The sequence below is a fragment of the Saccopteryx leptura genome, chromosome X, assembly GCF_036850995.1.
Source record: "Saccopteryx leptura isolate mSacLep1 chromosome X, mSacLep1_pri_phased_curated, whole genome shotgun sequence".
Lineage (NCBI taxonomy): Eukaryota > Metazoa > Chordata > Mammalia > Chiroptera > Emballonuridae > Saccopteryx > Saccopteryx leptura.
In genome coordinates, this window is record NC_089516.1 from 111564487 (window position 1) to 111636246 (window position 71760).

The 71760-nt window shown below is 42.4% G+C and overlaps 2 protein-coding genes and 1 long non-coding RNA gene across 4 annotated transcripts; 1 reads left to right on the forward strand and 2 right to left on the reverse strand.

Moving 5' to 3' along the window:
* Positions 1-2891: 2891 nt before the first annotated feature.
* LOC136385346 (uncharacterized) lies at positions 2892-10562 on the reverse strand. The gene is made up of 4 exons (XR_010747808.1): positions 10497-10562; positions 4015-4066; positions 3652-3807; positions 2892-3464 (listed from the first exon to the last, which is right to left on the reverse strand). It is a non-coding gene; the product is annotated as an uncharacterized lncRNA (long non-coding RNA).
* A 161-nt stretch (positions 10563-10723) lies between these two features.
* AKAP14 (A-kinase anchoring protein 14) lies at positions 10724-27556 on the forward strand. Of its 2 annotated transcripts, XM_066356255.1 has the most exons (7): positions 10724-10803; positions 12360-12439; positions 14172-14584; positions 14677-14768; positions 20866-21045; positions 25062-25114; positions 25856-27556. In XM_066356255.1, exons 3-7 carry the CDS (start codon positions 14182-14184, stop codon positions 25938-25940), a joined length of 813 nt encoding a protein of 270 aa, XP_066212352.1. In that variant the 5' UTR covers positions 10724-10803; positions 12360-12439; positions 14172-14181; the 3' UTR covers positions 25941-27556. The 2 variants fall into 2 exon arrangements, with proteins under 2 accessions (XP_066212352.1, XP_066212354.1); XM_066356257.1 differs by lacking the exon at positions 12360-12439 and having other exon boundaries at positions 10755-10803.
* Positions 27557-29352: 1796 nt separating this feature from the next.
* On the reverse strand, positions 29353-54476 carry NKAP (NFKB activating protein). The gene is made up of 9 exons (XM_066356254.1): positions 53915-54476; positions 50474-50554; positions 39803-39873; positions 39524-39664; positions 37925-37988; positions 36863-36972; positions 36324-36399; positions 35217-35366; positions 29353-30088 (listed from the first exon to the last, which is right to left on the reverse strand). Exons 1-9 carry the CDS (start codon positions 54295-54297, stop codon positions 29914-29916), a joined length of 1251 nt encoding a protein of 416 aa, XP_066212351.1. The 5' UTR covers positions 54298-54476; the 3' UTR covers positions 29353-29913.
* Between the last annotated feature and the right edge of the window lie 17284 nt (positions 54477-71760).

Here is a 71760-nt window from a genome sequence, read left to right on the forward strand (position 1 = left end):
CTTTATTCACTGCGCCACCACCTGGTCAGGCTGAGCACATGTTTTAAAAAATCTGGCCCTGGCCAGTTAGCTCAGTGGTAGAGCATCGGCCTGGCGTGCAGGAGTCCCGGGTTCGATTCCCGGCCAGGGCACACAGGAGAGGCACCCATCTGCTTCTCCACCCCTCCCCCTCTCCTTCCTCTCTGTCTCTCTCTTCCCCTCCCTGCAGCCAAGGCTCCATTGGAGCAAAGATGGCCCGGGCGCTGGGGATGGCTCCATGGCCTCTGCCTCAAGCGCTAGAGTGGCTCTGGTCACAGCAGAGCGACACCCCGGATGGGCAGAGCATCACTCCCTGGTGGGCATGCCAGGTGGATCCCGGTCGGGCGCATGCGGGAGTCTGTCTGACTGTCTCCCCGTTTCCAGCTTCAGAAAAATACACACACAAAAAAATCTGTTGTTTTTTGCCTGGCCCGTGGTGGCTAAATGGATAGAGTGTTGACTTGGAATGCTGATATCCATGGTTCAAAGCCCTGGCCTTGCCCAGTCAAGGCACATATGACAAGCAATCAATGAACAGCTAAAGTGAAGCAACTCTAAATTGATACTTTTGTCCCCACCTCTCTGTAAAATTATTAAATAAAATCTTAAAGAAAAATCTATTGTTTTGTTTCTTGGCAGGTAATTTCTTCAGTCCCAGAAAACATAGAGAAACCAATAATTATATATGGTCTAGAGAGTGGTCATGTAATAAAATTTACAAACAAGCATGCAATTTCATTTATTACCCCAAAGGATTATAACTCCAAAAGCAGTAGAGAAAAGGTAGAGAAGAAAATGGAAACACTGAGCATTTCCGCCCCAATAAAACAAAAATCTTTCCCAGGTGTTTAAGAGTTTCCTGGGTGTACCTTGCCTGTCCCCCTGAGTGCCACCTACCACACAGCTGGGGAGTGTCAGTCTCAGTTAGCACATCAGAGTTCTCTCTTTTTTTAATTTATTAATTTTTATGTAAACAATTAAATTTGACAGGGTGACATTAGCCAACTAGAGTACATAGATTTAGAGAAAACATCTCCACATCATCTGGACAGTTGATTATGTTGTGTACCCATCACCCAAAGTCACATCATCCTCTGTCACCTTTTATTTGTTTCTCTTTATGCCCCTCCCCCTTCCCCACCCCCCTTCCTCTCCTCCCTTCCCCTCCCCCTGGTAACCACTGCACTCTAATTTATGTCCATGAGTCTCAATTTTGTGTCCCACCTACATATGGAATCATACAGTTCTTAGCTTTTCTGATTTACTTATTTCACTCAGTATAATGTTATCAAGGTCCATCCATGTTGAGTTTTCTTTCTAGGTCTAATACCATTTGTTTCTACAGGCCAAAAAACAGCACAGCCCCTTGAAACTCACTCTCCTCTCTTATCACTAAGAGCCTAGTCTTTGGGGTCAGGTAGGTCAGGTTTCTAGGGCAACCCTGGACTTTTCATTTAGTGCCTGTAAGAGAAGCCCAGCGTAGTCGGATGACTGTGGATCAGAACAACAAGGCAACCCCATCAAATGTCCAGGCATCTAGGAACAGCTCTGCCATGGTACTTGCATTCTAAGCAAGGCACGTTCAATGAGGCACTCATCCTGTGGCAGCCCTGCATGCTCAAGGATGGCTGGAATGTCCGGAGAGGTCTTTGTGACATGATGACTCTCAGAGGTCTGCCCATCTGGGAGTGACCTGTGCTGCATTCAGGGTCTGTGGCTTTTGCTGGTGGTGGATGAGCCTCAGCTTAGGAAAGGTTCTAGGCCCCTACCAATTCCTTCCTCTCCCCATTACAGTCTGGTAGAACTTTAGATTTGAAGCAAGGTCAGTCAGCCTCATTTACTTCAAAGCTGCTCAAATCCAAGATGTCTTGATACATTTTTTTTTTTTTTTTTGTATTTTTCTGAAGTTGGAAACAGGGAGGCAGTCAGACAGACTCCCGCATGCGCCCTACCGGGATCCACCCAGCATGCCCACCAGGGGGCGATGCTATGCCCATCTGGGGTGTCGCTCTGTTGCAACCAGAGCCATTCTAGTGCCTGAGGCAGAGCCCACAGAGCCATCCTCAGTGCCCGGGCCAACTTTGCTCCAATGGAGCCTTGGCTGAGGGAGGGGAAGAGAGAGACAGAGAGGAAGGAGAGAGGGAGGGGTGGAGAAGCAGATGGGTGCTTCTCCTGTGTGCCCTGGCCAGGAATCGAACCCGGGACTCCTGCACGCCAGGCCGATGCTCTACCACTGAGCCAACCGGCCAGGGCTTTTCTTGATACATTTGATTTGCTAGTTAACTTTTCTTTTTTAAGAGAGAGAGGAAAACATAGAGAGAGGAGAGAAAAGTATCAACTCATAGTTGCTTCACTTTAGTTGTGCACTGATTGCTTCTTGTATGTGCCTTGACGGGGGGGGGGTGGCTCAAGGCAAGCTAGTGACCCCTTGCTCAAGTCAGTGACCTTGGGCTCAAGTTAGTGACCTTGGGCTTCTCAAACCAGTGACCTTTGGTCTCAATCCAGCGACCTAGGAATCATGTTGATGATTCTGTGCTCAAGTCCACAAACCCACGCTCAAGCCAGCGACCTCGGGTTTCGACTCAGGGACCTCAGTGTCCTGGGTCAATGCTCTATCCCAGGGGTCCCCAAACTTTTTACACAGTGGGCCAGTTCACTGTCCCTCAGACCATTGGAGGGCCAGACTATAAAAAAAAAACTATGAACAAATCCCTATGCACACTGCACAGATCTTATTTTAAAGTAAAAAAAACAAAACGGGAACAAATACAATATTTAAAATAAAGAACAAGTAAATTTAAATCAACAAACTGACCAGTATTTCAATGGGAACTATGCCCCTTTCACTGACCACCAATGAAAGAGGTGCCCCTTCCGGAAGTGCGGCGGGGGCCGGATAAATGGCCTTAGGGGGCTGCATGTGGCCCGCGGGCCATAGTTTGGGGACCCCTGCTCTATCCACTGCACAACTACCAGTCAGGCAGCTAATTACCTTTTCATGTGAGCACACCTTATGCTCCCAACTAGATTGTAAGTGGTTTGAGGGTAGGAATCTGGTCTTATCCAGCTCCACTTCCCCACATGCCTGCCATCTCTGCACTTTGCAGGTACTTAAAGATAATGTGCTGGTTGACTGTGTTCATTAGACAAGAGTGTCAGCAGTTAGCCAGAGCTTCGTCCCCAAGAACTGACATACTTGCTAGGTGGAGGCAGGGAGATGGAAAAAGAATAAGAAGATAAATAAGGGAAGGGAGGGATAGGGTAAGCTTGAGGGCATAAAAGTGGAGAGGGCTGACACAGAGGAAGTGAACATGACTGAAGGGACCCAGGTGGCAAAAAATATAATTCAAGGCCCAGGGTGTGGTGTGGAGTCCTAAAGAAAGGGTCCATCTTCCTGTGCTCTGATGTCAACCACTCCAGCCAACAGTGTGGAGACCTGCAAAAGTCTTCAAAACAATTCTCTTTTGTGAGCACCACATCCATTTTACAGAATTCCCCCTGCCTCCCAACCCACAGGTGGGACAAGTGAGGGTCTGCCCTTCGCCCCCACTCCAAGGTCTGTCCAGCCAGGCAGCCTCAGGACCCAGGCAGCCGACCCTCTGTCTTCCAGGACCAGACAGGACGCACACTCACCTGGGGACGACCTGCTGGCTGAAGGAGGCTCCCTGATCTCTGTCTGGAAGGCCCACGGGGTTCAGCAGTGACTCATTTTTGCGCACAGGCTCCACGTCCTTCGGTTCTGGCCACTGGACAGTGGGTGCATCGCTGGTCAGGAGCAAGGGCTCGGGGCTGACCCCCAGGCAGACAGAGGAGGCTCAGGGTGGCGCGGGGACATCAGGGTGGTTCTGGGGTTTGGGGCTTGAAAGTCCGCAGAGTCTGTTTCCTTCCTGAAGAGTAAGAGGCTGGGCTGGGTGAGCCTCTGGCCAGGCCCTCCTACCTGGCTCTGCCTGCTCCTTGCATTTTCCCCTCCCTCTTGGGCCACTATTCCACACTTACCTGCACCGCAGAGAGCAGGGCGAGGATTGAAAGAAACTGTCCTCAGTGCTGCCTGAAAATTCAAAAGACCTCTAGTCTGGAGTGCCCTGGAGGCCAGAATCTGCGCTTCAGTGAGGGGCTTGGCTGGGAGATCGAGTTCTGGCCCGGGGAAGATTGAGCTACTTTCAGAGAAGAGCCTTTATAATTGGCTGGGAAATCTTTCTCCCCCATGAGAGCATTTTGTGTACAGGGAGTTTCTCATCTTTTGCCTTCCTCTCTTTGTCCCCTGGCTTTAAGAATCCCACTGCCAGCCTGACCTGTGGTGGCGCAGTGGATAAAGCCTCGCTCGACCTGGAAATGCTGAGGTTGCCGGTTCGAAACCCTGGGCTTTCCCGGTCGGGGCACATATGGAAGTTGAAGCTTCCTGCTCCTCCCCCTTCTCTCCCTCCCTCTCTCTCTCTCTCCTCTAAAATGAATAAAAAAAAAATAATTAAAAAAAAAAAAAAAAAAAGAATCCCACTGCCAGCCCTCCAAGGCCAGGTCCTCACCCTGGCTTTCTTGAGACTTGTTTGAAGGTTCTAGCAGGGGAGCGCAGCTACTCGTATACCCTTGACTGAAGAGCGGTCCTCTCCTCTAGCAGGGAAGGTCGTCCTCTTCCACCGAGTGCGCAGCTTCGGGAGGGACGCACATGGAGCGGTGAGGGAGGAAGGGGACACCCGCCTAGCCAGCCAGATCAGCCGAATCAACCCTGGCGATCAATGGGGTGACAGATGTCACAGCCAGATCGCCCTCACATCCCACCCTGGCTTTCTTACTGGTGGCCTCAGAGATTCTTAGGAGAGTCTTACTGCCCTTGCCCACAAAAATTTCACACAAAGGAAGCTGGAGCTCTGCCTTTTCTGGAATGCAGGTACTGTGGGGCTTAGTGTTTCCAGCTTTCTCTCCCTCCTTCAGGGAACTGAGGGGAAGGGCAGGGCTGTGGACCAGGGCCTGCTGCAGCACCAGCACGTTCCTAGAAGTTGGTCTGATGAGCTGTGTGGGAGTCAGACCAGCCAACAGAAGCCAGACCACCATCAGTAGCGTTCGTAGATCTGGAGTGTGCATGATTACCAATGACAAGTCCTCCTCCCGCTTGGCTGCCTGGCATTGGGCCTACACAGTGACCGGCCAAGGCACACCTGTCTCTGTTGTCCCAGGCACATCCTCCCAGCTTCAGGGAAGTGGTTGGGCTCTTTCTGACTTCTCTACTTTTTAAAAAAATTTCAATTACAGTTTACTTTCAATATCGTTTTGTATTGGTTACAGGTTCTGTCTGTTGTGGTGAGTATCTTTATCATCGGGATTGTGATAATGTGATAAGGTGCCAAAGAATTGCAAAAAGTAACAGTATTTTAGAAGGAAGAGTCAGGCCTTACCCCTCCTTTCTGAAAAGAAAAAAACAAACAAACCCAGAGTAAGAGATTAAAGGGGCAAAAGTTAGTAACTAATCATAGTTTAACTATAGTTCTCTGGAAGGACTGAGGCCACTCTTGCTAGACAACAAAGAACTTCCTCTTCCCCTTCAATAAGATCCTTTAGGAGACAATGTTTATGTTGACTGAGGACGCACCAACAGAATTCTAGACTCAGAGTAAAACAAAGAAAAGTTTATTACACTCGCGAGCAGGCCCAAGGCAAGGAAATGGCCAAGAGCCCCGAGCCACTTCAGCAGGCAAGTTTTATACCTATTTTCAGGGAGAGGAGTTGTAACAGTTCTCAGGGTAATTGATGGGCAAACATCTGCTTAATTTCAAGGAGGGGAGTTGTAACAGTTCTCAGGGTGATTGATGTGACATAATCTATTCCCGGTCCTTGAGGTAAGGAAGGTGTTAGACTCCCAGGATGGCTAGGAATAGATGAGTCCTTGAGATAGGAAAGTCGTAAAACTCCCAGGATAATTAGTGCAACCCAATCCTGGAGGATAGATAGGGACTTTTCCAGCTGGGGGCTTTCAACTGTATGACTGGTTACTAAGGCACATCTGACTAAAATTTAATTTGGGGGAGCCAAGTACTAAACGCAAAATTCACTTCTGTATGAACCGCTTGCTTGCTACGCTATAAAAAAACCCTAAATTGTAGGTGCTCGGTGTGACTGGTGACCGTCACCTGAGCTCACTTTTCTATAAAACTTTGTTTAAACTCTCTAAACGTCTCCAGTGTCTATTTTACCCGGCGAATGCAACCATTGATTGCCTCAGATGCTTGCGGCCTTGCCTTTCCGATAAGCCCTTAATCAAACACCGGATGCCTGCGGCTTCTTCAAGAAGCCTGGGCAAACATCTAGGGGTCAGGTGGGCCAGTTATTGTTTTACAAGCCAAGATGAGTTAAGCAAAAATCAGACGAAAAAGATCAGACGGAATCCACTGTTACAGTTTACACATCCTACACTGATCCTAACCCTTCCTCCCCTCCTGGAGTCCTGAGAGTGCCGGATACCTCTAGACAAAGGGATCACGAGCCCACTCCCCTTGCTTGAAAAACCTGCATCCTGTAACATTTTATATGCTTTCTAATAATCACCCCTCTTGAAATCCTTTATATGTATAAAAACTTGCAAACGAAACAAGCGGGGACTAGCTTATTAGGTTTCCTAATACACTTTTAGGGTATTTTCATTTGGCCTCTCTCCTTATCCTAAACTAACTATTTTGCTGTGGTGACAGGGATGGGAGGGGGTAGACACTAGAAGATTTGGGAATGTCTTTAATATGTAAAATGACATTTATCACTACTGTATTGATATGTAAAATGACATTTATCGCTATTGTGTTACCTTGTAAGTTTTAACATGTAGGAATGTTTTCTTCCTTTTAATAGACCCTATAAACTAATGTTGTAAGCTTGTTAATGATTGACTGTTGTGTCATGTTCCCCTCCTTTCCCCCCACCTGTATGTGGTCATGTCTATATAACTAGCCTCAGGGCTATATTTGAGGCTGCATGATTTGGGTTAGCTGTACCCCATGTAAGTCATATGTAGCCAGCTTATTAATAAATCTCCTCCTAAAACTTCTTCTTTATCCTGCCTTGGTGTCTCTACGCAACCCGCAGAATTAAGGTACAGTACTTTATAACAATAACTAATGCTTACTGAACACTCAGAGTGGGCCTGTTTTGAGTGCTCTATAGGAATAGCCTCATTTCATCTTACCAACCTTTTCTTTTTTTTTTAAATTTTCAGCTCCATTTGCTGTTTTTAATTTTTTTTAATTTTATTCATTTTTTAGAGAGGAGAGAGAGACAGAGAGGGAGAGAGAGGAGAGAGAGACAGAGAGAGAGAAGGGGGGAGGAGCTGGAAGTATCAACTCCCATATGTGCCTTGACCGGGCAAGCCCAGGGTTTCGGGCCGGCAACCTCAGCATTTCCAGGTCGACGCTTTATCCACTGCACCACCACAGGTCAGGCCTTACCGACCTTTTTAAGTGCCTCCTATTAAGATCCCCATTGGCCTGACCAGGCAGTGGCACAGTAGATAAAGCATCAGACTGCGACGCAGAGGACCTAGGTTTGAAACCCCGAGTCACCAGTTTGAGCGCAGGCTCATCTGGTTTGAGCAAGGCTCACCAGCTTGAATCCAAGGTTGCTGGCTTGAGCAAGGGGTCACTCGGTCTGCTGTAGCCCATGCACCCCCCCTCCCAGTCAAGGCACATCTGAGAAATCAATCATTGAACAACTAAGGAGCTGCAACAAAGAATTGATGCTTTTCATCTCTCTCCCTTCCTGTCTGTCTTTCCCTATCTGTCTCTCTCTCTCTCTCTCTCTCTCTCTCTGTCTCTGTTACAAAAAAAAGATTCCCCATTGTACCCATGAAGATGCTCAGAGAGGTGAAGCAACCTCTGGTCATGACACTGCCTACTGCCAGGGCTGGAAATGAAACTGTTGGGGATGTGGAAACTTTCCCCTGCCTTCAGTCCTTCTGGGTGGTCAAATAATTCAAATGACATACAACAGATTAACAGGAGAAAAATCAACTGTAATATGTGCACATGTGGAATTTACATAAAAATTCCAAAGACAGTTGTTAAAAAGTAGCTTAATCCGTGGGTTACATAGAGACACCAAGATAGAAATAGAAATATTAGGAGGAGCTTTATTAATATTAATATTAACCCAACAAGTTATACATGGGGTACAGCTCACCCAAATTGTGCAGCCTAGAATATAGCTCTGAGGCTGGTTATATAGACATGATCAAATATTGGTTGGGGGGAAAAGGAGACGTGCTAGGTACAAAGGTTATTTACTGATAAGCTTGCAATATTTAACTATAGGACCTATTAAAAGGAAAAACATTCCTACATATCAAGACCACAAGATAACACAGTAGTGATAAATGTTTTACATACCAACACAGTAGCAATAAATGTCATTTTACATTTAGGAAACCTAATAAGCTAGTGCCCACTTGCTTAGTTTACAAGTTCTGTACATATAAAGAATCTCAGAAGGATGATTATTAGGAAGCATATAAAATGTTACAGAATACAGGTTTTCGGGGGGTTTTTTCCTCAGAAAAGAGGGGTAGGGGGCCTGGTTCTTCTTTTTCAAATACAAGTATCAACAGTTTTGCAGTTCCTTGACACCTTATCACACAGTGAGGCAAAATGAGGTATGTATGCCATTCTGGACTAAGGAGAGGGAGGCAGGGCTCTGGGACTTCAAAGGGGAAGTAGGCAACTCACAGGTAGATGAAAAAGAGCAAAGACGTGGTGAACAAATTCTTGCTGGGCCACCCAGAAACAACAGGATCCAGAAGGGAGTCTGACAGACATTGCAGAGATCAGCGTGTCTGCCACACTTGGTTCATATGTGCTAAGATGGACATGCTAAGGTTCCCTTCCTGAAGCAGGTTTTGTTCAGGAATTCCATCAGGTGGGTAAGGAGGAGATAAACACACACTCACACAAAACCCTCTTCTGGGGATGTGTTGGGCTTTATTTCAGCTCAAAAGAATCTGCATGCCAGGGTGATGCATTCTGGGGAGACTTGTTCTGGATCCCGACAAAGCCCTCTGAGATCAGAGATTGAGTTCCTCCAACTAAGCCACACTGTCTTCCATCTTTTCCCCTCCCAATCCCACTCCCCAGCTTCACTGTGCTGTCTCATCAGTGGGCTCCCTGTATGTGGGACCTTGATGTATGTAATATAAGCTCATTCTGGATTCATAAATGACATTTTTGAAAACACTCGTTAAATGAGTGAGGTGCACCAAACATCATGTATATTCCCTCAAAAATCCAAGACCACCAAGTACCATATTTCAACTAATCTAAGACACCATCAACTGAAAGGTGTACCTTCATTTATTTTTCACTATGAAGAATTTTTTAAAATATTCTCAAGTAAACCATAATGTATTACTGATTATATGATGAATCCCCATTTCAGAGATGGTGAAATGTGGGGGGTGGGAAACACTGTGAATATACTAAGTGCTGCTGAATTGTTCACTTTAAAATTGTTCACTTTTATGTAATGTGACTTTTACCTCAATAAATTTATTATTATTATTATTATTATTATTATTATTATTATAATTTTTGTGAGCAAGCAAGAGAGAGACAGACAGACAGGAAGGGAGAGAGAGAAGCATCAACTCATAGTCGTGACACTTTAGTTGTTCATTGATTGCTTCTTATACGTGCCTTGACCGGGGGGCTCCAGCTGAGTCAGTGATCCCTTGCTCAAGCCAGACACCTTGGGCTCAAGCCAGTGACCATGGGGTTGTCATGTCCATGATCCCATGATCCAGTGGCCTCGCGCTCAAGCTGGTGAGTCCACGCTCAAGGTGGCAACCTCAGGGTTTCGAACCTGGGTCCTTAGCATCCCAGGTTGATGCTCTATGCACTGCACCACTGCCTGTTCAGGCTCAATAAATTATTTTTTTAAAATATGAATCAGCCTTGGCTTGTTGACTCAGTGGATAGAGCGTTGGCCCTGTGTGCGGATGTCCAGGGTTCACTCCTCGGTTAGGGCATACATGAGAAGTGACCATCTGCTTCTCTTCCCTCCGCTTCTCTCTTCTTTCTCCTCTTCTCTCAGCCAGTGGCTTGACTGGTTTAAGCGTCAGCCACAGAAGGGGATTGCTGGGTGGATTCTGGTTTGGGTGCATGTGGGAGTCTATCTCCCCTGCTCTCACAACAATAAAATAAAATAAAAACAAAAATAAAAGTGGACCAATGAAAAGAAAAAAAAAGACATCTTTAAAAGTAACTAAGCACACAAGGGAGGTCCTAAACTGAGAATTTGGGAAAAAAACAAGTAAAAAGCTCAGTGAAGTAGTTGGACAGCTCTGGATTTGAGTTTTTGGAAATTTCTTTAACACTCTCTAAGCCTCAGTTTGTTCAGTTGTGATGAAAACACTAATACCTACCTCACAGGGCTGCTGTGAGGAGTCAATGACTTCACAGTACTGAGCCCTTCCCACAGTGACTGGCACAGAATGAGGACCCCATACATACCAGCTACGAGGCTCCCTGGCACAGCCCTGCGAGCTCATCTCCCGCTGGGCAGAAGCTGGCTATGGCCACTACAGCTGCGTCTTGCTTTGGAAGTCAGATTGTGCCTGTGACTGACTAGCGCTCTCCTTTACTAAAAGAAGTAGTCAGAGCTCAAATTTGGGCTCTGTTTGCCATTGGTTGAAACGGGTGTTGCCCTGGCAGCACTTGTAAACATTCCCTCTGGGAATCCTGGGGAGAAAGCTGCTGAGAGAATCTTACTGAGGTTTCCCTGGCTACCACTATTCCAAACAAAGACCACGTCACGCAGGTATCGGGGGGTTGCTGAGGGTGGGAGGGCTCCACAGAAAGGACCTGAAGTGGTTCTCCCGCTTCATCACCCAACCCAAACTTGATCACAGCCCTCACCCTTCAGACCCCTTAGAAAGGGAACGGGGAGAAAAAGAACTAGGAGAGGCCAGTCAGAGGGACGCTTAAGACTGATGTGTGCCCACAGTGTGTAAGGATAAGATCTCAACTGCTTCCTGAACCCTGGTCTCCTGTTTCCCTCTCCTATTGTAGCACAGGGCTCCTTGGGGGAAGGTCTTAAGGGGGTTCTTGTATGGATAAAGCTCCCACCTCATTTGCTTGGTGTTGGAAGTCATACATTTGGCTCCTAGTCAATTTGCTGAAAGCCAAGTCATTGTATGACCAAGTCACCAAATGGGCCATTTTTCTGAAGGATTGAGTTACTGTATGGACCCACTGAAGCCTACTGGATTTACCAGTTTACCAGAAAACACCCTAATGTCTTTAACTAAGGAGCTTACAGCAAGTTGCTTTGGCCAAATCAGGCTGGGGAGAGCCAGTTGTCCAAGGTTAAGGGCCTTCAGTCTCTCCTCACTCTGGAATTGGGCAGCCAGGGAAGATTCCATTCTCTCCCAGCAGATGACCCTATCCAGCCCCCAGCTGCATCAATAGGGAACTGAGGCATAGGCAAACTGAACTTAAAATGCTCATAGGAAGACCCAAATGAGCACGAGTCAGCATTATTAGCAGAGTGTTTAAAGGTTGTTAACCATTTCTAGACTGATGGCCACAGGAACCTGTGTTGTACCCACCATACTCTGGGACCAATGATGATGCCGATAGAGAAAGGCAACAAAGGGTCACCTTTTTTGAAAGAGGCTCACACAAAGAGAATGAGAACATTTTGGACTCCAGAGGGAAGAGTGAGAAGAGGTCCCCGCGGCTCTTTGTGAAATTTTGAAGGAGTAGAGCAGTGTAGTTAAGAGCAGGGCTGTGGAGCCAGACAGTCTGGGTGTGAGTTTGGCTGTCTTGTTTCACCTGGTAACAGGAATCCCTCTCTTCATGACCCAGGGTCCCAGCAGGAAACTGTTGGCATACTAAAAGTAGGATATGTAGGGAAGGGTTCAGGCAATATTTACAAAGGTGTGGGTAGGCAGTGGGGGAAGCAAGGGCAAGCACAGCTCCCCAGGGCTAGTAACTGGGGGGGGGGCTACGGGGCTGAGGGGGGAGAGTGTGGTTACCCAGCACAGACTGAGAAGCCGTGAGCACTGTGCTGAGAGAAGCGGGGGCCTGCCCTCTCCATACAGTGAGCTGCAGTGACCCTGTAGCAGGACCGCCCAGTAGTGGAATTCAGCTGGTTCACACTGGTTGGGCAGAACCAATAGCTATTTTTTTGTTGTTGTTGTTGAGTTCTGCGAACTGGTTATTAAAGTGGCACCTGTATTCTCTCTAAGGTGGGCGCCTGGGAAGCCACCCAATGTGGAAATCACAAATTTAAATTCCTTACTCTTTATTTTAACATTCATCTGCGCAACAGCATATCCTAAGCATCCGTAGTAATGTTCATTCCGTCTATAGGTGAAAAAATCGCAAGTAAGGATGCCAATCAAGAAGCAATATGGAAATATCTAAGTAACAGCTTTACTGTTTTTTGTCAGGTATTATTTAATATTTTTTCATTAATATTTTAAAACTCGTATAACCTAGTTTTGTGTACCTCTTTTATTGTTCTTATTTAAATATTAAATGCATGAAATAATAAATGACCTTTCATTATATAATTTTTTTATACTTAAGATGGCCATTAGGGCAGAGAAGCGGTTGTTAAAGTATTTGAATCCCACCATTGGGACTGCTCTGTGGGGAATACATACCTCAACTTTACTCTCTTCTGTTTGGCCTGGTCTCTTCATTGTGTGGAAGCTCCGGGAAGGCAGAGGGCATGGGAGAGCTCACTGATGGAATCCAGCCAGGTCTGCCTTCCAGGACAGAGAGCAGGGGCGACACGGGGAGTGGGTCTGGATGGGCCAGTGAAAGGCAGCCAGTGCATGCTCGCACAGGGCTGTGGTGAGAGTTGAGGCACATGAAACACCTCAAAATTAGTAGTTGCTCTTTATAAGAAAAGAAATAGCTCTCTTTGGAGAGAGATGCCCACTTTTCTGCAAGGAATTTATAACTATGCTAGAAGTGAGTGACTTCTCCTAAGTGAAGAGACTTAATTAAGTATAGCAGGAAAAGAGAATCCATTACTCAAGAGAAAAGATAGAAAATGTTCAAGGATTTCTAGGTTTGTTATGAACCTTTTACAGTCCTGATAACTCTAATGTTCACAATCTCAGTCAATGTAAAAGGCACTTGAAAAATATTAAAAATGTTATCATTTATGATTAACATCTTACTAAAACAAGGGCAGACTTTTTTTAGTGAGAGCGAGAGAGAGAGAGGGAGAGAGACAGACAGGAAGGGAGAGAGAGATGAGAAGCATCAATTTGTAGTTGCGTCACTTTAGTTGTTCATTGATTGCTTCTCATATGTGCCTTGACTGGGGATCTCAGGCTAAGCCAGTGACCTCTTGTTCAAGCCAGCAACCTTGGGCTCAAACCAGCAAATTTTGGGCTAAAGCCAGTGACCCCGTGTTCAAGCTGGTGAGCCTGCGCTCAAGCCAGTGACCTCGAGGTTTTGAACCTGGGACCTCAGTGTCCCTGGTCTATGCTCTATCCACTGCAGCACCACCAGTCAGGCATACAAATATTTTCTTGATGTGATAAATCTCAAGCCATAAATCAGCATCATACTTAATGGTGTAATGCCAGAAAGCATGCCCACTGAAGTCAGACACAAGGAAGGATACTTCTTATCTCCACTTTCACGTAATGTTTTTTTCTGTAAGTATTAACCCAAGGTATATTACATATTTCAGGAAAAGATATGGTAAAAATTGATAGTTTTTGGTAGATGACATAACTGTATACTTGGAAAATACAAGAGAAAAACCTGAAAAATCAACCCCTCCTATGGTATATTGCCTCTAATTACTTTAATTCACTTTAAAGAGTTATGGGCTCTCAGTCATCTAAAGCAGGAATCTCAATATTGTTAGACTTCCAAAGAAGTTAGGAATCATTCTACTACATCTTAAGTCTTCATGATACACAGATCTAAAAATCCTTGGTTTTCAGGAAAAATAGATCTCAGTGGCCAGGCACAAAGGATAAATAGTGAGACCTCACTCCTACCTCAACCCCTAATCCCCTCCATAGAGGAAACAACCATTTCCTGTCTCTTGTGATTCTTCAAGAGGCAACACACACACACACACACACACACACACACACACACACACACACACACACACACACACACACTAACTTCTTGAGTTTCTTTACCCAGCAAAAAGAAAATGAAGAAGACTAAAACTGTCAGATTTAATGAGACAGCGGATGTGTATCAAAGTACTCCAATTCGGATAAAGGATGCAGAAGACATCATTGCAACTCAACCAGTGAAGAGCACGGAAGACAGTAAAGTGACTAAACCAGCAACAAGTAGAGAAGACAGCAAAGTGACTGAACCAGCAACAAGTAGAGAAGACAGCAAAGTGACTGAACCAGCAACAAGTAGAGAAGACAGCAAAGTGACTGAACCAGCAACAAGTAGAGAAGACAGCAAAGTGACTGAACCAGCAACAAGTAGAGAAGACAGCAAAGTGACTGAACCAGTAGTGAAAATACATAGCGAAGAGACTGTACTGGCTCGACAGTTAGTTAAATATGCCATCGCCGCTGCAGTTAAGTCTTTAGAAGGTAGAATCGTGTTTGAGTATCCAAAGAACTGTTTGGTTATATAATGTCACAGTAACAGGCAAATAACAAATTCACATGTTTTTTTTTCGCAGAAGATAACTACATTATAAAAAGTGTCAAATGGATCACACATGGTGCATTTACAACAGAAAAATGCCGTAGACAAATTGATCAGTTCGTTTCGGTAAGTTAGTTGACCACTCCAACTTGGTGTGGAAGGGCGAAGAACAAACCAAAGGCTCTTCTTTAATGAAAAGCTTTAAGTCCATAATCCCTAGGAGATATCAAAGGCAATTAGATGTCTTCATATGGATTCCAAAATCAAGATGCAATAGTCTTTAAAGGTGAAAAGCTCAATCATATTTCCTTGTGTTTGCATCATCCTAACCTTACATTTTCCTAAATAAATCTGATATTCCCAGTTAAGCAATTTTCCCATATGGTGCTCTAAATGGGGGCCTAAGGAGGGTGTTACTTCTCCCCTCCAAAAAAGACTTCTGCAACACCAACTTTATTTATTTATTTATTTAAAAATTTTTGAATGATTTGAGAGAGAGAGAGAGAGAGAGAGAGAGAGAGAGAGAGAGAGAGAGAGGAGAAACATAATTTGTTGTTCCACTTATTTATGCACTCATTGGTTGATTCTTGTATGCACCATGACTGGGGATCAAACCCATAACCTTGGTGTGTAGGGATGATGTTCTAACCATGTGGAGATGTTGCTTGTTTGAGAGATTTTAGGAAAATCTGAAGCCTGAGGCCAAACAGGCAATTTGTATGGAAAAGCCACTAGAAAGAGCTTGAGTGGGCCTGCAAGTTGGGTGGGGCAGGGGATCACCAGGGCAGGGCCAACAGTATTAGCCAGGTTGATGGAGAGTCAGATGTGGCCTGCCTGCTGGCTCTGTGGGGAGGGGGCTCAGAAAAGGAACCATGGCCTCTGCCAGCACTTCTATCTGGGAAAAAGCTGCCTCCCCAGCTCTCTTCTTGACACCAGCAATTCAGTTCCTCCTTGTATGTCCCTGATGACTTTCAAACTAATGCCCCAGTGCTGGAGCTCAGAGCCAGTGATTCTGTTGCAGGAAAATGACCCCGATGGAGGAGACACTCAGTCCACTTAAGTAATAGAGAAAGGAGAATTTATTAGTAGCCGGCAGAACCCGTGAACCTAGTAGCACCAAAGCACGAGCTCCTGAATTAGATTTTCTTACAAGTTATATACCTTTATAGTATCTAAGCAATGGGTGCGTGACTACTTTGTTTATGGTTTCCCAGGACTCAAGGAGAGGGACGGGGAGTTTTGGTGGGGTCAGTAAGGAGGATTGGGATTCCGGATCACTGGTCATAGCTACATACAGATCCTGCTTTTCTTGCTTGGTGTTGCTAGCAGCTCTAAGCAACCATTTAGAGAACTATGGGATGTAGTTGATTTATAACTGGCTGACTCAGTTATTCCTGCTGGCTTCTTTCCCTTGTATTCTTCTGGTTTCCCCCCTCTCAAAATAGAAGGGAGGCTTGCTCCCTCCTTAATTCTGAATAAATCCATGCACAAGCCTTTTAAAAAGAAGGCCTGGGACTTCAGAAGTCCTCTGTCTCACTCAGTCACAATCTCTGCTGGGTTTTACAGCCAGAAGTTATGGGGACTCTTCTTCCTGGCACTAGAACCCTGGGCTGGGGGCCCTGGCATGGGGCTGGAACCCCTGGCTCCTCAGGGAAGATCTTTGCAGTTGAGGATAAACGTCCCAATATTTATCAGCCACACATGGGTGTGGGACCAGCCTGTTCTGCGTCTTTGGCCCTCTTACCAGTTTCTATGTGGCTTCTATATACAGTCGTCCCTTGCCATATCGTGGTTCACTTTTCACAGTCTCACTGTATCATGGATTTTAAAATTGTATATATGTAATTTTGTATTGCGGATTTTTTGCTATATTGCAGGATTTTGCGGTATATAGATATTTTTATATATTTATTATTTTAATTATTTTTTCAGTAAAATAAGCATTTTCTAGCCTAAGAAACTGAAAACAATATAAAAATATTAGTTAAAACATATTAAAGGGATATTAAATCAAAATAAAATATGTAGCATACAGCAGATGAGCTGTAATGCTCTTCTTGGCTGTGTGGTACTCATCTCATTGTTATCACGTTCATTGTCATCAGTATTGCACAGCTAATTCATCATCATCTTCATCATTCAAGTTGTAGTACATTCACTGGTGAGTACCCATGTAGAATTTTATATGTTGTTAAAATTATGTAGGTTTGAGTGTAGAAAGTGTTTAAGAACATAGGAAGTGTTTATAAGAGTGTGGGAAAGGTTTATAAGAGTATGGGGAGGGTTTATAAAGCCTTAAAATATATATAAATAATAAAATAAATATAAGGTTGCTACTTTGTGGGTCTTTGCCTATTGCAGGGGGTTCTGAAACCTGACTAACCCCCGTGGTAGATGAGGGACCACTGTATCCTTAATTGTAGGATTTACATTCAGCCAGATTTCAGGTGGTTCTGAACGGTGGCTGTTCTGTCGTTTAGTTGTAGTTTTGATGTTGCTTTGAGAGGATTCAAGTACCATATTTACCTACATCACCATCTTGACAAAGCCTCTAACACCAACCTTAGAATACACATATGAACAGAGGGGATGCACACGGATCAAAAGCCTTTTGGCAGTCCCTTTGGAGCATGTTACCCACACACTCACATACACAGGCCCATGAATTCCTTTTTCTTTTTCTCCTGTGCCTGGCTCTGGCCAGTTCATGTGGCATAACCTGGCAGCTCTGGTGAAAAGGCCCTGGGTCGCTTTGCATAACCAGTGGGTGGATGAAGAAGAATAACTTGAAATCCCCACTCTGTATTTCCTCTGAAGGGAGAGCAGTTGAAATTGGTGAAGGCAAACTCCTAGCCCTGGGAGAAGTTTTCTGCTGCCTCTGTTCCTCTGGTCAGCCCATCAAAGCCCACAGTCTTAAGGGCTCTAAACCCTAGGAAGCCCTGGTCAGGTGAGAATGAGGAAATAGTGGGGAATTCTGGCTCCACACCTTTTGTTTATACTCCAGTGGGCACAACTGACCATTCCCATTAGAAGAGATATCTAGAGCATAGTGAAGATGAATGGTGCAAAATGCTAGTTACTCTTAGACTTTCTTGCTCTGAAGCATGTCTCCATTTGGGGTTGGGCAAAAATCCCTGCCTGCTGTAGCCAAGGTTTGTGAATCAGACTGGAATGGGACACAAAATAAGCAAGAACAATTTCCCCTGCAAATCTCACTGGTTATTCTGAATAACAGGCAAAACTAAGTCCTGACAATGGCCTACAGGGCCCAATGTGACCTGAGTCCCCTCCTCCCTCCCAACTTACTGCTCAGACTCCATCACCCATTACTTTCTCCCTTTGTCCTCACCTCAGGGCCTTTGCATTTGCTGTTCCCTCTGCCTGGTACACTCTCCCCTGATATCTATTCTCATGGTTCATGCCTTACCTCACTTGCTTACTGAAGCCTTTCTTAGCCACCTCATCTAAAACTGCCACTCTCTCCCTCTCTGATTTAATTTTTTCTTTAGAACTTAGCTCTACTAAAATATTAGATTTTACTTATTTACCCTATTGCTCTTCTTCCTCCGCCAGACCATATGGTCCTCAAGGGCAGGGACTTTTGTTCATGTCTCTGTCTGCAGCTCCTAGAAATGTTGGGTACTTATAGGTGCTCTGTAAATACATGAATAGCTTTACTCTCTCTATTCCGTCATTTCTTCCCAGATGAAGAGCTGACCTACTCTGTTGGGCTGCTGTGAAGATAGAGACAATTAGAAAGTAGAAGGTGACTGAAAAACTAAACGCTCTCTATAATTCATGATATTAAATCACCTTGTTCCAGCCCACTCAATGCAGTGAGCCCTAGAAGTGAAGTCTACTATCTAAGCGCCAGGCATTACTGATGGAGAGCTTTCTCAAGCTTAGTGCAGATTTCCCAGAGTCCACCTTACACCAGGGTGGCAAATAAGGAGTTACCATTTACTGAGCATAGCTGTGCGCCAAGCATTGTTGAGAGCTTCATGTGCATTATCTCATTTAATCCTCACAACAAACCTGAATGCAGGTACATCAGTGGACCCATTTTACAGATGAGGAAACTTGAGGCTCAGAGAAGTTGGGAAATATGTCCAAAGTCTTTCTGTTTAAGCAGCAAAATGAAGTTTTGATCATAGGTATGTCTGCTAAACTTTTTTCCACGATAGTAAGAAAAGCACATTTTGATAACCAAAAAGAAAACCAACTCCCACATGCAGAGTTTTACTATTGATGAAAAGCATGAATTTAAAAGATTTTCAAGTATTACAATGTGAATAAGAATGATTAAACCTGGTGTCAGAAAGCTTGTTTGTTTGTGGGGAGGGAACGTGTACCCTTATATGACGGTAGGCACAATGAACTGGCTTATTTTCTTTGGGAATGTAATCTGGCAACAAGAATAGATACATAAATTCTTTCTAGGAGAAAAACTGGAAAATCCTCAATACACAGTTAAAATTAATTTTATGGTAAAAATAAAGCATCATTATAAAAATCCCTAGTGAGCAAAAACGCATAAAGTAGAGAATGAAAATTACCCCTTTACCCCCAGAATACCCAGTTCTACTCGCTTAAAGGTCGGTTACCATTGATAACAATTTTGTGCATATATTTCCAGTACCTGCGGATTTTGAGTGTCCATTAATATGTAATGGGATAAGCCATCCATGGTAGAGTAGCACAATGAGATACTGTTTCCTGGAAGCGAGTATATGAAACAAGGTTATATAAAAATGACAAAACACAAGGATAACACACATTCATTGGAGCTACATAAAGGTCAGCTGCTTGCTTGGGGATAAAAATAGGAAGAGGTTACCTTGGAGACAGTTGAATTTAATGTGTCCAAGGCTGCCTTAGTTCACAAAACAAAACAAACAAACAAAAAAAACCCCAACCCACTAAGACACCAAGCTGAGAGGAAGACAATCTTAGAACTGAGGCAGCTGGTGGGGTCAAGAGAGAACTGAGCTGGCTGGTGGGGAGCCCTGGGTCCCTATCTCAGATATTGTGTCCGACCATCCTTATCCATTTCTAGGCCCTAGTAGCCTCATCTGTAAAGTAAGGAGCTTCATCAGATGATCTCTATGGACCATTTCAATGCTGCAAAGTTCTGATTATGTGGCAGATAAAATATTAGGGCTGAAAAAAATATATCAAACACCACAGAACGATTTGGGGGAAAAAAGCATGCTTCTACAGCTTCAAGAGGTTGACTGTCAGTTTTCATGAAAAGGAATGATGATCTCTGTAGGAAGAAGACACAGTCCCTAATCTCAAAGGATCTAGAATCTGGTGCTCCTCTCTGGCTGACTGTAACCGCCAAGTGGGTAGAAACTTGAAATAAAGTAAGCTGAAATGGAAGGCCAGCCTACTGCTTTTTTTTTTTTAAAGGAGAACCTGAAATCATTTTATCATTTACTCCAACACTGTCTCCACACGTCACATCACTGGGATTGTTAGACCATTCTCCTTTCTTCCTTCTGTGGACCTTCATTTTAATTCAGGATTTTTTTTTGAGAGATAGAGAGAGAGAGAGAGAGAGAGAGGGAGAAAGGGAGAGAAGGGGAGGAGAGAAATAAGAAGCATCAACTTGTAGTTGCTTCACTTTAGATTTTAAGATTTGTGCTTTGGAGGGGAAACTTCTTTAAGGGTGCAGACAGGGATCTGAGGGATCTGGAAAATCTTTATTGCCTGACCCATTCCTTTTAAGGCCTTATTTTATATACTACCTATGGCTGCAATCAAGTGAGTCTGATTTTCAAAAACAGTTTGTGAAATCAGCCTTATTGTTTTCTAGTCACACCTTCAGGTCTCTCTGAGTAGAGTGAACAGACTGCATGTTCTAATCACTTTCTAATCTTTTACAATTGACCAAACGCCTCCCAAGTAAGGGTCTGGAAGGAAGTGAGTGTATGCATGTGTGTGTGTGTATATACACACCCACATCTTAGCATGTGAATTTACATTCCGAAGCCCAATTTCAAGTGACCTTTGCACTAGTCACTCATTTCACTTCAGCCCTACCTTTCCCATTGTCCATTTTTGTGGATAATGGGGAGTTGGCTCTAGTTTGAATCCCAATCAAAAATGTTAGAAATGGACTCCAGGAACAGGGCTCCTACTATTGCATGCTGCCTTTATCTAGAGGCCTTGAGGAGAAGTTGCTTGTCTTTCTGTGTGTACTCTTTTTTCTATGAAACAGAGTTGGGAGTATGAAGACCGCTGGGTGCACTACACAAAGTTGAACGAGACGAGAGATCTGGGTCACAGCTTCCACTACATCTACGCTGTACGCTGGAGTGCCCCAACTGCTCAGTCACCCCTGGCACTAGCTTCAACCTATACCTTCTTCACCGTCAAGTTCAACAAAAACAAACCTCCGGTAAGCTCTTCCTTTTCTGCCCTGTGCCCTTTGATGAGACTTCAATGAGAACGAAGACTTCTCTTTCCATGGTCATTGATGACTGCTTCTTGGTAAAACTTCATAGCTGTGTTTCTGTCCTCATCCTGCTTGGCCCATCTACAGCACTTGCCATTGCTGACCATGCCTTCCTTCAGGAAACATTCCATCAGGCAACTAGACCAACACACTCTCCCGGTTTTCCTCTTGCCTCACTGACCATTCCTTTTCAGTCTCTATGGGCTTCTCTTCTTCCCACCAACCTTTCATATTGGAATGTCCCAAAACTTAGGCTGTGGACCTTTTCTCTATCCTCACTGCCTTGATGAGCATATCCAGTCTCCTTTTTTTTTTTTTTTTTGTATTTTTCTGAAGCTGGAAACGGGGAGGCAGTCAGACAGACTCCCACATGCGCCTGACCGGGATCCACCCGGCACGCTCACCAGGGGGCAATGCTCTGCCCATCCAGGGTATCATTCTGTTGCAACCAGAGCCATTCTAGCACCTGAGGCAGAGGCCATGAAGCCATCCTCAGCGCCCGGGCCAACTTTGCTCCAATGGAGCCTTGGCTGCGGGAGGGGAAGAGAGAGACAGAGAGGAAGGAGAGGGGGAGGGGTGGAGAAGCAGATGGGCGCTTCTCCTGTGTGCCCTGGCTGGGAATTGAACCCGGGACTTCTGCACGCCAGGCCGATGCTCTACCACTGAGCCAACCGGCCAGGGCCCAGTCTCCTGGCTTTAAATGCCACCTATCGCGTATGATTCCCCAATTTCTATCTCCAGTCCAGACTTCTGCCACTGGGATGTCTCAGAAATGTTTCACTTATTATAAACAGAATTGCACTTCCGATTTTCCCTTCCAAACCTGATCTGCAGTTTTCCTCATTTCAGTTGATGGGCAAAACCCTTGGCATCGTCCTTGACACTTTCACACCTCTCATCCAATCCTCTAGGACAGTGGTCGGCAAACTGTGGCTCACAAGCTACACGCGGCTCTATGGTCCCTTGAGTGTGGCTCTTCCACAAAATACCACACGTGGGCGCTTCCTCGATAAGGAATGTACCTCCCTATATAGTTTAAGTTTAAAAAATTTGGCTCTCAAAAGAAATGTCAATCGTTGTACTGTTGATATTTGGCTCTGTTGACTAATGAGTTTGCCGACCACTGCTCTAGGAAACCCTGTTAGCCTTACCTTCAAAAATTGATCCTAAATCCAACAATTTCTTACTTCTTCATGTCTACCACCCTGATCCAAGACATCATCGTCTTTCATCAAGATGATCTCAATAGCGTTCTAACTAGTCCCTCTGCTTCCAATCTTGTCTGCATCATGTCCCTTTTCAACATAGCAGCCAGCCAAGTGACTCATAAAATGAATCCATGTCACTTCTCTGTTTAAACACGTTGCAATGTGTTTCTCAAACTTTACAGTGTATGCAAATTATTTGAGGATCTTGTTAAAAGGAAGATTCTAATTCAATAAGTCTGAGGTGGGGCTTGATATTCTGCGTTACTAAGAAGCTCCCTGGCAAGGCTGATACTGTACGTCCACATGCTATACTTTGAGTAGTAAGGGCCTACAAGGCCTTGCGTGATCTGGTCCCTTGTCATTTCCGCTTTCCACCTATTCCTTCTCCCTCACTCTCTCCAGCCACTCTGATCTAGCTACACATATTTTTTGGTTTGCTTTTTAGAGAGGGAGGGAGGGAGAAAGAGCAGGGGAAGAGAGAGAGAGAGAGAGAGAGAGAGAGAGAGAGAGAGAGAGAACAATTCATCATTCCACCTAGTTGTTCCATTTAGTTGTGCACTCATTGATTGCTTCTCGTGCATGCCCACTTGGCCAGTGACTAAAATATTTTAAAAATTGATTTTGCATAGAAGAAGGGGAGAGAGAGATAGAGATAGATATAGAGAGACACAGGTTTATTGTTCCACTTATTTATGCATTCATTGGTTGACTCTTGTATGTGCCCTGACTGGGGATCAAACCCGCACCTTTGGTGTACTGGGGTAATGCTCTAACCAGCTGAACTACCCGGCCAGGGCTGATCTTGCAACTCTTTAATAATATAGTCCTGCCTCAGGATTTTTGCACTCGCTGTTCCCTCTGACTAGAGCATTCTCCCCTGGATCTGTGCATGGCCTGCTCTTTCACCTCCTGCATTGCATTTTCTAATCCCACACCCCCACATGCCAATGCTTTTGCTTTTGTCCATAACATTTTATCACCTTCCAATATTCTATATAATTTATCCTGTTGATGTCTGCTCACCCTACCAGAATGTAAGTTCTATGATGCCAGGGATTTTTGTCTTGCTTTAAAAACAACTTCTGGCAAATAGTAGGCACTCAATAAATACTTGAAGAAATGACTGCTTCGAGCCGTTAGGTAGACCATGATTCTGAAATATATATGTTGATAGCTGGTGTGAAAAGATTCCAAATAACATAAATCCAGGCACAGGGTTCTCAGAAGAGCAGGGTTGATACCAAGCAAAATGCCTGGAACATAGCAGACATAAACATGTTACATCCCCTTTGCTTCCCATCCTTTCACAAAAGTTCTGAAGCTTTGACTGACTCTAAGGCTTTATATGTGAGCACACACTGAGCAAATTATGTCCTGTGTTCATCCTATCCTAGTACAAACTTACCTATTCAGTTTGGAACCTGAAGTATACTAAAGAGGTAAAATATGTGGAGCTCTTGCTTCTCCTGGTCATATATATCTCACCATCAGCTCTCTTGATAACTGGCCAGTTTAAAGATCAGAAAGTAAGGCTGATGGAGGTAAGCAAGACTATAAACCAGTGACCACACAGAGATAGGGCTTGGAAGAAGAATCCCAAGTGTAGTTTTGGAGGGGAGAATGGGTGGGGACCACTGAGACAGTATTACAACCTACATTTTTATGTTGCTTTAAAAGTTTCCAAACTTTGGGCCCTGGCCGGTTGGCTCAGTGGTGGAGCGTCGGCCTGGCGTACGGGGGACCCGGGTTCGATTCCCGGCCAGGGCACATAGGAGAAGCGCCCATTTGCTTCTCCACTCCCCCCCTCCTTCCTCTCTCTCTCTTCCCCTCCCGCAGCCAAGGCTCCATTGGAGCAAAGATGGCCTGGGCGCTGGGGATGGCTCCTTGGCCTCTGCCCCAGGCGCTAGAGTGGCTCTGGTCGCGGCAGAGCGACGCCCCGGAGGGGCAGAGCATCGCCCCCTGGTGGGCAGAGCGTCGCCCCTGGTGGGCGTGCCGGGTGGATCCCGGTTGGGCGCATGCGGGAGTCTGTCTGACTGTCTCTCGCCGTTTCCAGCTTCAGAAAAATACAAAAAAAAAAAGTTTCCAAGCTTTGTTCATCTGTTATTATTTTATTCTTTTGTCATTCTTTTTTATTTTTTTAAGTGAGAGGAGGGGAGACAGAGAGACAGACTCCTGCATGGACCCTGACTGAGATCCACCCAGCAACCCCCGTCTGGGGCCAACGCTCGGACCAACTGAGCCTCTGGCTGTGTGAGGGGAAGAAAGAGAGAAGGGAGAGAGGGAGGGGAAGAGAAGCAGATGATCACTTCTCCTGTGTGCCCTGACTAGGGATCAAACCCGGGACATCTGCACGCCTGGCCAAAGCTCTATTCACTGAGCTAACTGGCCAGCGCCCCTCTTATGCCATTCCTAAGAGGTAAAGTAGGTACTGTCAGTTGAGTATACTAGAACATGTAAAGAAGGTAAATGACTTACTCAAGCTCCTATTAATGAGCATAAACCTCTCCTGACTTGTTTCCAATGTTATGGTGATGCTTAGGGTATTTGTCACCAAAAGGATCTTTTGGAGAACAGAGATTTGAAGTGACAAAGAACCAATACCTACAGACTCCCAATTCACATGGAAGATGATTATAGAAATTTAAGAATATATATAACCTTATATTCATATATATGGACAACTGTAGAGATGGAAGGAATCATGCGTTGGTATGATTGGACTAGGCTGACAATTGTCCTTTTCTCTCTTAGGATGCACCAGTTGACGTCTCTTATTGTTTTGAGCGCCAGTTACTAATTCACAGGTAATGAACATTTGGGAAACTTATTTTAAATGGGTGGTAGATAAAAGTCATTACAGCCCAGGAATCCAGCAGGCCCATAGCCAAAGAAAATTCATGTAATGGTCACTTTTCATGTTTGGATGATCTATTTCATTAGGAGGGCCAGGAAGTAGGATACTGCCATTGCTCAAGAAAATGTTTTGTTTGTTTGCTTTTCAGAGTCTCCTTTGTCAGTGATTAGAAATTTGAGCATTAGTTGCTGGAGTAGGGTGGGGTAAAGTGGATTATGTCTATTGTTTCTATGGGAAACTTCACAATTACATCGACTTAACTCATATACAACAATCTTTTATTTGTATAGCATCTCTCTTAAAGAATCTTTACATATAAGCTCATTAATTGTTTTATTGATTGGGCCTAAGGGATAGAGACAGTCTTTGTCCCCGCAGCCCTGAAAGACTTTTTGCTCACTAGGAATGTAACAGAATAAAGAGGAAATTGATCTTTGGCTCAATGTCTTCTTTTCTTTTATTTATTTTTTAAAAGATTTTATTTATTCATTATAGAGAGGGGAGAGAGAGAGAGAGAAGGGGGGAGCAGGAAGCATCAACTCCCATATGTGCCTTGACCAGGCAAGCTCAGGGTTTTGAACCGGCAACCTCAGCGTTTCCAGGTTGACGCTTTATCCACTGCGCCACCACAGGTCAGGCTTATTTTATTTTTTAAAAAGCTTTTGTTGTATTTGTTTTCCTTCCTCTGCAGGCCAGGAATGAGTCGCTTTCGAGAAATATGGGCGAAGGTCATGGTTGAGGGCAAAGATGAGATGATGGAGTCACTTCCCTTCTGATTCAATGGTGACTGATTCTTACGGAATGTTTTACGATTGGATTCCAAACCAGAACGTATTAAAAACACAATACTGCACATCAAACCATCGAATATTTATTGAACAATAAACTCGTGGCTCACAATCCAGCTGTATTTTTTTTTTTTTTTTATACAGAGACAGAGAGTGAGTCAGAAAGGGATAGACAGGGACAGACAAACAGGAACGGAGAGATGAGAAGCATCAATCATTAGTTTTTCTTTGTGCATTGCAACACCTTAGTTGTTCATTGATTGCTTTCTCATATGTGCCTTGACCGTGGGCCTTCAGCAGACCGAGTAACCCCTTGCTGGAGCCAGCGACCTTGGGTTCAAGCTGGTGGGATTTTGCTCAAACCAGATGGGCCCGCACTCAAGCTAGCAACCTCGGGATCTTGAACCTGGGTCCTCTGCATCCCAGTCTGACACTCTATCCACTGCGCCACCGCCTGGTCAGGCTCCAGCTGTATTTTTTGCATTCATTCATTTTCCATTTGGCAACTTCCATCATGCTAACAGAATAACCAGTTGTTTCCTATTTTCTAACAGGTTTTTCCCGTCATTATCTGCATCACTCAGTCTTATAGGTACAGAAGCTGAGTTTAAAGAGTGACTAAAACTTAGCTTTCAGACCAACTGAGACTGGTATTTGACTGCCCGTTCCCCCATCTGAGCTGAAGTGTCCAGCTCAGACACACTTCTCTATGGGCACAACTGGGGAACACAAAAATGGCAACAGTTGCACGGCTCATAATATAACCAATCTGAAGGGTTTCGCTACTCACAGACCCCTTCATTTACTGTGAAGTAAGCCTCACTGTTAAGCACATTCTGAAACTCTGAGACCAGGCCTACTGCCTCACAACATGGCATCATGAGCGGGATGGTGGTACGGTGGCTTCAGGACTGGGGGCAGTGAAAACAGGAGGCTCGGTCTCCACCCTTACTTATTCTTGTCTCCTTCCCATCCTCACACCAGATTAGCACTTGTTCCTACCATCCCTGTGAGGCTGTCCTGGCAGCAACATTTTAAAACACCGAAGACAAATTACATTAGGAGTGATTACAGGTACATCAGAATACATATTTACATAGACAAGCACTGCAAGTGAACACACAACTCCAAAGACAACTGATGTGGTAAGACCATGGGTAGTTTTTCTTTCTTCATTTTTTTTTTAACTGTTACATTTGTGCAATAAATAAAAAAGGAGGGAAAAATACCAACAGGCAGGAGATGAGAAGCTAAATAAGTCCCCTTGGAGAGCAAAAATATAGTATTCCAAATACAATAGCCCTCCTATTAGACTTATGGCTCAGGTGACTAAACACACTTTAAAGCAGTAACTCTCACGAGATGAAAATAAAATACTTTTAGCCTTTTATCCTTCCCTCCCCTTTTCCCCAAAATATGTTACTGAAGCTGTTCTTGGCACATCTTTCCTGAACAAACCCTGATGAAAGAAATGGTAAGATTCTGAAATACGTTAATCAATTCACTCAACAAGCATTTGTTCAGTATCTAGACCAGTGGTTCTAAAAGTGTGCACCAGGCACACTGGTGCGCCCTATGGTATTCTAGAGAAATATGTGCCTGTTGGGGACCAAAAACCAACAGGGTTTTTGGAGTTTAGATTTTGGGGGGACAGAGGGTTGGGGAATTGGCTGTAAGCTGACAGTCTGCCCAACCCCCCACCTCACTTGCCTGATTAGGTTGCAAAAGGCTGTTAAGCTGTGGTGCTGGATTGTTTACACTACCCCCCATGTTCCCCAGAAAGACTGGAGGCAAGTTTCTTCTATCCTTTGGTGTCAAGTTGAGATGATATGTATGGTGGGGGCTTTCTGTACTCAACACAATTAAGAGTAAAAAGAGAGGAATTCTTCAATGTATTGATGAGGAAATGAGACTTTGCCTTTCAAATAGATGTCCAAACATTGAAGTAATCGCTAGGACACATCAGGCTCATGTTTCTCATAAACACAAGATGAAAAAACTTAACACATTTGCACCGGGACCTGCCGAATTTACTAAATCTTACTAAGAATGTATCTATATATATAAAAAGATAACTATTTTGTCGTTTTAAAAATTTTTTAACCCCTCTTTTTTATGAATTCTATAAAGCATAACTAAAAAAAGTAACATAAAAATGTTTTTAAACATCAGAATGAATTTAATTTTGTCATATTTATTTTGTTTATCATAAAAGCACACTTGGACTTTATATTTTTTCTTTAATATTTGACTTAATTATTATAACATATTTCTCAGAAATTTGTATATAGTGTGCCTACAATTATTCGTAGGATTTTAAATGTCTCCCGACATCAAAAAGTTTGAGAACCACTGATCTAGTCTGTTGAGGAGACAGGAGAATCCAATGAAAATCCACAGTATTCCTATAGCACAGAATTGTTGCATTTGAACTAGCTTGTCTAATGAAAATAAGAGAATAAACTCTGTCTGTAGGAGCCCGTAACAAAAAAATAATGTTCTTAGAGAACAAAAATTTTAAATAAGGATTATACATTTACATTTTATTACACAAGGAAGTAGATGGATTACAAGTCACAAATTTGGGACCTAGTTCGTTTCCTTTTGACTTTTGGAAAAAATGGATTTCTTAAGCTAGGCAGCAATGATGATAAATAGAAATCACTTGATTGATATTCAGGGGTCATCAATGTTGCTGCATGCCAAGTGGCTGTTTAGTTCATTAGCTGTGGGTTAAAGGTAGACATATTTCCAGAACATATGCTAAAGAGTAAAGCTTCTGATCCATGGTTTGAAATCGGATTGCCTTATTTTAATAATAATGCAGCTCAAAACAATCTAAAAAAAAACTCAAACTTCCACTGTCCCTTCCTCATTCACTCTTATGACCTGATGACTAAACAAAATAGGGAAGGAAAAAGATTGTAATCCCATGGTCCCAGAATTTTCCATTTCTCCCAAACCTTAAAAGTCAATAGTAGCCAGAAAAAAAGTGATAAAGTAAGGGGGTTCTATACAAAATTAAAAATTAAACTGAATGATTGATGTAAAAAATAAACTGAAACGCTTCACAACATTTAAAATGAAATCTGTGTATTATATAAAGGACATAAAAAACGTTTAATACCATTTTAGCTTCATCCTTATAAAATAACTAAGGTAAAATAATGATTCATTATATTTTCCCTATTAAACTCCTGACCACAGTTGACCTCATTCATTTCTGGTACTCAAATTATGATCCCAGAACAGCTTAGATGGAAATAATGTAGTTACATTGGCACAATAGTAGACATCACAATGTTTTATATTTGAAAAAAAAACATTGTTAAGTAACGTATTAAAAATTTTCAAAACTAATGTCCACATTTGCAATTCAGTAAGTCTGTGGTTACTATTCTTTTCTTTTTTGTGCTGGTTTTGGGGTTAGGGTATGGACTAAAACCAAAACACACTATTTCCAGGGTAGATTATATATTATGTGATAAAAGTCAATCTTCAAATTCCAGATTTGCTTTTCAGTAATGCCTTCATTTGGTTAACAAAACTGGCCTCCTGTATGTTTCTATCATGTCCATTTCTATATAACACACTCAGCACAGAGGAATGAGAACTCACACAGGTCTAGCTGGGGGGGGGGGCAGGTGCCACGCGTAGCTCAGCCCAGTGCTGCCCCCCAGTGTGAGTGAAGTTTCTCATCTCACTGACATTTTCTCTCAATGCACCTCCCCTGATAGAGTCAGATTTCATCCAGAGTTTGGATTTTTAAACCAGAAAGTTTTCTGGTCAATCCAAAATGACCCAAAGAACTTGCTAAAGTACATCAATAAACGGCTTTTTATCGAAGGACTAAAAGAATTAAATAGAAGGCACAGTAACACTGTAAAGCTTTTCAGATCATAACAATCTTTCTGTATGCATATAGGAAACCCAGACTTTGACTTAGACAATCTGAAAATCCTTATTTGTCATCTTTCCCTTTAGTTTTCCTGTATACCATCTCTCGAAAACTGGCCAGAATCTTGTTTTCTCTCTTTCTTCTCTCTTCTTGGTTAAAGGATGCGAGAGCTCTCTTCTCATCAGCACTATAGATCTGGTTCTCTTTTCGTAGTCGCACGGCCTCCATTCGGCGATGCCTGGAGATAATTTTATTTTAGGCTTAATATCTCAGCAATTATTCTCACGGTACTTTCTCACTAATAATCCTTTCTTAACAGAGTGGTTTACTCAAACTCTGACAAAAAATAAAACAACCCCGTTTTTGTAATGGGTTATATTTTCAAAAGATCATTCATTTTTATCTGTCAACATGTCCTTTGACTCATTGCTAGTATTCAAATGATGATCTATGATGCTCTGTCAATATTGTGAATGTTACTCATTTCAAATACTAAGGGCATAAGTTGAGTTCAGCTGTTTCCAGTAAAACCACCCACAACAGGCAACATACTAAACTTCTTAGGTGATATGTGGAATTTGCCTTTGTGGAATTGATAACAGGATACATGAAAGATTCACACTGTCATCAATTAGATGGAACTTCTCCATGGCTCAAATTTATCATACAATCAACTCTAAATATACAGTTGAATTTAATTCTTTAGAATCTAATAGTGGCTCAAAGAAAATCAAGATAGGATTTAGCACAAGATCCAAATCAGGAAAGCATCGGGTCAGGAGCAGAGGGAAACTATTATATCATCTTCAAAAGGTCACATATTTTAGAAGGGAGACTTCATGAAAACCTGCCTCTTTTATGTATATGTACCCAATCCTATACAATCAGTTCAAGATGAAGCTTGAGCTGTCTAGAAAAATGGAGAAAACTGGTGAGAAGAGGGGAGAATCACTTCAGGTTAGTGTGAAGGTGGGGGGTGGCAGGATGGAGGGTCAAGGAGATGACAACGTATTTAGGTTGTTCAGGGTACAGTGAGTCGTTTATTCGGAAAAGGAATCGAACAATGCTGTAATAAGCCTCCATGAAACTGTCTCCTAGTACACGGGCAAGATTTTCTCTTTAGTATCTAGGTATGGGGTTGCTGGGCCATAAAACTATACTACTGCTCAACTTTCCAAGATAATTTCAGACTGTTTTACAAAGTGCTTGTAACAATTCACACCACCACTACTAATATAAGAGATCCTGCAGCTCCACACCCTCGCAGATGCTTGCTATTGTTAGAACTACAAACTTTTGAGTATCAAATGCGTATAAAATATTTCAGTATGTCCTTGATTTCCATTTCCAATGGTAACGAATACCTCTTTATGTATGTATAGGCCACGCATGTTTCTTCTGACAAGTGCCTGTTTGTGTCATTTTCCTGCTTTTCTTTCTAGTTGTTTATAGGCAGTCTTTAAATATTCTCAACGCTAACTCATTCATGGTTGCGTGTATTGTAGGATCTTATCCCAGTTTGGAACCTGTCTTTTTACTTACTTTAAGATGTCTTTCAATAAACAAAAGTTCTTACTTTTAACCTAGGCAAATTTATCAGTATTTTATTTTATGGTTATTGCATTTTTTGGGTCTTCTTTTAAAACCACTTCTTCCACCCCAAGATCTAATAGATATCTGCTCATTATACTAAGAATGCTAAAGTTGTTTTTGACAATGAAGTCCTTAGTCTGGCTGTACCAATTTTTAAATATGGTAATATAGGGTTCTACTTTCATCTTTCTCCACACAAATAACCATTTTCCCCCTGAACCACCATTTATTGAATAGTTTCTTCTTTCCCCATACATGTATGCCTCTGTCCCTGGGCTCCGTATTTTATTCCATTGAACAAGTCATTTGTTCCCCAACATTTTCTTTTTTTTTCAAGTGAGAGGAGGGGCGATAGACAGATTCTCGCATGTGCCTTAATGGGATCCACCCAGCAACCCGTCTGGGGCTGATGCTCAAATCAACAGACCTATCCTCAGTGCCATGGGCTGATGCTCAAACCAATCAAGCCATTGGCTGTGGGAGCGGAAGAGGGAGAGGAGGGGGAGAGGGAGGGGAAGAGAAGCAGATGGTCGCTTCTCCTGTGTGTCCTGACTGGGGCTGACAGGAGATGGAACCTGGGATGTCTGCACACCAGGCTGACACTCTATCCACTGAGAAACTGGCCAAGGTCTCCCCAACACTTTCTTTCTTTTGTTTTTTTTAAGATTTTATTTATTCATTATAGAGAGGGAAGAGAGAGAGAGAGAGAGAGAAGGGGTGAGGAGCAGGAAGCATCAACTCCCATATGTGCCTTGACCAGGTAAGCCCAGGGTTTTGAACCGGCAACCTCAGCGTTTCCAGGTTGAATACAACACTTTCTAAATGCTTTGAACTTTGTAATAAGTCCTCAAATCTGGTAAGGCAATTTCATTTTCTTTCTCTTCTTGTTCAGAAGAGATTTGGCTATTCTTTTTTTTTTTACATTTTATTTATTCATTTTTTTAGAGAGAGGAAACAGAGAGAAAGAGACAGAAAGAGGAAAGATATAGAAAGAACAGGGAGGAGCAGGAAGCATCAACTCCCCTATGTGCCTTGACTAGGCAAGCCTGGGGTTTCGAACCGGCGACCTCAGCATTCCAGGTTGACGCTTTTACCCACTGCATCACCACAGGTCAGGCTGGTGAGCTTTTTGCTTAAACCAGATGAGCCCGTGCTCAAGCTGGCGACCTCAGGGTCTCGAACCTGGGTCCTCTACATCCCAGTCCGATGCTCTATCCACTGTGCCACCTCCTGGTCAGGCGATTTGGCTATTCTTGACCGTCCAGTCTAACATATAAAATTTAAAACCAACTTATCAAGTTTCATGAGAAACTCTGTTGTGGTTTCGATTTGGACTGAACTGAAACTACAAATTAAGTTGAGAAGAAATGACAACTTTATAATATTGTCTTTCTGTTCATGAACATGGTATCTCTTCATTTATTTCCCTATAGAGATCCTGGATATCTTTTATTAAGATTTATTTCTAAATCCTTCATATTCTCTGATACTACTATGAATACTGTTTTCTTTTTATTTATTTACATTTTCTAGTTGTTGCTGGTGCATAGAAATGCAATTGATTTTATGTATTAACTTTATATCCAATCATTTGTTAAATTATCTTATTATTTATAATTTATCTCTAGATTCTTTAGGATTTTCTATATAAACAATCCATAGCATTCATAAAAATTACAGTGTTATAGCCTCCTTTCTAGTCCTTAAGCCTCTAACTTTTTTTTATCAACTATGCTGACCCTTAGATAGTGTTTTCTTTTTTTTGTTTGTTTATTTGGTTTCTTGAAATCTTTATTTTTTAAATTTTATTTAGCAAGAGAGAGAGAGTGAGAGAGAGAGAGAGAGAGAGAGAGAGAGAGAACAGACAGGAAGGGAGAGAGATGAGAAGCATCAATTTTTCGTTGTGGCACCTTAGTTGTTCATTGACTGCTTTCTCACATTTGCCTTGAGCAGAACGAGTGACCCCTTGCTCAAGCCGGTGACTTTGGGCTCAAGCCAGCAACCATGGGGTCATGGTCTATGAATCCACACTCAAACTGGTGAGCCCTTGCTCAGCTGGTGACCTTGGGGTTTTGAATATAGGTCCTCAGCATCCCAGGCTGATGTTCTATCCACTGTGCCACCACGTGGTCAGGCTAAATCTTTTTTTTTTTTTTTTCTTTCATTTTTCTGAAGCTGGAAACAGGGAGAGACAGTCAGACAGACTCCCGCATGCGCCCGACCGGGATCCACCCGGCACGCCCACCAGGGGCTATGCTCTGCCCACCAGGGGGCGATGCTCTGCCCATCCTGGGCGTCGCCATGTTGCGACCAGAGCCACTCTAGTGCCTGGGGCAGAGGCCACAGAGCCATCCCCAGCGCCCGGGCCATCTTTGCTCCAATGGAGCCTTGGCTGCGGGAGGGGAAGAGAGAGACAGAGAGGAAAGCGCGGCGGAGGGGTGGAGAAGCAAATGGGCGCTTCTCCTGTGTGCCCTGGCCGGGAATCGAACCCGGGTCCTCCGCACGCTAGGCCGACGCTCTACCGCTGAGCCAACCGGCCAGGGCCTAAATCTTTATTTAAAAAAAAAATTATTGACTTTAGAGAGAGAAGAGAGAGAGAACAAAACATTGATCTGTGCCTGGATGTGCCCTGACTGGGAATCAAACCCACAACCTATACATCCAACCTATGCTCTAACCAACTGAGCTATCAGGCCATGGCAGGCATGGTGTTTTCAAATGCTGGTCATCAGAGTTCGAAGATTCTGGAAGTGCTTCAGGGATACTTCAAATATTTGCCTCCAATTTTATTTTAAAATATTTATCTACTTTTAATAGTTGAGAAAGTTTTTAAACTCCTAACTTCAGTGTGATTCTGGTAAAGATGCCCTGTCCACCCTCCCTGTTCTGCCTGGTGCTTTTCTTTCTCTTCCCTGATTTTACAGTCACTTCCCCATGCTGAGCCTGCTGTCTGTCATGACCCTTTTCTGCTCCTCAGTCTCAGAGTCCATAGAGAATTAGAAGCAAACTTAGAAACCGGTAATATTGTGTTATTGAAATGCTTTCCTAACTACCACAATGCTGCATTCCTCATGAGACAGCTATAACTAGCTGAATTTAACTATATCCTCCAGAGGATAAACTATCTGTACCAAAATATGAAATAAGAATGGACACTGGAAAGACTGACTTTCTGACGGAACTGGGTGTGAGGCTGAGTTACATATATACTTAAAATTTTAGACAGCCACATTTATACCAACAAAACTAATATTAAAACAATACTGCCCTGGCCGGTTGGCTCAGCGGTAGAGTGTTGGCCCCGTGTGTGGGAGTCCCGGGTTTGATTCCCAGTCAGAGCACATAGGAGAAGTGCCCATCTGCTTCTCCACTCTTCCCTGTCTCCTTTCTCTCTATCTCTCTCTTACCCTCCCGCAGCCAAGGCTCCATTGGAGCAAAGTTGGCCCGGGCGCTGAGGATGGCTCCATGGCCTCTGCCTCAGGTGCTAGAATGGCCCTGGTCGCGACAGAGTGACGCCCCAGATGGGCAGAGCATTGCCCCCTGGTGGGCATGCCGGGTGGATCCCGGTCAGATGCATGTGGGAATCTGACTGCTTTCCTGCTTCTAACTTCGGAAAAATAAAAAATAATAAACCAAAAAAAAATCAATACTTATATTTTACTCTTCATTAGGAATGGTCATGCAATGAAAATAAATCACCAAATATAATTCTGGTAGTGAGAAAGAAGGCAATGATCTAATCACAGAAATGGACATCAATGCCAAGAACATACCTGCTACCACTCATCACGTAACCCGAGCATTCAAATGATGCAATTTCTTCACTTGTCAAACCAATTTCACCTCTTCGTGGGATACGTTTTCCAGCTTTTACATATTCAGCCATAGCTGCACCTTCACCAGGTAACAAAGCATGGCCATAGCTACAAAGTAATTCAAAATTCAGAAAAGGTTCATTAGAAAAACTTCATCATCTAAAGAGAGCACAATAATTCATTCACTCTCAGCGCACAGTTGGAATATCACTGATGAGCGGCAGCATGCTGGGAAGCCCAATATGAATGACTTTAACCGAATAGTAAACAATGCACTGTGACCTCTGTCACTAAGCCAGAAGTGCAGAGATACTCCAGAAGAACAAAAGAGCTGCTGTTAGCACATACACGTTCATGTTTTGCAATTATGGATTAATTTGTCCCTACAGGCACTGCCTTTCCTGCTTCTTTCAGCAAGTTATTTTTCTCCTTTTCCATTAAAAAAAGAAAGAAATAATATATATCTCAAATTTAATACACTGTTTAGCCTAATAACCAATAATAACACATACACTAACAATTATCTATTACCTTTCATTCAAGGGGACTTTAAAACTATCATCCCTTCATTCAATTCATTGAATGCTTCTTAAATACTCTAGTTAACAAAACCCATCTCTGTTCTTGTGGAACTGACACATTGATAAGGTTATAACTACAGTACAATGTAGAGTGTAGAATACATTGCACAGAAGAAATATAAAGTGCTCTGAGGACTAAAGGATCAAAGGGGAGGAATCACACCTCCTCGTGGAGAGAAGGAATTGGAAATCAGCACGTGCCCCTTCTTTCGAAAAGGGCTTTGAAGGATGGGAAGGACTTTAACAGGAAGACACTGGAGGTTCTGCAGAAAGCAGGGCTGAGGGAAGCAGGGAAAGCATGTGGGGGAGAAATAGGGAACTAAGGCACGGTGTGGGCAAGTGCACAGCGAACAGGGAAATTCAGCTCAGCTCACTCGGAACCGGGGGAAGGAATAGGGGCAGAGGCGGACAAGCTTGGACACGCTAAGTCAGGGCCACACTTTTGGGAAGGTCCTTTAGATATTATAAATGCACTGTTACTCACTTCAGGGGTTTATCATCTTGAGAGGCAAGTGTTTTTGGAGCCTCCGGGCCAATTAAATCCGAGGGTTCTTCAGGCTCTGCATGAAAGATATTCAAAATGTATATTAAAAAGAATTTTTTTTTTAGTGAGACAGAGACAGAGAGACAGAGTCAGAGAGAGGGATAGATAAGGACAGACAGACAGAAAGGGAGAGAGATGAGAAGCATCAATTCTTCGTTGCGACACCTTAGTTGTTCATTGATTGCTTTCTCATATGTGCCTTGACTGGAGGGCTACAGCAGACCGAGTGACCCCTTGCTCAAGCTAGCGACCTTAGGCTCAAGCCAGTGACCATAGGCTTATGACTGTAATCCCACGCTCAAGCCAGCAACACCGCATTCAAGCTGGTGACCTCGGGGTCTCGATCCTGGGTCCACTGTGTCCCAGTCTGACACTCTGTCCACTGCACCACTGCCTGGTCAGGCCATATGCACATTTTGGCTGACTGGTTAATTCAATGTTTTCTGTGTTCTGTGTCAAAATCCATCAGAAGCACCTACTTGATCGATCCTTCCAGGGATTCTCCAGAAACTCTTCTTGGGACTCTTTGGAGCTTGAATCACTGGAATCTTTTCTGTTCTTCTTAGACTTCTTTTTCTTGTATTTCTTCCTGTAATTATTATAATTTGATACAAATTGACTTAATTGTCCCATTTTAAAGGGTATATTATTTTTTTCAAGGCAATAAGAGTGATTAAAATGATGTGAATTCTTAGCTTATTCGAATTCTTCAGCATTTTATTTAAAAATCTTCTCAACTATTTAACTAAATCATATTTCACTGTAAAAAACATATCCCTAAAGAAAACAATGAAATACAGTTCTCATGTTGTAGAAAGATAATAGAAATAAACCAGTTTTAAAAGTAACTCTTACCAATTTGAGCATCAATAATTTTAAGAGTAACAAATTAAAAAAAAAATCACACATATATGAAGACTTGGGTTTATAATGTTACTAAAATAACCCAGCTCATTATTTTGAAAACTCATAAAACAAAAAAGTAAGCAATTATCCTGTCTTTCCTATATAAACTGTACTTCAGGGTAACCAAATAGCTGATGAGAGTAGTTTTCTCTTATAGATACAGAGGACAGAATATGGTAAAGGACACCATAAGAATACAATCAGCAACACCCATACAGCTGGAAACTCTACAGGACAAATTATCTGGTTGCTTTCATAAATTGCAAGAACAAAAAGAGAAGAGGCTTTAAAGATGTATATCAAGCAATGGCAACTAATGGCATTACTTGGATTATTTTGAGTAGACTGTACAAAAAACTGCCAAAAATTGAGAAAGTATTGTTAAATATTTTAGGTGTGATAACAGTGCTCTAATTATGATTTTTTTTTTTAAAAAGAATGCCTATCTTTTAGAGAAACATACTGGTTTTGGATGAAATGATATCTGGGATTGGTTTCAAAATAATGGTGGAGAGGCTGCCCAGGAGCTGGTCACTGTGTCAGCCGGGCGACGGTCACATGGGGGATTACTGTTTTATGTAATTTTATATCTATTTGAAATTTTCTATAATAAAAATTGAAGGAAAAAAACTAACGATCTGCGTTTTTTCTTCTTTTCCTTTTTCTTGACTTTCTTTGATCTCCTTTTTGTATCTTCATCTGCAAATTAAAGCACAGAAGAAACCTTAAAAATTAGCTCTAAACCCCAATACTTTTGAGTAGCTAAATATCCCACTGCTGTTCTATTTGTTGTTACATAGAAATTAATTCCACAATAAATATTTGGTGTTATAGGGTATTATTAATTTTATTACATGAAATAATAGTATTGTGACTAAGTAGGAAAAAGTCATACAAGAGATGTATACAGAAATCCTTAGGGTGGAAGTGTGATACTTGTAATTTACATTAATTATCTCTGCAAAAAAAAATCATATTTGAAGGAAATATGTCAAAATACTAGCAGTCGTTAAAATCTCGGCGATATGTATACGGCATGGTACTTTCTCCTTATTCTTCTGAACGTTTGGGTATTTGCAGGAGGAAAGAGGGAACCCCTGTGTGTGTCTGAGGGTGCTGCCCAGGAGCCCCGTCTAACGGAGGAGACAGAGGTACAGAGAGAAACAGAACCCGAGTGACAGGGAGAAGCCGGGCGTGCTGGGCCTACAGTCTCAGAACCAGGCTGAGCGGGAGAGGCTGCTGAGGCCTGGCCGAGCAGGCAAGGTGACTCAGGCTAGTTCTCATTCAGAACAGTTTTACGACAGAAGTTATGCATGCCCATTGTTGAAATGAGTAAGCCAGGCAGATGCAGGGAGAGACTGGCATTGCAGGCAGACAGACGGACGGACACTCTGTATCGAGAAACAAAATTGAGAGAACGAACAGGGACTGTTGAGGAGACAGAAAGTAGCTCTCAGGCTACAGAGGATGCTACGAGAGAAAGTGAGAGCGCATGACAGGGTGATGTGATCAGACCGGATCAGTCAGGGTCTCAACTCGACCCTGAAGGCTGTGGAACTGTTGAAGGAGCTTGAGTAGGGGACTGACATGCCCAGATTTGTGTTTAAAAAGTTCCGTCTTCCAGCAATGAGGAAGAAAAGTGACAACGGGCCAGGAAACCCAGGTGACACGAGAGGAAGGGCACCCTTGTGGATGTGACAGAGGAGGCAGCCTCTGCCAGTCATCAGCCAGGACCAGGCACACACAAGGTGCCTTCTTGTGATGCGCCCCCCACGGGGTGTCTCCCTTCAATCAGCTGCCCGCCGGAGGGGGTCCTTGGCTGTGCCTTTTTGAAAACTGCACAAAGGTGCTCAGTGGGTGTGAGAACTGCACCAAAGAGCCCAGGCGGCCCTGTAAGGCTTCGCTGCAACACACTCCTCACAGCCCGAGCCCGACTCGGCTCACACGCCCCGTACAGCTAACTACACACAACCAATCCAGAGTCACACTGCTTCGGGTGAGTCCCCAGTGTGCGACCGTGAGGGTGGCACTGTATGCTGCTCTGCGCCTCCCTTTCCCCACCGCTAAGAAGTGTCCTGCAGGGACGCAGCGCATTAAATAGCAAGCACTCTGAAGGGTGCCCGGCACAAAGTCTCTCGACTATTACTGCTTCTAAGAACCTACTTCTGAAATACACTTTCAGAAGTAAAAGTAGTTTTAAAGAGAGGCTTGCGGAATGACGTTGACTTTCTTACCACTGGAGTCTGTTTCAGAATCAGAGTCACTGTCACTGTCGTCAGAATACTTCTTGTGTTTTCTTTTAGATGATTTTTTCTTTCTCCTTTTCTTGGACCTTTCTTTTGAATGACTGGACTTTTTCTTCTTCTTTTTTTCCTCTACATAAAATAAAATAAAATAAAAACTAAGGTCTAAACAAGTATTTCTTAGTATCGCTTTTATTGTATTTGAAATACTGAAAAGGAATATGTGATCGAAAATTTGAAAAAAAAAAAAGCTCTATATTTAAAATATACCTTCTGAGGTGGAAGCTGAAGTGGTGCTCTTCTTTGGCTCTTCATCCTCTACTGGTGTATGTTCATCAGAGCTGAATTTAAAGAACATGGTTGTAAGAATCAGAAAAGTGGGGGGCGGTCAAGATAATGGAGGAGGTAAACGTGGTACTCAGAACCTCCCATAAGCACGCAAAAATTATAACATCCTACAACCATCATTAAAAACTGCCTGAAGTCTCGCTGAACAGAAGTCCTGTAACTAAAACTATACAGAAGAAGCCACATTGAGACTGGTAGGAGGGGCAGAGATGTGGAATGGTCACACACCCACGTGTGGAGGTCAGAAACCTAGACGGATGTCTTGGCTGCAGAGGTTCCCTTTGAGAAATGAGGGGTCCCTGACCCACATCAGAACCCTCAGCCCAGGGTTCCAGCGACAGGAAAAGAAGACCCCATAACTTCTGGTTGTAAAAACCAATGGGGATTATTGGATGGGGGCTTCTGGAGTCCCAGGCAGTCCCAGCCTGCACATGGACTTACTCAGACTCAGTCCCTCTGAGCTCCAGCACTGGGGCAGCAGCTTGAAAGGCATCAGGGACAAACAGAAAGAAACTGAAATGTGTGGCATCATGGCAAAGGCTGAAGGTACAGCTTTCTTCCAAACAGAAGTGCTGGCAGAGGCCACTGTTCCATTGCTGAGCAATTTCTACACAGCCGGCAGGCGGGCCCCACAGCTGAGTCTCAATGAAGTTGGTTAACACTGTTTGCCTTGCCCTGGTGATTCCCTGAGACCCCACCGCACCCCACCCAAGTTGTGGGCTTTTCCACCACCAAAGCCTTTTCCAGTGTCGTTTCCAATACAAAGGGCCTTTCTTCCCCATGCTTTTTACAGAGGGGTCAGTTCACTGTCCCTCAGACTGTTGGAGGGTCACCACATACAGTGCTCCTCTCACTGACCACCAATGAAAGAGGTGCCCCTTCCGGAAGTGCGGCGGGGGCTGGATAAATGGCCTCAGGGGGCCGCATGCGGTCCTTGGGCCATAGTTTGGGGACACCTGCTTTACACTTTTGTACAATCTCTCAAACAAGCAGCAGCTGGCCTCTGCGTACTCTACCTCTTGCTAAGTAGCCCAGGTCTGGCAGTAGCTGCAGCTGACCTTGGTTCACAGCCTGGCCTCACCAGGCACCTCGAAACCCAGCACAAGTAGCAGCCAGCTGCAGTAGCTCATGCCATGTGGCCCTAGACAGGGGCATGGGTGGTAGCTGACCTTGCAGCTCCTGGGAGGCCCCAGAGCCTGCACACCCAGTGGACAGCTTCAGGCCACACTGGAGTACACTTCAACCACCTCCACGAGTGACACACCTAAGGGGCAAACTCAGCAGGCACCAAAGCCCCACTGAAGCGAGTCCTACTCTGTACAGCTCCTCCACTGTAGTCACATCTGGTGCCTGCAGCCAATGTGCTTGGGGGTAAAGCCCTCTCAGTGCCACGCCAACAGCAATCAAGGCTCGACTGCAACAGGAGAGTGCACACAGCCCACACTGGGTTGCACCTGGAGTGCCCAGCTCAGGTGACCAGGGAAACTGTCCCACTGGGCCCTAAGGACACCTACTACAGAAGGCCACTCTACCAAGTCCAAGAGACGTAACAGCTCTACCTAATACATAGAAACAAACACAGGCAGGTGGCCAAAATGAGGAGACAAAAAAAAATAGGTCCCAAATGAAAGGACAGGCGATATCTCCAGAAAAAGAACTAAATGAAATGGAGGTAAGCAAACTACCAGACACAGAGTTTAAAACGATGGTTATAAGGATAATCAAGGAACTTAATGAGAACTTCAATAGCGTGAAAAAGGGCAGGAAACAATAAAAAAGAACCAGTTGAAAAATTAAGGATACACTAACTAAAATGAAGAACAAATTACAGGGAATCAACAGTAGACTAGATGAAGTAAAGAATCAACAACAGAGTAGATTAAGCAGAAAATCTAGCGATTTGGAATATAAGGAAGCAGAAAATCCCAATCAGAACAGCAAAAAGAGAAATGAGGATAGTGTAAGGAGTCTCTGGGACAACTTCAAGTGTACCAACATTTGCCTCATGGGAGTGCTGGAAGGAGAACAGAGAGCAGGAAAATGAAAACCTATTTGAAAAAATAGTGATAGAAAACTCCCCTAACCTGGTGAGGGAAATAGTCATACAAGTTCAGGAGTGGCAGAGTCCCAAACAAAATGAAACCAAAGAGGCCCACACCAAGACACATCATTTTTATTTTTGTGACACAGACAGAGACAGAGAGAGGGACAGATAGTGACAGATAGAAAGAGGGAGAGATGAGAAGCATCAATTCTTCACTGTGGCACCTTAGTTGTTCATTGATTGTTTTCTCATATGTGCCTTGACTGGTGGACTACAGCAGACCCAGTGACCCCTTGTTCAAGCCAGCGTCCTTGGGCTCAAGCTGGTGAGCTTTGCTCAGACCAGATGAGCCCATGCTCAAGCTGGCGACCTCGGGGTTTCGAACCTGGGTCCTCCGTGTCCCAGTCTGATGCTCTATCCGCTGAGCCACCACCTGGTCAAGCAAAACACATCATCATTAAAATGCCAAAAGTTAAAGACAAAGAGAGAATCTTAAAGGCAGCAAGAGAAAAGCAGGTAGTAACCTACAAGGAAGTTCTCGTAAGACTGTCAGCTGATTTTTGAAAAACTTTTCAGGCCAAAGAGAGCGGCAAGAAATATTCAAAATGATGAAAAGCAAGGACTGACAACCAATATTAATTTACCCAGTAGATAAAAAAGCTGTGGTACATTTACACAATGGAATACTACTTGGCCATAAAAAGGAAATCTTACCCTTTGCTACAGCACAGATGGACCTGGAGAGCATTATGCTAAGTGAAAAAAGCCAGTGAGAGAAAGATAAGTACCATATTTCACTCATATGTGGAATCTAATGAACAAAAGGAATTAACAAGCAAAAGAGACAGACTCATAGGTAGACAGCAGGCTAACAGCTGTTAAGGGTAGGGGCTGGGTGAGAGGGTGGAGGGATTGAAAAAAAAGAAAAATGAGAAAACTCATGGACAGGGACAACAGTGTGGGGACTGCTGGGAGAGGGGGAATGGGAGGAGGAAAGGAGGGTACAGAGGGAATAAATGGTGAGGACGGAGACTTGAGTGATATATTGTAGAATTGTGCATCTGAAACCTGTATAATTTTGTTACCCAGTGTCACCCCAATAAAGTTAATAAAAAAATACTTCTGCTAACTGAAGATCAGTTTATTCACTCAAATATGTTTACTGACACCTACTGTTTTAAGTATTATGTTTGATCAGTGAGACAAGGCACTCCTTTCAAGGAGCTGATAAACTTTTAATGACCATATCTGTTTCAATAAACACTTCCAAATATTTTATAAAACTGTCACATCTGCCTTGTGGTTTGGAATTCTCTGTTTCAGTGTAACTTCATTAAAATGTATGGTCATTGTTGTAGAGATGCCATATCTTTTATTTTAATTAAAAAATAGGTTTCAAATTAAAAAAATATTTATTGATTTTAGAGAGAGAGGAAGAAAGAGAGAGAGTGAAACATCAATTTGTTCCTTTATGTGCCCTGGCCAGGGATTGAACCTGCAACCTTTGAGCACCAGGATGATACTCTAACCAACAGAGCTATCTGGCAGCGTTTTAAAATTTTTCTCTATTGATTTTTTTAAAGATGGAGAGAGGAAGAGGAATAGAAAGATCAATTTCTTGTTCCACTTATTTATGCATTTATTGGTTGATTCTTGTATTGTACCGCGACCGTGAATTGAACCTGCAACCTTGGTTTATCGATAGGATGTTCTAACCAACTGAGCTACCCAGTCAGGTCTGATGCCATCTTTTCTTTTTATTTTATTTTTTTTATTTTATTTTTTTGTATTTTTCTGAAGCTGGAAACAGGGAGGTAGTCAGACAGACTCCCGCATGCGCCCGACCGGGATCCACCCAGCATGCCCACCAGGGGGCGATGCTCTGCCCATCTGGGGCGTCGCTCTGCCGCAATCAGAGCCACTCTAGCGCCTGAGGCAGAGGCCACAGAGCCATCCTCAGCACCCAGGCAAACTTTGCTCCAATGGAGCCTTGGCTGTGGGAGAGGAGGGAGAGACAGAGAGGAAGGAGAGGGGGAGGGGTGGAGAAGCAGATGGGCGCTTCTCCTGTGTGCCCTGGCCAGGAATTGAACCCGGGACTCCTGCACGCCAGGCTGACGCTCTACCACTGAGCCGACCGGCCAGGGCACCATCTTTTCTTTTTAAACTAAGGTCTTTATTTACATACCAACAGAAACACGTACAAATCAGAAATGTGCTGCTCAATGAATTTTCATGAAGGAACATGCCTGTGTAACAAGCACCAAGATCAAGAAACAGTTCAAGAACCCCAGAAACCAACCTCACACACACTTCTGGTCATGTCCTTGTCCCACCATAGATTAGTTTTGCCATTTGTTGAACTCAATATAAATAAAATCATATAATGAGTATTCATAGGGTTTTTAAAAAACCTGTGAATTCACTGTGAACATTTACAGAGTGGATTATTTTATAAAAGTTCCAGGGTTTCTGTTTCTTTTTAAAAATATGTGACAGCGACTGAGTGGGTCAACAAATGAATGATTCCCTTCCCCCTCCCCTCTCTCTCCCTTTCTCTTTCAATCTTTCTGAAAATAAAAAGAAATTAAGGCCTGGCCGGATAGCTCGGTTGGTTGGGGCATCCGCCCGGAGCCAGAGGTTGCTGGTTGGATTACCTAGTCAGTGCAAATTCAGGAGCAGGTCCATGTTCCTGTCTCTCTCTCTCAGAAAAAATAAAAATAAAAAAAAGAAAGACATGACAGGTTCTTTGTGGTGATGAAAACATTCTGCATTCTGACTGAACCAATGACAATATTCTGGCTGTGATAATGCACTGGAGTTTTGCAAGATGGTGCCATTGGGGTGAGTTGAGTGAAGGGTAGGGGATCTTTGTATATTTATTATTATTATTATTATTATTATTATCTTGTGAGAAAGACAGAGAGGGACAGATAGGAAAAGACAGAAAGGGAGAGACAGGTGAGAAGCAATAATTCTTTGTTGTAGCACCTTTAGTTGTTTATTGATTGCTTTCTCATATGCAATTTTACAGGGCAGGGGGCTCCAGCTGAGTGAGTGACCCCTTGCTCAAGCCAGCGACCTTGGGCTATAGGACAGTGACTTTTAGGCTCAAACTAGCAACCCCACGCTCAAGTCGGCGACCTTAGGGTTTTCAACCTGGGTCTTCTGCATTCCAGGCCAATGTTCTATCCACTGCACCACTGCCTGGTCAGGCTCTGTGTATTATTTCTTTAGATGTATGTAAATCTACAAGTATCTCGGCTTCACCTGTGGTGGTGCAGTGGATAAAGCTTTGACCTGGAATGCTGAAGTCATCAGTTTGAAACCTTAGGCTTGCCTGGTCAAGGCACATATGGGAGTTGATACTTCCTGCTCCTCTCTCCTTCTCTCTCTCTCTCTCTCTCTCCTCTCTAAAACTGAATAAATAAAAAAAATATAAGTATCTCAAAATAAAATGTTTCATTAAGAATTAAAAAACTGGCTGGTTGGCTCAGCGGTAGAGCGTCGGCCTGGTGTGTGAAAGTCCCAGCTTGATTCCTGGTCAGGGCACACAGGAGAAGCGTTCATCTGCTTCTCCACCCTTCCCCCTCTCCTTTCTCTCTATCTCTCTCTTCCCTTCCCACAGCCTAGGCTCCCTTGGAGCAAAGTTGGTCCGGGTGCTGAGGATGGCTCCATGACCTCTACCTCAGGTACTAGAATGGCTCCTGTTACAATGGAGCAATGCCGCAAATGGGCGGAGCAATGCTGCAGATGGGCGGGGCAATGCCCCAGATGGGCAGAGCATCGCCCCCTAGTGGGCTTGCTGGGTGGATCCTGGTTGGGCACATGTGGGAGTCTGTCTCTCTGCCTCCCCACTTCTCACTTCAGGAAAAAGAAAAGGTTACTCTACCCAGCAAAGCTATCACTTAGAATTGAAGTATAAAGAGTTTCCCAGATAAGTAAAAGCTAAAGGAGTTCATCACCAGGAAAGCAATATTACAATAAATATTAAAGGGTCTTCTTTTTTTTTTCTTTTTTTTTTAGATTTTATTTATTCATTTTAAAGAGAGAGAGAGAGAGAGAGAGAGAGAGAGAGAGAAGGGAGGGAGGAGCAGAAAGCATCAACGCCCATATGTGCCTTGACAGGGAAGCCCGGGGTTTCGAACCGGCGACCTCAGTGTTCCAGGTTGATGCTTTTACCCACTGCGCCACCGCAGGTCAGGCTAAAGGGTCTTCTTTAAGAAGAAAAGATTAAAAAAGAATAAAATGGCAATAAATACATATTTATCAATGATTACTTTAAATGCAAATGGATTATATGTTCCAATCAAAAGCTGTACGGTGACAGCCCTGGCTGGGTACTCGGTTAGTTAGAGCACCGTACTGACACGCCAAGGCTGTGGGTTTGATCCCTGGTCAGGGCACATACAAGAATCAACCAATGAGTGCATAAATAAGTGGAACAACAAATTGATGTTTTTTATCTCCATCCTTTCCTCTCTTTCTCTAAAATCAAGAAATAAAAATTAAAATATCAAAAACAAAACATATACAGTGACTAAATGGATAATAAAACAAGACTGTTACATATGCTGTCTACAAGAGATCCCTTTCAGATCCAAAGGCACACACAGAGTGAAAACAATGGAATGGAAAAAGATATTTTATGAAAATGGAAAAAAAAAAACACAAAAAAAGCTGGGGTAGCAATATTTATATGAAACAAAATTGACTTTAATGTATTGTTGTATTTTAGAGACAGAAGCATCAATCTGTTGCTCCACTTATTTATGCACTCATTGGTTGATTCTTGCATGTGCCCTGACCAGGGAGCAAGACCACACACCTTAGTGTATTAGGACAATGCTCTAACCAAATGAGCCACCCCAACAGGGCAACAATACAGATTTTACAACAAAGGCTATAACAAGAGATGAAGAAGGATGCAGCAACTCTACTTTTGAGTACTTATCTGAAGAAACCCAAAATACTAAATCGAAAAGACCTGTACATCCATATGTTTATTGCAGCATTACTTACATTAGGCAAGATATGGAAGCAACTTCAGCGTCCAGTAATAGTGACTGGATAAAGAAGTGGTGCATACTCCCTGACTGGTTAACTTTGTCAAGAGTGTTGGTCATGCATACAAGTTGCCGGTTCGATTCCTGGTCAGGGCACATACAGGAATAGCTCACTGTTCCTTTTTCTATCTCTTTCTCTCTCTCTGTGTGTCCTCTCTCTGTCAAATCAATAAATCTGGTGTGAATAAAAAAAAAGAAAAGAAGTGGTGCATATATATAATGGAATAGCCATAGAAAAGAACAAAATCTTGCCAGACCAGGTGGTGGCGCAATAGATAGAGCATCAGACTAGGATGCGGAGGACCCAGGTTTGAAACCCTGAGGTCACCGGCTTGAGCGCGGGCTCATCTGGCTTGAGCATGGGCTCACCAGCTTGAGTAAGAGGTTGCTGGCTTGAGCATAGGATCATAGACATGACCCCATGGTCGCTGGCTTGAGCCCAAAGGTTGCTGGCTTGAAGCCAAAGTCATTTGCTTAAAGCCCAAGGTCACTGGCTTCAGCAAGGGGTCACTTTCTCTGCTGTAGCCCCCCAGTCAAGGCATATATGAGAAAGAAATCAGTGAACAACTAAGGAGCTGCAACAAAGAATTGATGGTTCTCATCTCTCTCCCTTCCTGTCTGTCTGTCCCTCTGTCTCTCTCGCTGACTCTGTCTCTGTCAAAAATAAATAAATAAAAAGAACAAAATCTTGCCATCTGAAACAATATGGATGGACCTAGAAGGTATTATGGTAAGTGAAATAAGTCAGAGAAAAACAAATGCCAGATGATTTCACTTATACATGAAATCTAAAAAGCAAATAAGCACAACACAAACAGACTCATAGATACAGAGAACATATTGATGGTTGCCAGAGGGGAGAGGGTTTGGGGGAATGGGTGAACAAGGTGAGGGACTAAGAAGTACAAACTGGTTGTTACAGAATAGTCACAAAGATGTAAAGTACACCGAAGGGTATACAGTCAATAATAGCATAATATAATATAACTCTACATGGTGCCAGACCAGATGGATACTAGATTTACATAAACCTCTAATCACAGGGTTGTATACTTGAAACTAATATAATATTGTACATCAACTGTAATTTAAAAAGAAAAAGGTTTAAAAGAATTGGAAAAGTGATAAATTATGGACCATGAAGTATAAAAATGTTCAGTAACAGATTATTTCCAAGAAACATTAAAAGTAAGCCCTGAACTGTTTTTCTAAGAGTATAGTTTAAGGGTTGACCAACTTTATAATAGTATACTAATCCTCTCCCTTGCATAATGCTTTAGAGTGTACAAAGTGTTACACAAACGGAAAGCAGCATGTAAGATTTATATTTTCAGAAGAAACCACGGGGCAAAAGTAAGGAAAGGGGAGCTCTAAGGAAAGATGACAGAAAGTGGAGCTAAGAAGGCTGAGGGAAGATGTCATAATTTCATTCTATGTGTGTAAAGGACACATGGCAGGGTGGCAACTCTTCTGTCTCCCCAGAGCATGAAAAACCTCCCACACTACAGTATAAACACATTTCGTTCTGTTGTAGAGAATCTGAAAATGAATATCATAAAAATTCTATAATGGTTTAGAAAAGGAATTTCTATAGTACATAATCTTTTCTCTGAAAATCACATCTGAAATAATTTAGGTATTGCTGGAAAATTATTTTTAGGGTTCTTTCCAATTCTCATTCTTTGAGGTCAGATTCTTTAAGTATTTTCCCAAACGTATCTTAAGAACAAGTTTCAGATAATAATGCTTTATCACCCTGTCATAAATGACAAGTTTACCTGTCAAGCTCATTGTTTCAACTCAACCTAAAGTAGACAGAGAAACATACGAGAGAGAAGAAGAAGCTTATAAACAGAACCAAAGAGAAAAAAAATACGGAAAAGAAAACAGGACTAAGCCTTCCGATACTATTTGATATGGGAAAACTAAACAAAATCATGTCAGCATATTTATTGTAAAAAATAATTCCTTTGGGAACAGAATAGGAACCCAGAAATAAGCCTACTTATATAAGGTCTACTGGAAAGTTCTGTCTGTTTCTATCACAACAAGTTTTGACATGTAAGCACATGTTTGGCGCATATGTGCCTCTCTATTTTTATCACTTAATGTATACATACTGACGTAGCAAATTAACTAAAACAAAGTTGATTCACGTTAGTCTTATGTGTGAAGCGATAGTGTACCCATGGCTACTGATAAAGTTCATTTACGCCACTGTATTGTATATGAATTTCAACAAGGAAGAAATGCTACAGAAGCATGCAGAAATTTACTTAAAGTGTTTGGTGAAGGTACAGTGTCTGATAGGACATGCAGAAGATGGTTCGAAAAATTCGAAACAGGTGAATTCGACCTTTCTGATAAGCCACATTCTGGGCGACCATCTTTGATCGATGACGATGTTGTTAAGACCATGTTGGAGCAAGATCCTTTGATGACAACATCGGAGATCGCAGAAAGGCTTAATTCAGTTCAGCAAACCATTTCGGACCATATTCGGAAGATAGGATTGGTGTGGAAATATATTATTTAATAAATTTTATTGATGGTAAGAAAAATTTGTGTTTTGTTTTATTCCAAAAACGGACAGAACTTTCCGGTAGACCTTATATATAGTCAATTCATTTACAACAAGGGAGCCAAGAATATTCAGGATGAGGCATAAGTAGGTTTATAGTTGTGAGTATGCAAAATAGTTATTTTGGTACTATTATTTATTAATTATTTTATATTTTTCTGTATAAACAACTGTAAACTTACTTTTGCTCACCTCTGTACACAAATATCAAATCATTACATTATACACCTGAAACTAAGATAATGTTATATCTCAGTTATACCTCAAAAAATCCTTTTGGCCTGACCTGTGGTGGTGCAGTGGATAAAGCATCGACCTGGAAATGCTGAGGTCGCTGGTTCAAAACCCTGGGCTTGCCTGGTCAAGGCACATATGGGAGTTGATGCTTCCTGCTCCTCCCCCCTTCTCTCTCTCTCTCTCTCTCTCCTCTCTCACTCTCCCTCTCTCTCTCCTTTCTAAAATGAATAAAAAATAAAAAAAACAAAACAAAACAAAAAAAACCCCACAGAGGTTTAAAAAAAAACAAAAACCCTTACCAAAAAAAAAAAATCCTTATGTAATGCTAATACCTGACATACAATCTGCTATTGGATTGAGAAAAATAATTAGAAATAATATACATGTATTTTTTTTAACACTGAACCTTTTTATGATTAGGAAATTAGTATCCTGTGAATAACAACTTAGGAAAACTATTAGCATGTTAAAATCCACTAGCAACAACATGTTTTAATCTTTAAGTATGTTCAATGATTTTAAAACTTAAGGAGGCAGAATAGCATAAATCACTAGGAGAAAAATCTGACCTGCACTTAAAGTTCTTCCCTTAACAAAAATTTTGAATAATAGACTCTGAATTTAAACAAATGTTATTTAAAAAAATAAATATTTTTTTAATCACTTACTCTGGTTCCGGATTCTTTGGAGAAAGTCCCCATACTTCAGGTGCTCCCAATTCTCCAATCCTCTCTCTCTCACTTAACCTCCTAGAAGATACAGGCATGTAAATTATAACTCCACGGATCAACTGTGGTTCCTAAATATATAATCAAATTCAATGGAGCCCAGTGGAGTCCTGTTTTCCCTTTACCTCTTAAATTTTAAGTGAATAAAAGCTTGCGTTAACTGTAAATTCAACTTTTACGATCTGATATTTTGATATTATTATCAAGCGTTACAGACTACAGATGAGGCTGGGCCAGGAAGGCGGCCTGGGAGCCTGTCAGGTGCGCCTCTCTGCCGCACACATGCCGTAGCTCCCAACTGCTCTCGTCACCTTCTGCAATGTGACAGAAACAGTTTTACATGGGGAAAAACTTCATTTGCTTACATACACTTATGAAAATAAAGAGAAGTCATCACTTTTGTTTGGTTAAACCAGGGGTCCTGAAACTACTGCCCGCAGGCCGCATGCGGCCCCCTGAGGCCATTTATCTGGCCCCCACCGCGCTTCCGGAAGGGGCACCTCTTTCATTGGTGGTCAGTGAGAGGCCCATAGTTCCCATTGAAATACTGGTCAGTTTGTTGATTTAAATTTACTTGTTCTTTATTTTAAATATTGTATTTGTTCCCATTTGTTTTTTTACTTTAAAATAAGATATGTGTAGTGTGCATAGGGATTTGTTCATGGTTTTTTTATAGTCCGGCCCTCCAACGGTCTGAGGGACAGTGAACTGGTCCCCTGTGTAAAAAGTTTGGGGACCCCTGGGTTAAACCTTCCGTTTGCGGAAACTCAAGCATTCATGAAGGAAATAAAAACAAAGCATTCAAAGTAGAAAATGAAAAAAGCTCTGAAAACAAGTTTTATCTGACAAAAACTACTCAGTGAGAGGGTTTGTTCTTTTTTCTCTCTAATTCCTTTTTCAAAAAGGAGTACATGTATTTACCCTTGGAGGACACAAAATTTTTTTCTTGTTTTATGTTTGTGATTTCTTCTTTTAATTCTTGCTATGACCCATAAACAAACAAAAAACACACACACACACAAAACACTCAGGCTCAATTCTGCAAAGTTTAGCTGCTTGTGACTCCCTTGGTTTAAAAAAGCTTTACAAAAGAAATATAATTGGTTCAATTGAGTCAACTGATTTTTTACTTTTTTATTCAGAGGAAGAGGTATTATAATCATGTGGTCAGGTTTCCCATTTGGAGAAACAGATGATCTAAAACTGCACTTGGAATATTATGCCTGATAGGCTGTGAACAGCGAGCAGTCAAATTCACACCCCTGCTGCCATCTGTCCTCTTATGACAAATTATCTTCTAAATGTACAAAAGTAAATTTCATCCAAGAAGTTCCAACATCTTTTGGTGAGGACTGTCTAGTAAGAATCTGGTTGCTCTGTGATTACACAGCCTGAGGATAACTTTCTGAAAAACTTAATTTGGAGAGGTAGGTCCAACTTAACTCCGGGCCATTTTTACTGTTTCTGTACTCATGCAGGAAAACCTAATAGCTAACACTTAAGGACCACTAATTATATTCTGAGCATTAAATCAGTGGTCCCCAACCTTTTTTGGGCCACGGACCAGTTTAATGTCAGAAAATATTTTCATGGACTGGCCTTTAGGATGGGACGGATAAATGCACAAAATAAAATTATGCAACCGGTGTAAAAATTGTGGTATTTTTAAATATAATTGTCAAACTTATGAGACAAGCGTCAAGAGTGAGTCTTAGACGGATGTAACAGAGGGAATCTGGTCATTTTTAAAAAATAAAACATCGTTCAGACTTAAATATAAATAAAACGGAAATAATGTAAGTTATTATTTCTCTGCGGACTGGTACCAAATGGCCCACAGACTGGTACCGGTCCGCGGCCCGGGAGTTGGGGACTACTGCATTAAATCATTATAACTCTAAAAGCAATCATGCTAATTTTATCCCCCTTTTAAATAGTGAAGAGTGCTTGCTTCGGCAGCACATATACTAAATAGTGAAGAAAAGAAGCTCAAAGAGGTTAAGTAACTTGTCCAAGGTAACACAATGATTAAGTAGCAAGCAAAGCTTCAGATTCAGGCAGTCTGATCCTAGAGCTCATCCTCTGCATCAGGGTGCTTTCTGGATTTCCCACTCCCGGAAGAAAACAACTCATGGGGACACCTCCCAGCTGTTGGAATCTTAACCTCAATGTCTGTGATACTTTAAAATTTCTTGTTGTTTTTTTTTTTAAGACATTGTGCATGTGAAACACTTAGTACTGTGCTTGACACATAATTTAACACTAAATAAGCAATAATGATAACTCCTTTCCTTTCTACTTCTTAAACCAAGGGGTCAGGAACCTTTTTGCTGAGAGAGCCATGAATACCACATATTTTAAAATATAATTCCGTGAGAGCCATACAACGACCGGTGTACGTTAGGTATTATCCAATAAAAATTTGGTGTTGTCCTGGAGGACAGCTGTGATTGGCTCCAGCCACCCGCAACCATGAACATGAGTGGTAGGAAATGAATGGATTGTAATACATGAGAATGTTTTATATTTTTAACGTTATTATTATTTTTATTAAAGATTTGTCTGTGAGCCAAATGCAGCCATCAAAAAAGCCACATCTGGCTTGTGAGCCATAGGTTCCCGACCCCTGTAGACTTAAACTATTCATTTTTCCACTCCAATACTCACCTTCATTAGAGACCTGCTCTCACCCTGACCTTACTTTTCCTGGTCAAGATTGAGAACACTTAAAAAGACCTTTTGCAACATAACCTAATCTATAGTTTAGCAGATCACTTTGCCTACATTCATTCAATTATCTTGTCTTACAGGTTTTTCTCCTCTCCAATTTAAAACTTGAATCTCAACCATTCCCAACTTGCCACAAAACATTTCCATTTACAGATCCTGTTATCATCTCAAACCTGTCTGAGCACTGAACAAGTAATGCTTACATTCTTACAGAGTGCTAAGTTCTGAGAATTTTGTAATTAATAAAACAGAGCTCCTCTTTCCCATGAAATCAGCTTAATGAGGAATAAAAACACGCTCACGAATGATAACCACACAACCAAGTACAAGCTATACAAATCCGGTAGGTCTGAGGCTCTTGGCCACGTCTGCTACAAGCCAGGAGGCAGAAGAGGGTAGCGGCTGACGAAGGCACTGTATAAAGGGGCCCGAGGATGAGTGAAAAACCTAAGGGAAGGAAAGAGCGAATGGGAAAAGAAAAACAAAAACAAAATCACAAAAACGAGCGAACAGGTGTTGTGGGTGGACTGAAGGAAGGGATGAAAATGGGTGCACTACAACAGAGAGAACATGCGGAAGCAGTAGGGATGAACTAGAAATCCGTCTCGGAAGGCAGGTGGGCGCAAGAGAGGGAGCGTCCATTGCACTCACTTCTGTCGCAGGCTTTCCTCCCTTTCCTTGTCCAGGAGGCTAGGCCAAGGCTTGTCGCTCCCATAGGGCCGTGAGTAGCCGCCATAATAAGCGGACGAGGCAGAAGCGAAGGGGGTGCCCCGCGTGGCAGACAGCCGCTCCCGAGAGCGTGACCGCGAGCGGGAACGGTAGGGCTGGTTTCGGGAGCCTTGGCTAAGGCCACTCGGCTGGTGATTGAGGCCATTCCGATCCCCAGACCGAGAGCAAGAGTGCGAACGAGAGCGGCAGCGTCGCGGGGAGCGAGCGGATTTGCTGGATTTAGGGCTCCTCGAAGAACTGCGACGCTTCACTCTGGGGCCCGAGGCCTCCCTCTCCGGGCTGCGCGAACCAGACACCGGAGCCATCACTGCCGCGGGGCCCCCTTAGCGAGGGGACAATAGGGTGTTCTCGCTAGCCTGGGAAGATATCGGTTGCCTTGGCTCCCAGAACCTGTCACCCTGCCACAACCCGAACTCGAGGAAACCTTGGAAACAGTTCCGGGTATGTCGCAAATACCTTCCCAGGATCTAGCTTGTCCTGTCGACGCGACGTGATGTGTGTATCGGTATAAAGAAGCCGGTGGGGAAACCTGGTCCCTGCATCCTTTTAGTTCCGAGTGGGGTTGCTCAAGTGTAAATTGGGCTGGAGATGTTCTTTCTTTATTCTCGAGTTGAAATACCTGGATGAAAGGACGGGACGAGAGGCCACAGGACACTTTTCACTGAGCGACCTTATGAACAACAAACCCAGTGTAATTTTACATATATGTTTGTGTATATGTGTATGTATGTGTGTAGGCGTACTCATGCACACGCACATACACGTGCGCGGGCGCTCAACTTTTTCTTTCCAATCCCAAGCAAAATAAGTAAGATTTATCTTAATTGGTGGTTAGCTATACTATCTAAGCCCCATTATTGCCTAATTAGCTTAGAGGGCACAAATTCTATGTTAATGACTTGAGTCTGATACACTCCAGTTACGTTTGCTGCCTAGAGAAAATTTGCATATTTATCTCCACTCTCCACCAATGTACTCCCGCAAAAGGGATTGGTAGCCCCCGCTCCTTGTCTCGCCCCTTACGTAGTCCCGTCATATTGTACCTCAGCAATACATGGTTAATGACCATTATTTCTATTTATTTTACACTGTTTGTAAATGTACGAGCATTGGAACACTAATTAGGGACTTTAATTTTTGAAGTCACAGTGAAGTTGCTGTGGAAATTCTGAATCCATTCTATCTACTAGTAGCTAGATAGCCCCTGGGCCTTTCCTCCTAAGAAGTAACTTATCAGACCTTGAAAATGAATGCCATTAATTATTGGAAACCTCCCATTTTTTGGAATTTAAAGGAAAGATGTATGACATAATATTAAATGAAAAAGTGGACCACACTATTGGATATCTTTTTTTTTTCTGATTGGTGAATAGAGGTACGATCTTATTTGAAGATAAAATACACCATGAATTATTCACATTGACTTCCACCCAAGACTACAGAGATTTTATTTAACTTCAATAATCTTATATGTGCATTTCCTTTTTTTTCACACAAAAATTCCAGCTCTCAATGTCCCCCAGTATAATTACACATTTATGTTATCCTACAATACACATATAGCAATGTCAGTGTAAAAATACCAATACTACCACCAATGAAATAATTACTGAGAAGAGTTGAAGACTTGTATTTTTTTTTTTTTACAGAGACAGAGAGAGAGAGTCAGAGAGAGGGATAGATAAAGACAGACAGGAATGGAGAGAAATGAGAAGCATCAATCATCAGTTTTTTGTTGCGACACCTTAGTTGTTCATTGATTGTTTTCTCATATGTGCCTTGACCGTGGGCCTTCAGCAGACCGAGTAACCCCTTGCTCGAGCCAGCGACCTTGGGTCCAAGCTGGTGAGCTTTGCTCAAACCAGATGAGCCCGCACTCAAGCTGGCGACCTCGGGATCTTGAACCTGGGTCCTCCACATCCCAATCTGACGCTCTATCCACTGCACCATCGCCTGGTCAGGCGCGAAGACTTGTATTCTTTAATTATTTTTACCCTTAGGGCATCTACCTACTAAGGATGCATGATGAAATTACTGTTTCTTAAAATGAAATGAAATTGTTTCTCTCTGTGTGGTTATGCCACTAATTTGATACACACAATCATTTGTTTAATTTTACTTTCAATATTTAGAGACTAACTTTTATTTATTTTTGTTTTATAATTATGTTGCATATCTTCGATGTAAAAACAATTAGTCATGGGTGAGGACCAAGTAATGAAGTAAAAGAAGTTAAATAATTTGGGATGGAGATTTGGGGAAGTTTCTAATAAGAAAATTTTGAATGGAAAACCTACACCTAACTTTTGTGAAAACAGGCTATACACTTTTTTTTTTTTTTTAATTCAGTGAGAGGAGGGAAGGCAAATGTAGACTCCGCATGTACCCAGTCTGGTATCCACCCCGCAAGCCCACTAGGGGGCGATGCTCTGTCCATCTGGGGCATTGCTTCGTTTCTCAGCAACTGAACTCTTCTTAGCACCTGAGGCAGAAGCCATGGAGCCATCCTCAGCACCTGGGGCCAACTTGCTCCAGTGGAGCCATAGCTGTGTGTGTGTGTGTGTGTGTGGGGAGAAGCGAGATAAGTGAAGGGGGGAAGGGTGGAGAAGCAGATGGGCACTTCTTCTGTGTGCCCTGACTGGGAATCGAACCCAGGACATCCATACGCCAGGCTGATGCCCTAACACTGAGCCAACCATCCAGGGCTATACCTTCACATCAATTGTCTCTAAGAATCAACTTTTCAACAGTGCTTGGTTTACCTTTCCATTATCATGCACTTTAGTTTCAATGAGAAAACCCCTGCCCCTGCACCTCTGATTGGCATGATAACTTTTCTTCCTCAGTGTCTTTGTAGTGGCTTGTGTTTTCTTTCTCCTCCTCCTCCTCCTCCTCCTCCTCCTCCTCCTCCTCCTCCTCCTCCTCCTTCTCCTTTTTCCCCTCCCTCTTCCCCTTCCCCTTCTCCTCCTCCTTCTTTGAGAGGAGAGTGAGAAGCATCAACTTGTAGTTGCTTCCCTTTAGTTGTTCAGTAAATGCCTCTTGCATGTGCTTGACTGGGGGCTCAGGCTGAGCCAGTGATTTTTGCTCAAGCCAGTGACCTTTGGGCTAAGCCAGCAATCTTGGGATCATATCGATGATCCCTCACTCAAGCCAGCGATCCTGCGCTCAAGCTGGATCAATTATTTTCTTGAATAGGAAGTGAGGGGAAAGTCAGAGCACACAGGCGGAGACAGGCAGTCCGTGGGGTAGGGCAGAGGGCGAGTCCTGTGGAAGCCCAACCAGGCAAGACCAAAAAAAATCATTTTCACTTAAATGGATAATTCTTTTTATTTTCTTAAGCAAGAGAGACAGACAGGCAGACATGTAGGGAGAGAGACAAGAAGCATCAACTTGTAGTTGCGGCACTTTAGTTGTTCGCTGACTGCTTCTTATATGTGCCTTGATTGGGGGGCTGCAGCCAAGCCAGTGACCTCTTGCTCAAGCTAGTGACCTTGGGTACAAGCCAGCGACCTTGTGCTTCAAACCAGTGACCTTCGAGCTCAAGCCAGTGACCATGGGATCATTTCGGTGATCCCACGCTCAAGCCGGCAGTCTGCACTCAAGATGGATGAGCTCGTGCTCAAGTTAGCAACCTTGGGGTTTCAAACCTGGGACCTCAGCTTCCATGTCGATTCTCTATCCAGAGCACCACGACTGGTCAGGCTCCTCTTATTTTTCTTTAAATTGTATTTATTGATTGATTTTTAGAGAGAGAGAGAGAGAAAGGGAAAGAGAAATATCAATTTGTTGCTCCACTTATTTATGCATTCATTAATTGATTCTTATATGTCTCCTGACTGGAGATGAAACCTACAACCTTGGTGTAGCAAGTTGATGCTCCAACCAACTGAGCTACCAAGCTAGGGCCAAAATAGGCAAATCTTGAGAACATCAGATTCAAATGAGTAAAGATGATAGCAATGTTTATGCTTTTATCTTGTGTTGCACTTTTTTTTGGTCTTGTGTTAAAAAAAATTAATAAACTTTATTTTTAGAGCACTTTTAGATTTACAGAAAAATTGATCAGAAAGTACAGAGAGTTTTCATATACTCCCTCTCTTCCCCTGTCTCCTACTCCTTCCCCACATCTGTTGATATGCTTGTGTGATTTTACTTCTTTAGCCTGTGATGTGATGGGATACATTAATTGACTTCTGAGCCAGACCAGTGGTGGCGCAGTGGGTAAAGCATCGACCTGGAACACTGAGGTCACCAGTTTGAAATCCTGGGCTTGCCTGGTCAAGGCACATATGGGAGTTGATGCTTCCTGATCCTCCCCCCTTCAATCTCTCTCTCTCTCTCTCTTCTCCAAAATAAATAAATAAATAAATAGATAAATAAAATATTTTTAAAAATTGACTTATGAGTATGAATCAGCCTTGCATAATTGGGATACATCGCAGTTGGTCATGGTGTATAATTCTTTTCGTACATTGTTGGATTTAACACACTAATATTTTGTTGAGGATTTTTGTATCTATGCTCATGAAAGATATTGTCTTCAGTTTTCCTTTCTTGTAAGTATTTTCTTGTTTTGGTATGAGTGTAATGCTGACCTCATAAAATTAGAAAGAGTTCTCTCTGCTTCTATTCTCTAAAACGGACTGTAGAAAATTGATGTCATTTCTTTTTTAAATGTTTGGTAGAATTCCCCAGTGAACCCATAAATGCCTTATGCTTTCTGTTTTGGAAGGTTATTAATTATTGATCCAGTTTTAAATATAGATAGGCCTGTTCATATAGTTCACTTACCTTTGAATGAGTACTGGTAGATTGTGTCTTTCAAGGAATTCCTTGGAAGGAACTGCTATTGCTTCTAAGTTATCAAAATTATGTCTATAGAGTTGTTCATGGAATTTTATTATCCTTTTAATGTCCATGGGATCAATAGTGATGGTTCCACTTTCATTTCTAATATTAAGAATGTATGCCTTCTCTCTTTTTATATTGGTTAGCCTGGATTGAGATTTATCACATTTACTCATATTTTCAAAGAACTAACACTTGGCTTTATTTATTTTCTGTATTCTTTTCTTGTTTTAAATTTTATTTATTTTTGCCAAAAAATTAGACAACCTAGGTGAAATGGACAAATTCCTTGAAATATATAATCTTTCAAAAATTAATCTGGGAGAGACAAGATGGCGCTGGAGTAGGCGGACGTATCAGCATCTACCTCCCAGAACCAATGTGGATTACAAACTAATTTTATGAACTATCAGCTGGAAAAACCAACTTTGGACTAAACTAAAAGGACTCTTCAACCAAGGAACGCTGAAGAAGCCACACAGAGACTGGTAGGAAAAGCGGAAACGCGGAGAGGGCTGCCCAGCTTCTCGGAGCGAACGGCAGCAGGGAGAGACTCGCGTGGCGGGAAGTGAGTTTAGCAGAGGGGAAAGGGTCCTGAGCCCCAGGAACAAAGCCCCAGCCTGCAGCCCCAGAGCCCAGAAGAAGCGTAAGGACAGTATTTAGCTGGAAACAAGTCAGGATACTGTTTGTGAGAGAGTCTGATTTCTCAGACCCAGGATCCTTCTTAAAGGGATGGTGTAGAATACCTCTCTCACAAACACTCACCCGGGACTCCTGGGGACGGAGGGAGAGGGGAGAGAACCACAGTAACAGGAAGAGAGTGCAATCTAGGAGGCATAGGGAGAAACATTTTGGGAGATAGCCACCCTAACCCCTGGGACGAGGCACTCCCCAAAGCTGAAGTGAATATTTCCCCCGGAAACAGCAATACCAGCAAAGGGAAGCAGGAGAGCAGCCAAACAAGCTCCCCCGCAGCATTCAGAGCAGAGTCGCATAGAAGGAGGGAGCTTTCGGGTCTACAGTAGTGAGTCTTAGGGTCCGAGCTGCAACGCCCCCACCCACGCGGCTGAGGACGTGCCGGAGGGCGGGCGGCAGCGGGAGACAAAAGCGCGGTTCTGCTGGCAGGGGCGAAGCCGGCTGGCCACCACTGGGCTCAGGTGTGAGCTCAATCTTGCCTGGCTAGGGAGAAGGGGACGTGCAAAAGCGGCCAAGCTCAGCTGCCGGCAGCCTGTAATCCAGCCTCCGGGAGAAGGGCGGGAAACCCAGAAAGAGTAGAAACCAGCCCCGGAGCAAGGGCAGAGGAGCACATCCCTGCCCCGCCCGTGCAACCCAGGCTTGCGGTCTGACTTGGTAGCCGGCTCCTCCCGCGGGGGTGGAGCCAAAAGCCCAGAAGAGGCGGAGTTCCGCTACGGAGCTGAGCTTGGGCACGCAGCCCTGCCTGGTGGTAGAGCCAAGGCTAGCAGCTGTTCCTTGAGTGGGATCATCCTGCAAAGGCAGGGCGAAAGCTCAGAAACAGGCGGAGACCCGCAGCTGAGCAAAGGTGCTCGTCAGTGCCCTCAGGACCGAGCATAACATCACACACGGGGGCGGGGCAAAGGCCAAGGCCACCAACCCTTGTGCACCCGAGCACGTGATCACAGCCACTCCCGTGAAGAGAAAATGCGGAGGCAGAGAAATACAACACAAATAAACCAAGAGAAATCCCCAGAAAAGGACCTAAGTGAATCAGATATAACCAAATTACCAGATGCAGAGTTTAAAATAACGATTGTTAGGATGCTCAAAGATATTAGAACCACCATAGATGGCCATTACGAAAACCTAAATAAAGAGATAACAAATATAAAAAAGGACATTGAAATAATAAAAAAGAATCAGACAGAAATGACAAATACAATATCTGAAATAAAGAATACAATGGAAGGAATTAAAAGCAGGATGGATGAAGCAGAGCATCGAAACAGTGAGTTAGAGGACACAATAAATAAAGGCACGGAAGCAGAGCAGAAAAAAGAAAAGAGACTCAAAAAGTCTGAGGAAACTCTAAGAGAGCTCTGTGACAACATGAAGAGAAATAACATCCGCATCATAGGGGTTCCTGAAGAAGTAGAGAAAGAACAAGGGATAGAGATTTTGTTCAAACATATTATAGCGGAAAACTTCCCCCAATTAAGGCAGGAAAACATTTCACATGTTCAGGAAGCACAGAGAACTCCATTAAGGAGAAACCCAAAGAAACCAACACCAAGACACATCATAATTAAATTACCAAAGCTAAATGATAAAGAGAAAATATTAAAAGCTGCTAGAGAAAAAAAGACTATCACCTACAAAGGAGCCCCCATAAGGATGACTTCTGACTTCTCAACAGAAACACTTGAGGCCAGAAGGGAATGGCAAGAAATATTCAAAGTAATGCAGAACAAGAACCTACAACCAAGACTACTTTATCCAGCAAGGCTATCATTTAAAATTGAAGGAGAAATAAAAAGCTTTACAGACAAAAAAAAAACAACTCAAGGATTTCACTGCAACCAAACCAAGGCTGCAAGAAATGCTAAGGGACCTGTTGTAAACAGATCAAAGGAAAAAAAAGAATATAGCAAAAGAGAAAAACAGTTTTAAAGAAAAAAAATGGCAATAAACAATTACATATCAGTAATAACCTTAAATGTTAATGGATTAAATGATCCAATCAAGAGACATAGGGTAGCTGCGTGGATAAGAAATCAGGACCCATACATATGCTGTCTACAAGAGACACACCTTAAATAAAAAAATGCACATAGACTGAAGATAAAAGGATGGAAAAAAATATTTCACACAAATGGAAATGAAAAAAAAGCTGGGGTAGCAATACTTATATCAGACAAAATGGACTTTAGAACAAAGACCATAGTTAGAGATAAAGAAGGTCACTACATAATGATAAAGGGAGCAATCCAAAAGGAAGATATAACCATTATAAATATCTACGCACCTAACATAGGAGCACCTAAATATATAAAGCAGACTTTGATAGACTTAAAGGGCGAGATCAAGAGCAATACTATAATAGTAGGAGATTTCAACACCCCATTAACATCATTAGATAGATCCTCAAGAAAGAAAATTAACAAAGAAACAGCAGACTTAAAGGACATATTAGATGAACTCGATTTAATAGATATCTTCAGAACCTTTCACCCTAAAACAGCAGAATATACATTCTTTTCAAGCGCTCATGGTACATTCTCTAGAATAGACCACATGTTAGGGCACAAAAGCGGGCTCAACAAATTTAAGAAGATTGAAATCATATCAAGCATTTTCTCTGATCACAATGGCATTAAACTAGAAATCAACCACAATAGAAAAATTGAAAAACATTCAAACACTTGGAAACTAAATAGCACGTTATTAAACAATGAATGGGTTAACATTGAGATCAAAGAAGAAATTAAAAAATTCCTAGAAACAAACGATAATGAGCATACATCAACTCAAAATTTATGGGACACAGCAAAAGCAGTCCTGAGAGGGAAGTTTATAGCATTACAGGCATACCTCAAGAAGCTAGAAAAAGCTCAAATAAACAACTTAACCCTGCATCTAAAAGAACTAGAAAAAGAACAGCAAGTAAAGCCCAGAGCTAGTAGAAGGAAGGAAATAATAAAGATCAGAGCAGAAATAAATGACATAGAGGCTAAAGAAACAATACAGAGGATCAATGAAACCAGGAGCTGGTTCTTTGAAAAGGTAAACAAGATCGATGAACCTTTAACAAGACTCACCAAGAAAAAAAGAGAGAGGACTCAAATAACTAAAATTAGAAACGAGAGTGGAGAAATAACAACTGACACAACAGAAATACAAAATATTGTAAGAAAATACTATGAAGAACTGTACGCCAAAAAACTAGACAACCTAGATGAAATGGACAAATTCCTTAAAACATATAATCTTCCAAAAATCAATCTGGAAGAATCAGAAAACCTAAACAGACCAATTACAACAAATGAGATTGAAACAGCTATCAAAAAACTCCCAAAAAAGAAAAGTCCTGGGCCTGATGGCTTCACAAGTGAATTCTACCAAATATTCAAAGAAGAACTAACTCCTATCCTTTGCAAGCTATTTCAAAAAATTCAAGAGGAAGGAAGACTTCCAAACTCCTTTTATGAGGCAAGCATAATTCTGATTCCAAAACCAGGCAAAGACAACACAAAAAAAGAAAATTATAGGCCAATATCCCTGATGAACTTAGATGCAAAAATCCTCAATAAAATATTAGCAAACCAGATCCAGCAATATATGGAAAAAATCATACACCATGATCAAGTAGGATTTATTCTTGGGAGGCAAGGCTGGTACAATATTCGCAAATCAATCAATGTGATTCATCACATAAACAAAAGAAAGGACAAAAACCACATGATAATTTCAATAGATGCAGAAAAAGCATTTGATAAAGTCCAGCACCCATTCATGATCAAAACTCTCAGCAAAGTGGGAATACAGGGAACATACCTCAACATGATAAAGGCCATCTATGACAAACCCACAGCCAACATCATACTCAATGGGCAAAAATTAAAAGGAATCCCCTTAAGATCAGGAACAAGGCAGGGGTGCCCCCTTTCACCACTCTTATTCAACATAGTTCTGGAAGTCCTCGTCACAGCAATCAGACAAGAAAAAGAAATAAAAGGCATCCAAATTGGAAAAGAAGAAGTAAAACTATCATTATTTGCAGATGACATGATATTGTATATAGAAAACCCTAAAGTCTCAGTCAAAAAACTGCTAGACCTGATAAATGAATTTGGCAAGGTGGCAGGATATAAAATCAATACTCAGAAATCAGAGGCATTTTTATACACTAATAATGAACTGTCAGAAAGAGAAATCAGGGAATCAATCCCCTTTACCATTGCAACCAAAAAAATAAAGTACCTAGGAATAAATCTAACCAAGGAGATTAAAGACTTGTATGCAGAAAATTATAAAACATTGATAAAAGAAATCAGGGAAGATACGAATAAGTGGAGGCATATACCGTGCTCATGGTTAGGAAGAATAAATATCATTAAAATGTCTATATTACCCAAAGCAATTTATAAATTCAATGCAATACCAATGAAAATACCAATGACTTACTTCAAAGACATAGAACACATATTCCAAAAATTTATATGGAATCAAAAAAGAACACGAATAGCCTCAGCAATCCTGAAAAGGAAGAAAAAAGTGGGAGGTATCACACTTCCAGATATCAAGTTATATTATAAGGCCATTGTACTCAAAACAGCATGGTACTGGCATAAGAACAGGCACATAGATCAATGGAACAGAACAGAGAACTCAGAAATAAACCCACAGCTCTATGGACAACTGATATTTGACAAAGGAGGTAAGACAATACAATGGAGTAAAGACAGCCTCTTCAACAAATGGTGTTGGGAAAATTGGACAGCTACCTGCAAAAAAATGAAACTAGACCACCAACTTACACCACTCACAAAAATAAACTCAAAATGGATAAAAGACTTGAATGTAAGCCGTGAAACCATAAGCATCTTAGAAGAAAACATAGGCAGTAAGCTCTCTGACATCTCTCGCAGCAATATATTTGCTGATTTGTCTCCACAGGCAAGTGAAATAAAAGACAGAATAAACAAATGGGACTTTATCAAACTAAAAAGATTCTGCACAGCTAAAGACAATAAGAACAGAATAAAAAGACAATCTACACAATGGGAGAATATATTTGACACAGCATCTGATAAGGGGTTAATAACCAAAATTTATAAAGAACTTGTAAAACTTAATACCAGGAAGACAAACAATCCAATCCAAAAATGGGCAAAAGAAATGAATAGACACTTCTCCAAAGAGGACACACAGATGGCCAATAGGCATATGAAAAAATGCTCAACATCACTAATGATTAGAGAAATGCAAATTAAAACCACAATGAGATATCGCCTCACACCAGTCAGAATGGTGCTCATCAATAAAACAACACAGAATAAGTGCTGGCGAGGATGTGGAGAAAAGGGAACCCTCCTGCACTGCTGGTGGGAATGCAGACTGGTGCAGCCACTGTGGAAAACAGTATGGAGATTCCTCAGGAAATTAAAAATTGAACTGCCTTTTGACCCAGCTATCCCACTTTTAGGAATATACCCCAAGAACACCATAGCACTGTTTGAAAAGAAGAAATGCACCCCCATGTTTATGGCAGTATTGTTCACAATAGCAAAGATTTGGAAACAGCCCAAGTGTCCATCAGAGGACGAGTGGATTAAAAAGCTTTGGTATATATATACTATGGAATACTACTCAGCCATAAGAAATGATGACATAGGATGTTTTACAACAACATGGATGGGCCTTGATAACATTATACTGAGTGAAAGAAGTAAATCAGAAAAAAACTAAGAACTATATGTTTCCATACATAGGTGGGACATAAAGATGAGACTCAGAGACATGAACAACAGTGTTGGGGTTACAGGGTGGGGGGAGGAGAGGGAGGGGATTGGGGGAGGGGAGGGGCACAAAGATCATGGCTTTTCAGCATTTGCCATATTCCCCCCTTAATCTATAGACAGACAGCAAATATTTACATATGGTGTTCCCACTATAAAGACTGCTGTCTTAGGGACAAATGCGGATAAACTATTTCAGCAGTTCCTCCTTCTTCAAAGACTTATATGTAAACATAGAGCTCCATGTTTCATAGGACATACTCAAGCTCACTCCATGCTCTCTGGTGCTTTAACACAAGGGAATGCCCCCCCCCCCCGTTTTTTGTTTTTTTTTTTTAGTATTTTTTCTTTTAATTATTTATTTTTTGTATATTTCTGAGGATGGGGATGGGGAGGCAGTCAGACAGACTCCTGCATGTGCCTGACTGGGATCCACCTGGCATGCTTACCGGGGGGAATGCTCTGCCCATCTGGGATGTTGCTCTGTTACAACCGGAGCCATTCTAGCGACTGGGGCGGAGGCCATGGGACCATCCTTAGTGCCCAGGGTGGATTTGCTCAGGTGGAGCCTTGGCTGCGGGCGGGAGGAGAGAGACCAAGAGGAAGGAGAGGGGGAGGAGTGGTGAGGTAGATGGGTGCTTCTCCTGTGTGCTCTGGCCGGGAATCGAACCCGGGAATCCTGCACACCAGGCCAATGACTCTGACGGGTCTACCATATCATGCTTTTTACTTAAAAAAAAAAATTACATTTCTTTTGAATGCTGATGAACAGGAGACACCAAATCTTTTTCGCCTGCAAACTACTACCTTCTTTATTAAATCTAGCTAATAACACTGTTCTGTCTTTTTTCCAAATAGCTCCAGATATATGGAAAAGATTTATATAGGCGGATGGGGATCCTCAAACCCCTCAGCGAGATCTTCTGAGAATGGCTTTTAAGATACCTAGAGGCAGAAAAAAGCCCAATAGAGATCAGGGGAACTACCAGCTTTTAGGATACACCCTTAAAGGCTCCAACACCCCAAAGGGGTCTCATAGGATGCCATCTGGGTCCTGCTTCAATAGTGGAAAGGAAGGTCATTGAGCTAAGGCCTGCCAGGCTTACACGCCTCTGCTGTGAGGAAACAGGGACACTGGAAGGTGGGCTTCCCCCTCGCTCCTATAAGGGAGGGTTCAGTCTCTTCCAGCCCTGCTCCAGCCACCTATGGCCTAACCTTGCCCAGAATGCTGGGGTTTGCCACTGAAGGCTGAAGGTGCCCAGGGCCGTTGGCCCCATCTACGACACTGTGGATGAGCCTAGGGTATTTCTTCCAGGAAGCAGGTAAACTGATCTCATTCGCACAAGGGCCACTTAACTATGTTTTGCCTGAATAGTCAGGTTTTTTATTCTTCCCTCAAAGATCTCTGTTGTGGGTGTTGATAGTCCTATTTTCTGCTGCTTTGCTTAATATATAGTGTTTCCTTTATCCCTCCTACCTCAATGCCCCGCTCATATTTCAGGCTGGGACCTACTCTTAATTTAGAGCTCTCTTTCCTCCTTTTGCCAACTTGTATTATGAATTTACCTTTGCCACCCAGCTTAGTGTATCCCAAGGTTCTCTTTACCAGGCCACAGTCACAGAGCTCCTGGGAAAGGCAACCTGGTCTCAACTCTCCAGGCAGAGGAGAACAGAAGCTCCATATCCACGCATGCTGCAAATGGCTTTTTCCAGTCTACCTGAATCATTACCAGCTAGAAGCAGTGGTCATTGGGACTTGGACATGAGCTGCAAAGTATAGAATGGTGACAACAATTCCAGTGCCATGCAGACTTTCCCTGTGGGGAACTTTCCTGGACTCCTGCTCCCTGTGACAGCTCCTAACAGACTGAACTGTGGTTGAGTTGCATTTTTCAGGGATTTGGCATGGTGAAGGGGCCAACTTGGACTTGGGGAACATGTTAAGGACACTACTCATTTATGGATTCTTGCTGTATTGGCCAAGAGTTTGCTTAAAGGCTTTTAATCACTGTAAAAAAAATAGAGGACTGGATGAAGAAGATGGGGCACATATACACCATGGTATATTATTCAGCTAGGAGAAATGGTGACATCGGATCACTTATAGCGTAATGGTGGAGTCTTGGTAGCATTGTGCGGGGTGAAATAAGCGAATCAGAAAATAACAGGAACTTCAGGATTCCATACATTGGTGGGACATAAAGGCGAGACTAGGAGGCATGAACAAGAGTGTGGTGGCTATGGGGGGTGGGGGGAGGGAGGGAGGGAGAGGGGGAGGGGGAGGGGTACAGAGAGAACTGGATGGAGGGTGGCGGAGGAAGATCTCTCTTCGGGTGAGGGGTATGCAACAGAACTAAATGACAAGATAACCTGGAAATGTTTTCTTTGAATGTATGTACCCTGATTTATTGATGTCACCGCATTAAAATAAAAATTTATTTATAAAAAAAAATTAATCTGGAAGAATCAGAAAACCTAAACAGACCAATTACAACAAATGAGATCTAAACAGTTAACAAAAAACTCTCAAAAAACAAAAGTCCAGATGGCTTCACAAGTGAATTCTACCATATATTCAAAGAAGAACTAACTTCTATCCTTCTCAAGCTATTTCAAAAAATTCAAGGGGAAGGAAGACTTCCAAGCTCCTTTTATGAGGTGAGCATAATTCATGATGTATGATCCGGGGAGGCAAGGCTGGTACAATATTTGCAAATCAATCAATGGGATTCATCACATAAACAAAAGAAAGGACAAAAACCACATGATAATTTCAATAGATGCAAAAAAGACTTTTGATAAAATCCAGCACCCATTCATGATCAAAACTCTCAGCAAAGTGGGAATACAGGGAACATACCTCAACATGATAAAGGCCATCTATGACAAACCCATAGCCAACATCATACTCAATGGGCAAAAATTAAAAGCAATCTCCTTAAGATCAGGAACAAGGCAGGGGTGCCCCCTTTCACCACTCGTATTCAACATAGTTCTGGAAGTCCTAGCCAGAGCAATCAGACAACAAGAAGAAATAAAAGGCATCCAAATTGGAAAAGAAGAAGGAAAACTATCATTTTCAGATAATATGATATTGTATATAAAAAAACCCTAAAGTCTCAATCAAAAAACTACTGGACCTGATAAATGAATTCAACAAGGTGGAAGAATATAAAATTAATGCTCAGAAATCAGAGGCATTTTTACACACCAACAATGAACTGTCAGAAAGAGAAATTAAGGTAACAAATCTTTCACTATTGCAACAAAAAGATAAAGTACCTAGGAGTACATTTAACCAAGGAGATTAAGACTTGTAATTGGAAAATTATAAAACATTGATAAAAAGAAATCAAGGGAGATACAAACAAGTGGAAACATAAACTGTGGTCATGAATAGGAAGAATAAACATCATTAAAATGTCTATATTACCCAAAGCAATCTATAAATTCAGTGCAATATCAATTAAAATACCAATGACATACTTCAAAGATATAGAACACATATTGCAGAAATTTATATGGAACCATAAAGGAATACAAACAGCCTCAGAAATCTTGAAAAGGAAAAATAAAGTGGGAGGTATCACACTTCCTGATATCAAGTTATACTACAAGGCCAGTGTATTCAAAACAGCTTGGTACTGGCATAAGAACAGGCATATAGATCAATGGAACAGAACAGAGAACCCAGAAATAAAGCCACAGCTCTATGGACAACTGATATTTGACAAAGGAGGTAAGAACACACAATGGAGTAAAAGACAGCTTCTTCAACAAATGATGTTGGCAAAATTGGACAGCTCCCTGCAAAAATTGAAACTAGACCACCAACTTACACCATTCCCAAAAATAAACTCAAAATGAATAAAATACTTAAATGTAAGCCATGAAACCATAAGCATCTTAGAAGAAAACATAGGTAGTCAGCTCTCCAACATCTCGTGCAGCAATATATTTGCTGATTTATCTCCACAGGCAAGTGAAATAAAAGACAGGATAAACAAATGGGACAATATCAAACTAAAAAGCTTTTGCACAGCAAACAACAATAAGAACAGAAGAAAAAGCCAAACTACACAATGAGAGAACATTTTCGACAATACGTCTGATAAGGGGTTAATAACCAAAATTTATAAAGAACTTGCAAAACTCAACACCAGGAAGATAAACAATCCAATAAAAAAATGAGCCTGACCAGGCAGTGGCGCAGTGGATAGAGCGTCGGACTGGGATGCGGAGGACCCAGGTTCGAGACTCCGAGGTCATCAGCTTGAGCGCAGGCTCATCTGGCTTGAGCAAAATCAGCTCACCAGCTTGGACCCAAGGTCACTGGCTCAAGTAAGGCATTACTCGGTCTGCTGAAGGCCCGTGGTCAAGGCACATATGAGAAAGCAATCAATGAACAACTAAGGTGTCAAAACAAAAAACTGATGATTGATACTTCTCATCTCTCTCTGTTCCTGTCTGTCTGTCCCTGTCTGTCTCTATCTATCCCTCTCTCTGACTCTCTGTCACTGTATTAAAAAAATGGGCAAAAGAAAGAATAGACACTTCTCCAAAGAGGACATACAGATGGCCAATAGGCATATGAAAAAATGCTCAAAATCAGTGGTCCCCAAATCCCGGGCCATGGACCGGTACTGGTCCGTGGGCTATTTGGTACTGGTCCACAGAGAAAGAATAAATAACTTACATTATTTCCATTTCACTTATATTTAAGTCTGAATGATGTTTTATTTTTTAAAAATGACATATTCCCTCTGTTACATCTCCTGATGCTTGTCTCGGTCATGTGATACGTTGCCGCTAAAATTAAACACATAAACTAGCAAAATGAGCGAAAAACAAAATTCCATTGAAAGTTTTTTTGCGAAGTGGAAAAGGGCCAGTGAGGAGACAGAAGAAGAACCTACGAACTCGAAGAAAAAGAAGGCTTCATTTAACAGACAATACCAGGAGTCCTACTTGAAGTATGGATTTATCGCAACTGGTGATTCTCATGCACCGAGGCCGCTCTGCATAATACGTGGCGACTGGCTAAGTAATGAGGCAATGAAGCCTTCAAAACTGCTTCGCCACTGGAGACCAAGCACCCTACTTTAAAAGACAAGCCTTCTGAGTATTTCGAAAGAAAAAGCATGAACAAAAAGGACAGAAACAATTACTGGTGGCCACTACATCAATAAATGCGCGTGCACTGAGAGCATCATACTTGGTGGCTAACCGTATTGCTAAGGCTAAGAAGCCATTCACTATTGGTGAAGAATTGATCCATCTAGGCACTAAAGACATTTGTCATGAACTTCTAGGAGAGGCTGCGGTTAAAAGGATAGCACAGATGCCTCTTTTGGCTACCACCGTCACACGGTGCATTGAGGAAATAGCAGAGGACATTGAATCACAATTGTTGGAAAGGATTAATAAATCACCATGCTACACTCTCCAGGTTGATGATTCTACAGATATTGACAACAAGGCAATGCTACTTGTTTACATGTGTTATCTTTATCAAGAGGATGTGCATGAGAATATGTTATGTGCACTATCATTGCCAACCAAAACCACAGCCACAGAACTATTTATCAATAAATCGCTGGATGACTATATATCAGGAAAACTGAAATGGTCTTTTTGTGTCAGCATATGCACAGATGGAGCTGCTGCCATGACTGGAAGGAGGTCTGGTTTAACCACTCGGATTAAGGAGGTTGTGCTTGAATGCAAGTCTATGCATTGTGTCATTCACAGGGAAATGCTGGCTAGCTGAAATATACCACCAGAACTTAACAGTGTATTGAATGATGTTGTTAAAGTTATTAACCACATCAAAGCACACACCCTTCACTCATGCCTGTTCGAGCAGCTTGGTGAGGAAATGAACATGGAGCACAGACACCTTCTCTTATACACAGAAAGAAGATGGTTATCCCGAGGGAGGTCCCTGGCCAGAGTGTTTCAATTACGAGAGCCGCTGCACAGATTTCTCTCAGAAAAAAAGTCACTGCTAGCAGCACATTTCAGTGACGAGGAATGGGTCGCAAAACTCGCTTACTTGTGCGACATATTTAACCTCTTCAATGAACTCAATCGGTCACTTGAGGGGAAAATGACAACTGTCCTCAAGTTAGCAGATAAAGTAGCTACATTTAAAGCCAAACTGAATTTGTGGGGACGACGCGTGAACAGGGATATATTTGACATGTTTCAAACATTCGTGGGAATTTTGGAAGAGATTGAGCCCAAGCCTTCAATGTCCCAGCTGGTGCACGATCACCTGTATTTGCTTTTAAAAGAGTTTGAACGCTACTTCCCAACCACAAAAGACCCATGAATTGCCAAGGAATGGATCCGCGATCCATTTGTCTATACACCAGGTGAATCCAGCGTGTCTATGCAAGAAGAGGATCAACTACTGGAGATCGCAAATGATGGCGGCCTTAAAAA

What these genes read in the sequence shown, in the direction of transcription:
- AKAP14 (XM_066356255.1), top strand. Translation starts at nt 14,182, where the DNA reads ATGAAGAAGACTAAAACTGTCAGATTTAATGAGACAGCGGATGTGTAT. An exon ending in TGCAGTTAAGTCTTTAGAAG is followed by an intron (nt 14,585 to 14,676) that starts GTAGAATCGTGT and finishes TTTTTTTCGCAG; the next exon opens with AAGATAACTACATTATAAAA. An exon ending in AAATTGATCAGTTCGTTTCG is followed by an intron (nt 14,769 to 20,865) that starts GTAAGTTAGTTG and finishes TCTATGAAACAG; the next exon opens with AGTTGGGAGTATGAAGACCG.
- NKAP (XM_066356254.1), bottom strand. Translation starts at nt 54,297, where the DNA reads ATGGCTCCGGTGTCTGGTTCGCGCAGCCCGGAGAGGGAGGCCTCGGGC. An exon ending in GAGGAAAGCCTGCGACAGAA is followed by an intron (nt 50,555 to 53,914) that starts GTGAGTGCAATG and finishes TGTATCTTCTAG; the next exon opens with GAGGTTAAGTGAGAGAGAGA. An exon ending in AAGAAGAAAAAACGCAGATC is followed by an intron (nt 36,973 to 37,924) that starts GTTAGTTTTTTT and finishes TAATAATTACAG; the next exon opens with GAAGAAATACAAGAAAAAGA.